The 69793-nt window shown below is 53.1% G+C and overlaps 1 protein-coding gene and 1 long non-coding RNA gene across 5 annotated transcripts; one reads left to right on the top strand and one right to left on the bottom strand.

Annotated features, from left to right (window-relative positions):
- Positions 1-12812: 12812 nt before the first annotated feature.
- Positions 12813-59458, top strand: TSPAN15 (tetraspanin 15). Of its 4 annotated transcripts, XM_045783442.2 has the most exons (9): positions 37630-37708; positions 38290-38401; positions 39905-40090; positions 41328-41402; positions 50144-50239; positions 52646-52762; positions 56567-56614; positions 57997-58113; positions 58639-59458. In XM_045783442.2, exons 1-9 carry the CDS (start codon positions 37692-37694, stop codon positions 58786-58788), a joined length of 918 nt encoding a protein of 305 aa, XP_045639398.2. In that variant the 5' UTR covers positions 37630-37691; the 3' UTR covers positions 58789-59458. The 4 variants fall into 4 exon arrangements, with proteins under 4 accessions (XP_045639397.1, XP_087719188.1, XP_087719187.1 ...); XM_045783441.2 differs by lacking the exons at positions 37630-37708; positions 38290-38401 and adding an exon at positions 12813-13063; XM_087863061.1 differs by lacking the exons at positions 37630-37708; positions 38290-38401 and adding an exon at positions 34331-34520.
- LOC148109810 (uncharacterized) lies at positions 26703-29086 on the bottom strand. Its single transcript, XR_015724837.1, has 3 exons — positions 28976-29086; positions 27718-27898; positions 26703-26869 (listed from the first exon to the last, which is right to left on the bottom strand). It is a non-coding gene; the product is annotated as an uncharacterized LOC148109810 (long non-coding RNA).
- Positions 59459-69793: the final 10335 nt, after the last annotated feature.

Below are 69793 nucleotides of genomic sequence, written 5' to 3'. Positions count from 1 at the left end.
TAGGCCTAGGAATTTTAGCTTAATATTGTATATATATTCTGTGTTATACGGACTGTAAATGTATAATATTATTTGGCGCATTCTTTGTAGCTTTTACACAGACTTTTAAGTTACATAATAACTTATTTCGTGCTTTTGGTCCTGTATGTCACATCGATATCACTGGGAGTGGAGGTCCCAAACCCGTCCTTGGTGACACAGGGGCTCTCTGTGGCCTCAGGTGCTCCTTCAAGGGTCCCCCAGGCTTCCTGGTTGTTACGCAGAGAGTGAGTGAGCTGGCGGGGGCGGGGTTGGGGGAGGAGTGGGGGTGGGTAAGGGGGGGTGGGGTGGGTAAGGGATGGCAGTCAACGTTCCATCAAGCAAACTGCGGGATTCGCTGGAGGCAAGTCTATAAAGGCTTTGCTTCCGCTTCACGCCTGGATACTTTCTGTACAAACAAGAGTTGGCGATCCAGGTGTGGCCCGTCTGTTCGCTGACGCGGGTCTAGCAGGCTTTCTCTGACGGCATTCTGACAGTACTTTGTTTCGTGTTTTTAAGTAGGCTCCATGCCCAGCGCGGAGCCCCCGGGGCCTGAACATAGGACCCCGAGATCAAGTACACTTTGAATTAGAGTAGTGATTTGCAACAGCAGGGTATGACTCGTGTTGAAACAGGGATAGCAGAGAAAATGTACGAAGGCATCTTGCTGGGAGGGGGGGTTGTGTTTCGTGGAACTTTTGCTCAGCGGTGTGTTTTGTGTCCACACTGGGCTATTGTATAAAACACATCTCCGGGTAAAATGTAAAGATGTGGGAGCTCTGCTGAATGGGAGGACGTCTGGGGGGCAGCTGGTTGGGCTTCACAGGAAGGTAAATGTAAAGGAGGACTAGATTCCCTACCACCCCTGGCTGACTAGAGTTACCAGGCCCCACGGCATTCACACTTACGATGCTCTGGAAGGAACCGGTGAACAGCAGCCTAAGCGGCCGGCCGTCTCTGCCCAGCCCGCTGTCCTGACCCTCCAGGAGCCCAGACTGGCCTGGTTTCTCTGCGGTCACTGGGACATGCTCCAGGCCGGCCGTGAGCTCGGGCAGAGAGCGAGCAAACGTCCCTCCTCCGTGTTGGAGGGCAGCTCGAGGGAGGTGGTGGAGGAGGGGGCGGAAGGCAGCCTGGGTTCTAGTCCCTGCGCGGCTCCTAAAGGGCCGTGAGTGTGGGTGACTTCGGGCACGCTCTCTGAGACGGTCTCTTCGAGGGTCCTTCCCGTCCGTGTCCTGCACAAAGCTATTCTGACCACCCACGAGAGAGAAGAAAACAACCGTTCAGTCAACACATATCGGGGACAGAAAGCGGCCTTTTACTAAGGGAAGGCCTTTGTTTTCTCGAAGCAGGGCAGGGAGGGATGTGGGTAGGCCAGACAGACAGTAGGCGGGCGCTGAGCTGAATTGCTCAGAAAACAGGAAAGAGGAAGTGGAAATGACCTGAGGGAAAATGTAGGAAGTAGGAGAAGGGGTCAGAAAGTCTGGGAGAAGAGCACTGACCCCTCCTAGTGACTCCACAAGTCTGTCATCAAATGCCTGGGTCATTGGATTTCTGGTGGAAGCCAGGGGACGGGCAGGACGCTGCAGTGTGAAATGGGGTCAGTGCAGAGTCAGCCCACATGACCAAGGGCACAGCTGACTCGTGGCCTCCATGTCCAGTGAGCAGCCCCCCACCCCCCGGGAACCCAGATACCAAGGCGGTAGGACGGTCCTTGTCTGCTGGTGCTGACAGTCCTGTGGGGAAGGAGGGTGACATCCGGGCAAGCCTGGAAGTGGCGAGGGCTCTTGCATGTGGGTGAAAGCACTTTGTAAACTATAAACTGTGACGCGCACCCTGGGGCTGTCAGGCACCCCGCAGCAATCACCCACCCAGGACCTTCCTTGGGGCAGAGCAGCAGAGGCAGAGATGTTTTCGGGGTGTGAAAGCCTTCTAGCTCTTCCTCGATAGCTGAAGGAGTAAGTCCAGACCCCACTTCTGTGTCCCCCAGACCCCATTCTTGGTCCCCTCAGACTGCCCGAGCGCCCCGTTCCTCGGAGGCTCCCCTCCCCCAGCAGCACCCAGCACCCAGGCTTCTGGAAGCAGCTGCCCCGCCCTGGCGAGTGACAGGTGGAGCTACGATGGAGCCGTGCCGCCTGGGCACCCGGCCACTCCCCGTGAGTCATGCGGGCTTGGCCCAACACCCCAGCAGCCAGTGTTCCCAGGCCGCCTTCCCAGAATGTCTGGCTGAGCCCCAACCAGGCCAACCCTGCTGGCAGCCAGCGGGAAGCCCCTTCCCCGTGTGCAAGTGCCGGGAGACCAGCCGGGTCTCCTCAGCTCCAGGGGCCCTCGCCGTGGGGAGAAGGGGGTGGGATGGCATTTTCTTAGCCTGTCAGCCCTTCACATCGCCTGCTTCAAAGAGGCTATTACTTAATTGGAAAATGTGCAAAGGAGAAAAACAGGAAATTTATAGAGCTACAAATGGCTAATCAACATATAAAAATACACTCGACCTTACTAATTATCAGGGAAATGCAAATTAAAAAAAGAGAACATTTGTCTTTTCAAAAAAAATGTTTTATTGTGCAAAACAGCACACACGTAGGCAAGGCGTAAATACACAGCCGTGAGCAGGGCGCTAACCCTTTTTCAGCTGAATTTCTGTCTGTTCACAAAAGGGTTGGACTGATGTCCAAGGAGCCTCCCAGTTCTGCCACCTCCCGAACCACCCCTGTCAGTTCTGCTTTATTGCTAATTCCCCCGGGGGAATATAGTTCCCTGGGGAAAATGTCCTAACCTCTCTCTTTCCTCGCTCCTAGTCGGGCGTGCAAGCATCTACCCACGGCCTCAGTGCTGACAGGCGGCTCCAAAATGTTTCGAAGGACAAAGCCAGCCAACGGGAGGTGGGTGCCAGGCACAGGCCGGCGCCCAGGCTGTGCGGCTGGCTCGGGGGGTCTCCCACGTCTTGCCCTCTCCACGTCCGGTGGCCCTCCGCCGCCCCCACCCGCTGGACTGGCCGAGGCGCATGGGCTCTGGGGAGATTTGACTCCTGCTTATTCAGTGCCTGCTTTGTCCTAGGCTCTGGGCTTGATCATTTCATCCGGGTGCCTCGAAAGGTCCCATTTCACAGATGGCACTGTCATGCTGGGAGGGTACTCACAGTGCCAGGTCTTCAGAGTTGGCTTGCATGTGGCAGGGCTGGCATGTGATCCCCTATGCTGACTCCGAATCAAACATTTTCTACCCCCTGTGCCGCTTCTGGGCGCCCAACTCACCCTCCACGTATCCCATAGGTCTCGCTCCCACCCCAGAGGTCCCTTGAAGGAGTTCTTCCCTTTCCCCCAGGGCAGCCTTGAGTGAACTGAAGACACTGGTCCCCACTGGTCTTCCCTCCCACTCCTATGATGTCCTGGGGCTGGGGTGGGGGGGCGTGCTGAGGCCCAAGGCTCTCTCACCACTGGCTATTCCCTCTGAACTTGTACGAGGTGCTGGGAAGCCTGGAAAGAAGTAGGGGGACCGACTTGTCCTGCTTTTGCACAGGACTTTTCTGGTGTTAGCACCAAAGTCCTGCACCCCAGGAAACCCCTCAGTTCCAGGCAAGAGGTTATGGCTTCTAGGCACTGTCCTGGATTTTCCGACTGAACACACCACATGCCCCAAAACCCCCTCAGGATGGTTGATGATCCCAGAAAAAAAAGGGACAGAGAAAGGAAACAGATCTTGCCAGGGCATCCATTTTTCCCCCCTGAGGAATCAAGACAGGGAGAGATCGGGAAGGAAGGAAGCCCGCACGCCGTTGGTGTCCCGCCGCTGGACCGGGGTGAGGATCCCCCCCCAGGTACCCGGGGAGCCAAATGTGGGTACCAGCCAGCCTAGGGCCTGGCTGCCTCTGCGTGGCTGGAGCAGAGGCTCCTGTAGGCCATCCGTTGGGGCTGCTGGGATCACTGCAGGTGGAGAGCCTCCCACCGTCCTCGGAACGTGTACCCTGTCACTTGCTGAGGAGTGCAGTCCCAAAGGCTGTGCAGACATACCCGGGGCCCGGGCTGGGAAGCCAAGTTGTATAGGAAAGGACTGGACACTTGCTGGCCTCTCAATTCAGGAGAAGCCCTCCTACCTTCTTCTTAAAACAGAGCCCCCTTTTCGCAGGCGAGACCTCACACTGCACCTTGAGGGGTGGTACGTTTTGGGGAAAAGCTATGATTGTCTTGAACTTACCTTTGGGTACCTTGCTTCCTCCACCTGCCCCCCTCACCCCCACTTTCCCCTTGCAAAACGAATCATGAGAAAGGCCTTCTGGTTCACACAGGCCCTCCTCACCTGGAGCCCAGCACCCCAACATCGAATGCTCCCCTGGGCTGCCCTGAAATTATGCATCCATCCATAAGCCAGAAGCAGTATGCATTCAGAGCCTGTCCCCTCCCCAGAAGACTCACGAGCCTCAGTAGCCAGCTCCTGGGATGTCAGCCTGGACCCACCCCATTCCCTGTAGACCCACCCACTTGCCAGATCCGGGATCCTCCAGCTTGGTTTTCTGGGTTCTAGCCAGGGTCACACCCCTTAGGACTCCAGAGATGCCCCTTCTGAAGGCTGACAACAGTTCCTCCATAGGCCCAGCCCTCCAGTGACACCACGGCTCTCCTCCCCCACCCATCACTGGGAGCAGAGCCCCAGAAAGCTGTGTTGAAACCCAGACCCCATCCCCACTCCCAAACAGGCAGAGTTTCAGAGTACGAGGAGCAGTTCCCACCACACTCAAGCCTTTCCACATCACTTCCAAAGTCTGCACAGGGCTCCCTGGCATGGCTGTGCCATCATTCAGTGAGTTCCCTATGACCAGCCAGTTAGGCTAACACCTCTCTCCCCCACCCCCCTGCTACTTGCACACACCCCCACAGCTGCTCCTGAGGACATCAGCTCTAGCTTGCTGGTCAGGAGCAGTCTTGCTGTGGGGACAACAGGGGACAGCAGGAAGGAGGGCCTGGACTGACCTCCGTGGGAGGAAGCATTTGCAAAACCGGTCCAGGATCCTGTCTCTAGAAGGACGGGTGGGGAGGGGCATAGCACAGTGGGCCTCTGGGACCAAAGCGAGCCTCTAGGACAGGTGGTTTGGTTCCCTCTGCCCAGAAGGAGGCTTTTGAGTCCCCTGAGGCTTTTGAAGGCCTTAGAAGCAGTCTGGGGGTAGAGCTGTAAGAAGGGGTGTCCAGCAGACACGGGCAGGAGAGAGGCTACGGGATGCAAAGGAGTGGGGCTCTGGGGCAGTCAGCCTTCCTCGGGGACAGAGGAGCAAGCTTTCAGAGGCAGCTCTTCAGGGATTTACAAAATGGGAACCGGCTGGAGTGACCTGAGCCCCTCAGAGCACGAGCATCTGGCTTTCCTTGGAGGCTCTTGTCCAGAATTCACTTGGTCCCCAAGGTCATCAATGGAGTATGTGTCCCTCACCCCATGCAGGGCCCTAAGAGGCATGACCACAAATGGATCTGGTTGTGTGACAGTCACAGCAAAGGAAGTTGTATAATTTCGCAAGGTCAAGCACAAAACAGAAATAATCTATTTCTGATTTTCCTCTTAAATATAACTTTGAAGAGGTCATTTCCAACTTTAAAAGTATCAGAAACCAGTCCCACAGGACAGCATTTTCCAAAGTATATTCTGAAGGATACTGGTTCTTTGAGCCATTATAGCTGGTGTCTGGGGGAAACCGAGTCATGCAATGATGGACAGCTGAGAAAGGCCACATACCCCCTCTCTCCTCCCAGAGATGCACAGCCCTGGTTCCCGTGGTAAAGGCTCTGAAGTCCGCAGCATTCCCAGACTTAACTTGGTAGATTCTTCTTTACAAAACGCTTAAAATCTCAGGGAACGACTCTTCGGCAGAAACTTACACTAACTCTACATGAAGTTTCCACCCTCCTCGGTATCGAACTCGCAATGTTTGAGCTGAGTGTTTTCTTCCCAGTTGCTTTGTAAGCCACGGAGTTAACTCATTTCTCTCCAGCAGAGCTGGGGGCTAATCGCTAATAAGCCACGGAGTTAACTCATTTCTCTCCAGCACAGCTGGGGGCTAATCGCTAATAAGCCACGGAGTTAACTCATTTCTCTCCAGCACAGCTGGGGTCTAATCACATTAGCGTAGAACGTGCATTTCTTGCTGAGGCACGAAACACTTGAACTTCCTAATGGAGAAAAGTCCGTTTGCTTCTCTGAACTTCTGTTTCCTCCTTTGTAAAGTGGGATCTATCATATCAAACCCATGGATTTTGAGGACTTTAGCGCTGAGGGTGTGAAAGCCCACAGCTCAGTGCCTGATGCTAAACAAATAATTGGTAGAGAATAAATGGAGAACCTCGACTTCAAATGGGGACGTGAAGGAGGAGAAGTGGCCTAAAGTCTGAGCGGGGGGGGGGGGGGGGCGGGGGGGCACTGAAAACAAGGAAAGCCTGAAGGACCATCGAGTCTCCTTTTGAGAATAAACATAGACTCAGAAGTGCAGTACTTTGGGACAAGAATGAAAGGAAGAGAGAGAAAGAAAGAGATGGGTATTTGAGTTTGTGTTTTTAAGAATTTTTGACTCAGGGATGCCTGGGTGGCTCAAGTCGGTTAAGGGTCTGACTTCCACTCAGGTCATGATCTCAGGGTCCTGGGATTGAGCCCCGCGTTGGGCTCTGCACTCAGTGGGGAGTCTGCTTCTCCTTCTCCCTCTGCCCCCACTCGTGCTTGTGCTCTCTCTCTCTCTTTAGTAAATACATAAAAATCTTTAAAATAAAAAAAAATTTTTTTGACTCTAAGAATGTACCAGTTAGCTTTTGCTGTATAACAAACCAGCCTGGAGTTTAGTGTCTTAAAACATCAATATTAGTTCATGATTCTCTAGGTTGGCGCATTTGGGCTGGACTCGCGCACATGGGTGTAGTCAGCTGTTCGGGTGATGGTCCGGATGGTCTAAGATGCTGTCACTCACATGTCTGGTAGTTGGTGGCTGTCAGCCAGGACCTGGGGTTCCAGCTCCTGTGGTCTCTCCAGCAGACTAAATCCGACTTGTTCTCATGGCAGGGGCATTCTGAGAGGGGCCAAAGCAGGAGCTGCAAGGCCACTTGATTCCAAGACGTACAATTCAAGCAGCCTTTCTGCTGCCACATTTTGTTGGTGAAAGCAGGTCAGAAGCTGGCATAGATTCAGGAGGTAAGGAAATCGATTCTACCTCTTGATGGAGAAGCTGCAAACAATCGATGATGGCCATTCAGATTTTCCCAAATAGAGGCCAACTCTTGTGTCCTTGGCCTGGGAGGCTATTTGGTGGACTGGGAAGAGTTCCAAGTGTACATTCCTGGGAAAATGGGTTCTTACACCTGTCTGGGAGTGTATACTGCCCTGTGGTGTCTGTTCTGGCCTCCTCCGTTCCTTCCCCTTCCTCTCTTGGGGCTTTTGGCCCCATTGCTCGGTTGAAAGAGATCTTATCAAAGTCACGAATAACCCACATCTTGCAAAGCTGATGGTCAGTTCTCTGCTCTGTCCCTGCTTGACCTCTGAGGTGTAGATGAATCCTCAGTGTATTAAGGAAAGTTCCCAGGACACTAACTCCCGTGGCACCCCTCTTAATTTCTTGAAGCTCTTTCCTCTCCAGGTTTCCCCGTCACCTCACTGGCCTCTTATTCCTTCTCCTCAAGGGCTGTACTTTCTCTCTTTCCTTTGCCAGCCCCTCTTGCTCTCCGTGTTGGAGGGCTCCAGGGTCTGTCTCTGTCTCTCTTCTCTTGCTACGTCTTCTCCCTAGATGATCTCACAGAGACCCGTGGTTTAATTTGACCTGATGACTCTCAAATTTATATCAATCAACCCAAATCTACCCTCTGAGTTCCCTGGACAACTCCGCCTGGATTTTGAAAAGATATCTCAAAAATTTAAATGGCCAAAAAAATTGATTTGTCAACCTCTCCCTGAGCTTCCTCACCTTTGTAAAGGACAGCGATATTTACCCAGTTGCTCAAGGCAAAAACCCTTGGGATCATCCTTGAATTCTCTCTTCCTCACATTCCACATCCAGTCTGCCAGGAAGTCCCGCTGCCAGGATGTCCAAGTGCATCTCCAGTGCTGTGCCCCAACCCAGCCCAGACTTCTTGCTCCGGGATTGACTTTCTCCCCAGCCTCCCTCCCTGCCAACGCCGGTACCCTTCCGTCCTTGCTGGGTGCAGCAGCCCTCCTGAAGCATAAATCCCATTTTGTATCACATCCCTGCTGAAAACCTCTGCATGGCCCTCACTGGAACTGGAAATAAGTCTAAACCACTTGCCAAAGCTGCAAGGCTCCTTCCTAGGTCCAAAGTCACCCCCTCTACCCTCATGCAGTCCTTTGCATGAGCCCTCCCCCGGCTCTCCAAGACTGTCCCTCTCTCATCATCTTTGCCCTTGCTGTCTTCTCCATCAGGAAGCTCTTCTTCCAGATCGTTAGCACATATCAGTGTCTGAAATGTCCCTTTCTTGTGTTTGTTTTCACCTGTGTTCTATGTCCCCACAACTCCCTGCCCAATAGAAGACAGCAGAGACTTGGCTAGCTTGCTTACGGATGTATCCAGAGCCCGGGGCAGGGCCTGATTCACAGGAAAAGCTCAGTATACACTCGCTCACTGATTTGACCATGAGGACTATAGCTAAGGTTGTTAGAGCTAGAAGGGAAAGTGTCCAACCTCATGGCTTCCCAGATGGGGAAATAGAGGCACAGACAGCCTTTTGCTGAGCGGCGTGAGGGCAAACTCACATGAGCCAGGTCGGTCCCGCACATCCTCAGGTTCTTTCTCATAAGCCGTAGGAGCTGCTAAGAGTGGCAGTTAGTTATTTCCTCCTACAATCTGCCTGCCAGGTTATCATGAAAACAGATCTCAGAACAAATTGTGACATCCATAAAAATATCTATAAAACAAACATTTATTGGCAACTAGCCACAAAACCAGTTCCTACAATCTGTTCCGTACAGTCAGTGAAGGGCCAGGTCTCTGCTTTTAGGCGCTCTGCTATCTCGCATGAAGGGTCCGCTCAGGAAGATGCAGCATTCTAGAGACTGCTGGTTGGGTCAGGCCACCGGGTACCTTGGAGCGTGGGATCCTCAAGGATTTAGCCCCACGTATCATCTCTAAGTGACATTCTTCTACTCTGAACAAGAAAGGGGTGGGGTCTCATTTTAGACAATCTGCATATCTGGAATACTACTGATTTCAGCAAAGGGGAGCCCATTTCTAATAACCTGTTATGCTGGGGCGCCTGGGTGGCTCAGTCGTTAAGCATCTGCCTTCAGCTCAGGTCACGATCCCAGGGTCCTGGGATTAAGCCCCACATTAGGCTCCCTGCTCCATGGGGAGCCTGCTTCTCCCTCTCCGTCTGCGGTTTTCCCTACTTGTACTCGTGTTCTCTCTCTCTCTGTCAAAGTAATAAATAAAATCTTAAAAAAAAAACCTGTTATGCTAACTGAGGAGCGGTGAATTTCATGGATGCATTCAGTCATGGTGTACCGGGTTCTCTGGGCTAATCGGTAAAGCTGCAGGGGTGGACTGAGAGAGGGAGAGCTGCAGAGGCATGGGGACCTGTTGGTGTGATTACATCTCATCTTAACGCCCAGGGACCACAGGCGGAAGTATTCCTACTCTGGAAACCAGTGACGGGAGCCCTCCCATCCACTCCCCACCCACGGAGAGGCAGTCATTAAACCTTCACCAGCACGCCACTAGCTATCTGGGTGACCTCTGGAGTGTGGCCTCTCTGATGAAACGACCACCTCCCCCGCAGGATTACCTCTGGACTGGGGAGACTCTGTCCTGGCTGCATTTTAAAAATTACTTGGGACCTTTAAGATAATACTGATTCCCAGGTCCCTCTTTGTAGTGATTCTGACTTCACTGAACTAGGGTGGGGCCTGGATATCAGCATCCATTTATTTATTTTTTTAAAAAGATTTAACTTATTTATGTATTTGAGAGAGAGAGAGAGAGAGAAGGCATAGGCAAACAGGGGGAGGGAGAGGGACAAGCAGACTCCGTGCTGAACGCAGAGCCTGATGTGGGGCTCGATCCCACTACCCTGAGATCACAACCTGAGGGGAAACCACGAGGCGGAAGCTCGCCAACGGAGCCATCCAGGCGCCCCTCAGCATACATTTGAAACACACTAGGTGGTTGTGAACTGCAGCCGGGGCCACACTCATACGTGTATGTCACACTATCTATGCCACTCATTCTAACGGTTTCTCAAAACGTTCACAGCAAAACCAGGATTAGCCCTAGGCCTGCTGACCCCCAGCCCTGGCTCCTGGCTAAAAGAGGGAGAAGTTCAAAATAAGGTGTGTCACTTCTTCTGAGGTCTCAGTGTTTGCAAAGGTGGCTGGGGGCAGCCCACAGTACTTGGGGTCAGGCTGGGGCGGGGGAGGGCAACAAAGGCGCTCAGGAGCCCAGGGAGGGGTGTGCTAGTCCCGCCGAGTTCCAGGCTTTGGGCAGGACTGTCACAGCCTCCTCCCCCGGGGCACTACTTATAGGGGCTCAGGGAGAGCCCCGAGGGGCTGCTCCAGATGGGCATGGCACCAGGAAGACTTGAAATAGAAGAGAAAGTGCAGCTAGCTAGAGGCCAGAACCAAGGCCAAGGGCAACTGGAAAGAAAACCCCAGTGGGGAGGCTCACCCCCAGGGAGAGGGAGATGGACAGCCCCTGGGGAGGGGGGCGAGGGAATGAGACCAGTACCTCCAAGAGAGGGTGTAGGGTGAGCTCTGCAGGGCTGGGGGAGGGAAGCTAGTCTCCCAAAGAAGGGTAAAGAGTAGCGTCCTCCTCAAAGGACGACTTTTAACACTGTGGTAAGATGTCTTTGCAGCCCTTGGCTACTCCTTTCAGGTAATGTTCCCCGTCCCTACCCAACACAAACACCCAGTCAGGACTCCCTCCCTTTGTACCAGGAAACTGAATTCCTTTTGCTTCTCTGGGCAAGGCATTGCCTTCCAGCGCAGGGGCCAAGGTCTGGCTGCCCCAAGATGGGCCACTTTGGCATGAAGATTATTTTGAATTGAAAAGCATCAAAGCCCAGCAGATTCAGGAAACGCTCTTTACCTCCCCCTCAACTGCCTAAAAAGAATTTGGGTGGAGAATCGGCTCCAGGAAGACACAGATAACTACATTATGATCTAGTGTAGGTATGGTAGGGGCGCCCGGGGGCTCAGGCGGTTGAGTCTCCAACTCTTTGGCTCAGGTCATGATCTCAGGGTGCTGAAATCGAGCCCCACATCAGGCTCTGCGCTGGGCGTGGAGACTGCTTAAGATTTACTCTCTTCTTCTCCCTCTGCCCCTCCTCCTCTCTAAAATAATAATAATAATAGTAATAATAATAATAATAATAATAATAATAAGTAGGTATGATAGAAAGGGAGGAACCTAGCAAAGCCTGTTCGAGCCAAGTCCTCTATGTCCCATTGTTCCTGGGTTGGGGGGGAGGCCATAAACAAATATTTGTTTATTAAACATTTACTCCTTTTCATTTTCCTATGAATTGCATTTCCTCCTTGAAGTCCCCGACCCCTATCCCTTTCTCCTTAGTTCAGAATGACATATGTATCTCATTTTGCCTGCCTTTGGAATTTTCACATCTATGTGGATTCCTCATATGTATTCTATTAAATTTGATTTTCTCCTGTTAATCTGTCTAATGTCAATTTGATTCTTAGTCTGTTAGAAGGAGCTTGAAGCGGACAGTACATTCTTGCTTTCCAACACTCCGTATCCCAACCTTCCTTCCTTCCTTCTAGGGCAGAACCCTGGGGGCTGGAGCAGGCCGGGTCTGTCTTGGCGCCTGTCTCTCTCTGGGAGGCTTGGGAGCCCAGGGCAGGGGACAAGGACTAAGGTGCCATTCCTGCAGTCACCACCAGGGACCCAGTTCCAGCACTGCCTTGAACTCGACCTCTGGGCCACGCAATAACACCACCACAAACAACTGCTTGACTCCCAAGCCCCAGGCTGAGCTCGGCCTGAAACAGCACATGAGTCAAGATGGGGCAATGGAAGACAGACTCTGACCCCAGGCAGAGGAAACCCTGGAAGAGGAGAGACTGGGTCACACCTGGGCTGGGTGCGTGCAGGGGTGCCAAGGGAGACAGACTCTGACCCCAGGCGGAGGAAATGCTGGGAGAGGAGAGGCTGGGTCAGACCTGGGCTGTGTGCAGCAAGGGCCAGGGCCACTGACCTGGCCTGAGGATGGGCGGTGGGAGGGCTTCCCAGAGGAAGAGGCCCTGGGGGCAGGGTTGGGATCTCCACCAGCCTCCGAGAAGGGGATTCCCAGAGACTCGTTGGGGGGGGGGGCGGGGAAGGCTAGTTGGGGATCTGTGACAGAAGTAAACTCGCGGCCCCAGCTCCAAGGGGACCCCTTAGCCCCACCGGGTTTGCCACACCTTCCTAACTAAAGTCGGTCCCCCACCCGCTCAGGCTGAGCAGCTCCACCTCCGTATTCCATTCCCGTCTTGCACATTCGTTTGCACGCTTCTAACACAGCGGTTAATTCCTGCCCTCTTCCTACAGTCTGCCCTCTTGACAACAGTGGAAAGCAACGCATTTCTACGTACCCCCAATTAGGTACGCCTGCTTTCTCCCCAGCGCTCCTTTGTGCACACTCTCTCACGCCCCACTCGGCGCCCTTAGCACAGGCCCTCCAGAGCCGCCGCGGGCCTCGTTTGCATAACCCTCGCCCCCTCCCCTCTCTGAGCCTCCCGTGGGTCCGGGGCCTCGGCCCCGCCCCCTGCCCGCCCCCTTCCAGAGGCTGGGCCGCGGCTTCGCGCCCATTGGCCGCTGGGCGGACTGGTCCCGGCCGGGGCTGTGATTGCGGCCCGCCGATGTCAGTCCTGGAGCGAGCGCCGGTGGCGGGGCGCGCGGCCCGGCTGGCAGCCGCAGGTGGGGCTGCTCACGGCGAGGGACCTAGCCCGGGAGCCCCGCAGCCCCGCAGGCCCGCGGAGAGTGCCCAGGATGCCCCGCGGGGACTCCGAGCAGGTGCGCTACTGCGCGCGCCTCTCCTACCTCTGGCTCAAGTTCTCGCTGGTCATCTACTCCACGGTGTTCTGGGTAAGTGACCCCCGGGGGAACCTGAGTTGGGGGGTGTGGCGCCGACACTCTCTGGACCGCCCTACGCCGTACCGGGGTAGGGTCTAGACTTGGCTGCTGCAGGGAGGGCGCGGGGAGTGCACGCCTGGTTCCTCGTCCCGCTCTCCCAGGGAAGCAGGAAATTCTGGCGCCCCGGCTCAGCCTGAATTTCAGCCGCGGATGGGTGCGGAGCGTTAGAGCCCGTTGACTACGACGAAGGAACGCTCAGTGGCTCACCTGTGGGCACCTGCCCAGAGCGTTGGTTTTCCGTGTCTGCAGCGCATCGGCTGTTGGGCCAGGCGGTGATTACTGCGTTGTGAGCGCCCACCGGCCGGCCGGGTGTTACAGAGTTTGCCTCCCCATCAGCTTGTGGGGAAGCAGTGGTTCGGCTCTGTGGTCTGGATTGGGCGGGGAAACCTGGACTCCCACTAGCTACTTGCGGACGTCCCAGAGCGAGATGCTTCCCTACCATGCCTCAGTTTCCTCTTTGGTGGAAGGAGGATGGGCGTGCCTTGTCCGCGGAGTAGTTGGGAGGATTCCACCAGATCGCGTAGGTCTCCAGCAGCTCCTGGCTGTTGGATAACTTCCGCAGCCACCGAGCTTTACCTCTTCTTGTGTATTGCTGGGCGGCAGGCTGTTAGTGGTTGGACATGAACTAGGCTTCGTTCGAATCCTGCGGCTACCACTTTCTAGCTGAGTGATCTTGAGGAAGTTACTTAAACTCTCTAGGCGATAGTTTCTTCATTTGCAAATAGAAACAGTAATTATATTCAACTGTAGGGATGGGTGTGGAGATTGAATGAAGTAGGCCAAGTACAGTGCTCAGCACAGGGACCAGTGAAGAGCTTAAGAAGTGTGATCTATTATTATTATTATTATTATTATTATTATTATTATTATTATTATTATTATTGACTGGGAAGCTGGGCCTACCTGGTAAGCTGTCACGAGAGACTGATTTCTTTATGAAGATTTCCGACTAGGCTGGACCCCCATCTAGAAATGAGGACATCTTTCTATAGGCCACTCCAGAATAGTCTCCTGCCCCCAGTAGCCACAAGGCAGACTTGCCCAGGGACTGGAGGGGAGATCTCTGGCTCCTATCCCTCCTGAAACATATGCACACCGTATTCTCCTCTTTAGACCCTCCTTGGATCTCTTCTGTTAGCAGGAACAGCTAGGTCTGCCTGATAACAGGTCTTTCCATTTGACCCCTCTATGGATATAACCTTGCCTGGGGGGCAGGAGATCCAGATTCTTGTCTTGTTCTGTTTTTGACCCACTGGGAGATCTTAGGCAAGTCACTTCCTTGTTTGGGACCTCAGAGCTGTTAAGTGACTTGCCTCTCTAGAGAACAAGGCTGGTGCCTCTAGAGGATGGTAGAGGCCTCAGGGAGGCAGAAGGTTCTATGTGGGATTGGAGTGGGGGTGATTCTCTCCCAAAGTTGCATCAGGATCAACCAGAGACTTTAGAAAACACTGCAGATCCCTGGGCCCTGGCATAGTTATTTAAGCCCCCCAGGTGATTCTAGTTTGTAGTCAGGGATGTAACCTGCTGGGCCTGATGGTCTCACAGACCCCTTGGTTCAGATTCTTGGATTCTTTGCCTGCCCCATGCTTGTCTGGCTGCGGGAGCTCTTGTCTCTGGAGGTCACAGTTGAAGGAGGGAAGGCTAAGGTTGTTGAGGGTGAAGCGTAGGTAGGAAGATACGGGAAGACCAGGAGTCAGAGGTGGGGCTATGTTTCTGGCTTCACCCCTTCTCTCCATGTGTAATCCCTGACCAGTCTCTTCACCCCCTTGCACCTCCATTTTCCCATCTGTAAAATGGGTAAATGATACCCTGCCCTGCACCTCACTGGATTGTTTTTAGGATAAGTGATATGGGGATATGGTGACATGTGGGTGAGACTGGTGCTATACAAAAGAGAGTTATACGGTTACAATTGAACTCGAATTGTCAAGGCATTGTTCTGTCGCTGTCCCCTGTGGCCTGGAGGGAGATACTCGGTGGCACTTGCTTTGCTTCTCTTGGGCCAAGTGTGGGACTCAGAACTTGGAATCTTTCCTCTCCAGCCAACTGAGCTTGCCTTAGCAAATCCTTGACTTCTCATTGCTGGAAGTATTTCTGCTTAAAAACCTCCCCACCCATGCCAAGAACTCAGCCACCTGCCACCCCTGACAGGGCAGCTCTAGGTGCCAGCTTTTCACTGCAGGGTGGAGGCCCAGCGTGAGGAAGTAATGTGTCCTAGCAGCTTTGCTGCTAATTGGAAAACCATTACAGGAAGGCCCATTATCTCTGGTACCATCCCTTGGGGTGAGAAGTGGGGCCAAGGGTTACTTGCTTTATAAGCCCAAAGTACTAAGACGTCTCTTCATCTCAGACTTAGGTCTGAAAGGGGCCAGAAGTTTTACCATAGTCAAGCACCTTCTGCAAGACTTTCTGCTTTCAATCTTATTATCGAATATGAAATGCAAGGACACTGTACAAAATTTTAAAGTACCAAAGAGTCGTCATCAGTGATAAGCCTCCCGCCTGGCCCTCTCCCCTGGCCCACCCTGTCCAGAGGGGACATCTCTGATCAGTTTCTTATCATTCACTTTGAAGACAGCATCCTAGCGGTGGGCCGCCCTAGGTGCGGACGTGTGCATGCATTATATAATCTTTTTTTTCCATATAAGGGAGCACATGATATACAGTTCTGCCCTTACCTTTTCACTTACACTGAAGTCCATGTGAAGTTCGGAGCTCTGGTAGTGGCCGCCTCATTCTGTCTGATGGCTGCGTAGAGCTCACTGCAGGCTAAGCCCAAAGTCATTCAGTCAGTCCCCAGCTGGGGAACTAGGGTTGTTTCCGATCTTCGGTGACTGCAAGCAGCAGTGCAGCAAGTAGCTTTGAACGTGTCATTTTGCACATGTGTATGTATATCTGCAGGGTAATTTTTAGAAGGAGAAGCGGTGGGTTTAAAGGATAGGTGAATGTATAATATATGTACAGAAATGCACCAATTGTAAACTTATACAGCCTCATGGATTTTTACAAAGCGAACACACATGTATAATCAGCCCCCAGGTCAACCACTAGAATGGAGAGCAGAAGCCAGAAACCCCCCCTTGCGCCCGTTTCCAGTCACCACCCCCTCCCTCCAGCGGTAATCACAGTTGGAATGTCTAATAGCATAGAACTGCATTGCCTGGTTTTGTATGTGTGTTTAAAATTTTGATGTTTGTTAAATTGCCCTATGTAGAGTTTTACCAGTTATAGTATTATTTATTCTATTGCTTTAAACTGATTCACTTTTTAATCTTAAATTATTTTTTAAAAGGAGGCTTTATATCACCACTGCCAATGGGAAACCCGTACTCAGCACTGACAAGAGCATATAACTGTAACACTAAGTCGTGAAGTTGGAAAACAAAATGTTATTAAGTCCTGGCTAGATACTGTGGGTGATGCGGGCTGGGGACCTGAGCTCTGTGTTCAAAAGGCAGGCTGGCAAGTGTTTGAGAGGTTGTAGGACAAACTGACACCAAAACAGATTTGCTCCTGGATGCAATGGGAAGGATGGGAAGGGAAGTGAGTAATGAAAACTTTTTCTCAGTCTATGAGTCAGTATAAATGTGACCCTGAACCCTTCACATGATCTCCTGTCCCACACCTGGGAGCCCTCTCGTTTTCAGCGGGGGACTGTGGGGCTCAGGGCATGTTTCAGGGTCACTCCTCAGCCCCTGTTCAGTGCTCCTTCTGGTAGGTCTCTGAGGGTGTCTCCATGAGGAATGAGCTCACCCGGAGGCATTGGAGCCTCCCCTTCCCACCATGCAGCGTGAATCATTCTGACACATGTGCCCTCAGCCCACTGGGGACACACCTCTAATTTTAGCACTGACCACAGGGTATCCTAGAGATCCGTTTACACGACTGTGTTTCCATGCTAGACTGTGGGCTCCTGGAGGTCAGGGGTGTAGCTCGTTCTTGTCCTCTTCCAAGTGCTGGGCTTGGGGCTGGGCACAGAGTGAGTGCTCAGGGGAAGCTTGTTGCACTGGGCTGGTCAAGTCCCACCCTGTGTCTTGTGAGCAAGGATCAGAGCTGGGGGCCCCTGGATCAGGGCCTGAGTTGGGTATGTAGCCAGCAGTGGTCAGATTTGCTGAGGCCTTGAATTTGCAGAGTGGCCTGGGCTGATCACGGAGGCACTGGCCCTCTAGAAAGCATCAGCCTGCTGCCTTGACAATGGGGTAGGATTTCCAGTTGGGTACAAAAGAGTGTCAGGGCTGGGGGATGTTGACTAATCAGGAAGAAAAGGACTTGGGGTGGGGGAGGTGAGTGGGAAAGAAGTGGGCACGGGCACGTGGCGGGGGGTAGTAAGTGCCAGAGGCTGTATTAATCCTTCCTCGCCTTCTCCAGGGTTGGACCCCGTTATCATAGCTTGGCCTGTGATTCTTTATACTTTCCTATAGTTTAAGAGTGTGGACCTGTACCAGGCTGCATGGGTTCAAATCCCAACTCTGGTATTTATAAGTTGAGTGATTTAGGTACTGACTTCTGTGTGCCTCGATTGCCTTATCTGTAAAGTGGTTGATGCTAGAGGGTTGCCGAGACCCTGAAATGGATGAATATACAGGAAGAGCCTACAGGAATGCCTGGCACGTTAGCGCAAACACTACATCAACTACGTAAGGGTTAGCCAGTCTTCCCACCCTCCTCTCTATTTTTCTAGGAACTCAAGATCCTTAGATTGAGAATGAGAAGGGTCCTTAAGGCACCTCTAGAGTGACCTTTTCATTTTACCGAGGAAAACAGGCCTGGAGAGAGGAAGCGAGTTGCTTTAGACCCCATAGCAAGTTCGGGACAGACCAAGAGCAGGACCCACAAGGCCTGACTGCACTGGGTCGCCATGACCTTCAGCAGCCCTCCCCCTGCCCCCTACCCCCGTGGTCTCCCCCTGCTGTCAGGGCCCAAGGTGTGGGTGGAGGGTAGCATTTCTGCAAGGAGTCATGTCCCTGGCTTCCCAGTTCAACACTAGACGAAGCCAAACAAAAAAGAAAGTAGATTCAGTTTCCAGCAGGAATTTCTAACTTTTGAAAAGAGCTTTATTGTTTTTGTGAACATAATACGTGTGCTCAATTAAAAACCTTTCAGGCAATTCAGGTAAGTACACTGAGGACAGTAGACGTCGCCTTTGTTCCCGCCCTGGGCGAGCACCGCTGTTACACGCTGATAAATGCACATCTGGACATCTCCTTGTCCCTATAGGCACATAGTTTATTTTCTGGATTTTAAAAATTATTATTGTGCTTGAGTCCTCAGGCAGGTGCCTCCTCCTCTTGTTCTAGGCAAGCATTTCAAAGAGAAAATAGTGGCATTCAAGCAGAAAGTGACTTCATCCTGGAGAAGTAGCCACCAGGCGTAACGGGCTGGGACTAGGGTCCCCTCTCCCAGCCTGGTCGAGAGGCCTTAAAAATCCGGAGAATCAAGAAGGCAGACCTGGAAGTCACTTGGAGAAGCTTCCAATGCATTCATTTCACAGATGAGCAAACTAAGGCCTCAAGGAAGTTTCTCTGCCCTTAGCTTAGGCTTCTGAGCCTGAGCCCTTCTCTTCCTGTAAGAGAGGCGTTGTTTTAAATTGTGGGAATAGATGGGGACCGCCCCGTCTTTGGCTGTTTGTTCCCAGGACGCAGGAGTAACAACCTGTCCTCCTTCTTACCCAGGCTGGTGCCTCACCTCTCCGGGTGACTCACAATGCCAGCCTGGGGTGGGGCTCAGAGTAAACCAGATAAAAGACCGATAATGAGATTTCTGTACCGGCTGGCTCCATGTACAGGGGGGAGAGAGGTCTTCGGGGTTAGCCCAGAACACAGGACATTGAGATTAACCTTGTCCAGAGCGAACCTGTGGATGGGAGTCGGGTTGAACTGCATCTTAGCAGAAGGCGGGGAGTCTAGTCCTGAACTGCCATGCTCTCCAGGGTGGAGGTGGTTCTTTGCTTATCCGGTCAACAAATAATTATTTGATGCCTAGTGTGTATGCCAGGCACTGTGATGTTTACTGGGAAATAGCTATGAACAAGACAGACTCAGGCCAGGCCTTGGAAGACAGACACACCAGTAAGTAAATGTAGCTTGTGATCGGTGCTAAAGAGGAAATTTGGGAGCAAGGGGAGGAGATGAAAGTTCCTACTTTCATGGTGTCATCAAGGAAGGACTCTATGAGGAGCTGACGTTTCAGCTGAGGTCCAAGGAATGAGAAGGCACCAGCCATAAGAAAGGTCGGTAGAGAGCATCTCAGAGGGAGTAGTCAGTACAAAGGCCCTGAGGTAGGCCAGCATGGCTGAAGCAGATAGGGAAGCCTAAGAAGGGCCAAGTTGTGGGTGGAGAGGGTGGCAGGGGCCTGGTCATATGAGGAGTATGGGGTCCGAGTGACTGAAAGCTGAGGTTTAATTGTCGGGACCTGATGGCAGCTGGAGACATAGATCAAGTGCTGCTTCTGCTGTGTGACCATGGGTAAAGGACCACCTCTCTGAGCCTCTGACACGTCTCCTCTATGGATACACTAGAGGCCTTGGGGAGGCTTCTGCAAGAGGAGAGATGCAAAGGCACAAAGCACCCTGTAGGGCCCAGTGTCCCTGGGGCCCTTGCAGAGCTCAGCGGGGCTGGGACTTAAGATGTGAGAACTTCTGGAGTCTGTCTTATTAGAGGAGGCTACTTTCTGCCAGGGATGCTCTGTTGGCCTAGAGTAGACGACTATGGCCATAGTCTTAGGCTGAGAAGCCTGGGGGGCGTGCATGTGGCCTTTTTCAGGGGCTGGGTCCTTCCCACCCCTTAGTTCCTGGGCTTTAGTGGTGCCCCAGCAGAAGCCGTGTGCCACATGAGGGGCATGCGTGTCCAGGCAGAGGCGTCCTAGAAGTGTCCTACAAGGCTGAGCACTGGTCCCAGCACCTGGGGAGGTTGGGTTGGGAGAAGCACTTCCAGGAGCCCAGGCGCCAGAGCATACCTAGGCCAGGGAGTGTCAGACAGGCGGCAGACAGAACTCAGGGTCACAGCCTACATCACCCACAGTAACTAGCTAGGATTTAATAAAGTTTTCCCTGAACAACTCCTGTCCTCCTCTTATTTCTGCTCTGATCATGAGTTCCCCCTTCTTGGGGATGCAAAGAGTCAAGTGGCCACTGCCACGCCTACAGGCGCCCAGAGCCCAACTGCCCATCTACTGCTGACTCAGTGTCCCTGCCAGAGCCTCCTGGGAACGCTGGTTGGCCCCGCCCCATCACAATGTCGGCAGCTGCCCTGAGCTCTCTGCTAGCACTCAGGGAGTGACAGCCTCTCTAGGGATAGGGACAGGGCTGGCTTCTCTCTCTCTTCAGCCCAGCACAAGGCCAGGCAAACAGTGGTCCCGGGGCAAAGGTTGGGCAGAACCAAGCCAGAAGCCTGAGTTCCAAGCTGCTGCCCGAGTTCTCTGTGGCCCTGCAGCGAGCATCCTTCCTGGCTGCACAGAAGGCCCCACGGCAGGCCTCTGTCCCTGGGCACGGGGGCAGTCCCGTTTGCAGTGTGGGCCCCATCCCCCAGATGGAAAGTCTAATCTCGGGGGAAATCACCGAGTGGTGCTCCTCATCCCCTCTGAATGATGGACATGGTTCCACTGGCCACAGAGTTTGAGAACCAGAGGCAGCTGCTGGAGGGTCTGGCGGATTTCCTCCCCTCTGAAAGTAAGGGATTGCAACAGGTGCCCTCCGCTGCCCTTGGAAGTTTGGCCCAGCCAGAAGTCCAAGTCATATTCTACCTGTGCCCGGTAACAGGTGACATTCCTGTTCTGAAAGGCTGTAAGAGAAGCCCAAATGTTTTACAGCCCCGCTTGGCAAGCAGTTTCTATGAAACTGCTTTTAGAACCAGGAAGTCCTTCCTGAGAGCCAGCTCACATTCCCCTCCCCTGTTTTACCCTCTTTCTATCAGGCTTTCCTTGCAGAAGGCCCTGGAGAGCACAACCCTGGGCCTGGAGTGCGGCAGGGGCTGGGAGGGGGCGGGGCTGAGGGCGGGGCCTAGGGCGGGGCCGGACGGTAGGCCTCGCCCACGCCAGCCGTGCTCCGCCCCCAAGCCCCATCCGGGTCTCCGCAGTCTTCAGCACAGCCCCCAAGAAGGGAAAGCGATTCTCCCTGCTCAGCTGGGCCCGCTCTAGTGAGACAACCTGGTGGAGCAGAGAGGGCTTGCGTTTCTTTCCTGAAGCTGCCTCCAGAAATCCCAAGTTTCCTGGGGGCTGCCCCGTAACAGCTGGGTGGCTTACGACAACAGCCGGTCTGGAGATCTGAAGTCTGAAACCGAGGTGTCACAAGGCTCCTGGACTTCCAGGGGTTCAGGGGAAATCTTTCCCTGCCTCTGCCTCCGCCTCCCTGTGGCCTTTCCCTCTGTGTCTGTGTCTTGGCCCAAAGCTTCCCCTGCCTTTTCTTATAAGGACACTTGGCCTTCGATTTAAGGCACACCCAGGTGGTCAGGAAGCTTTCATCACGAGATTCAGAACCTAATTCTATCTGCCAAGACCCCTTTCCAAATAAGGTTACAGTAGCAAACATGGACATACCTATTTTTTTGGTGGGAGGGTGGGGTGGGGTGTGGGACCACCAATCCACCGCGGAGCTCAGCGGTCAGAAATCGAGTTTCCATCCTTCCACTAACTGGTCACTAGCTCATCACCATGACCCCAGACAAATCCATCTCACCTGTCTGGGACTGTTCCCATCCGGGAAATGGGGGCTAGACAACCACTGGCCATGTGTCTCCTGCAGGGGGCAGAACTGCAGATCGCGAGTTCACAACCAACATTCCAAACAGGATGCCCATGCATCCGTAGTTGTCAAGCTGAAGACATAATCTAAGGGGGGGAAGCCCCAAAGTCACCTCCCGAGTGTGAATCCCTGACTCACAAAAACAGTCCTCTGGTTGAAGAGAAACTTCTTAAGTTACAAAGTTAACTACAGAGAAGTGTTACCTTTAGAACAGGTGAAAGAATGTTTGTAAAGATAACCAAAAGGAAAGCCAAATTCTAGAACTCGAGGACCACCCGCCACTCCCCAGGTACATCCCGGTCCCCTGGAGAAGCGCAGCCTCCTGAGCGATCTCCCTCACGCCCAGGCTGGTGGTCTCCGCAGGCTCCACCGGCCCTTCTCACCGGGGCTGAGCCTGCCGACTCCCTCCTCCAACCCCAGCTAGCCCTGCTGTCCTGTCCCGGACCAGCACCAGCAGCAAGCCTCTTCCAAACGGTGCACTGACTCCCAGCGCACAGACACTGCCCAGATTGTCCAGGACGCTGGGGAAGCTTCACGCATCACTCTGGATTCACACGGAGAGAAAGGCTTGGAAACCCGGCCAGTCGGGTCCGAGTTCCCTCACAGGCACCACCAGAGCTGCGCTTCCGCTCCAGGCTGCCCATGAGAATCACCTGGGACGTTTAAAAAGTAGAGCTGCCTTGGTCCCACCTCATACCTACTGTATCAGCTCCGAAGCTGGGGCCTGGTGTGTACTTGCAAAATCCTCCAGGGCCAGAAGCCTGAAGCCGCAGTCGAGGTCCACTGATCTAGAAAGTCCTTTTGACCCCAGGAAGTGACCCAGACTCAGAATTTGGCACCAGCCCCAGAAGCCAGCATCCCACTCCACTCCAGCGAGGGGACTTGGCCCCACTCTGCAATGGGGTGGTCCTGGGGGCTGGCCTCTGCCCTCTGCCCTCTGCCCAGCGCAGCACCTGGCCTGCTGTGGGTGCACAGGGACTGAGTGCCTGGCCTCAAGCACCACCGTGGTCCCACCATGCTGCACCCGGCACAGCCCATACTCTGGTAAGAGACTGGAAACAGCACGGAAAGCCCATGTGACTGTCCCAGGCCACGCACAGTATCCTGGGAGGGGCTTCCAGCAGCCCTGAGAGTAGCTGGTTCTGGCTCTCCCAGCAGGAAGGAGGGGGGCTCTGAGCCCCTGAGTCCTGACCAGGCCAAAGCTGTTTCCCTTCTTCCCCTCCATGCAAATATTTACTTCCCTGCAGCCCAAGATGCAAATGCCTCCCTGGGTGAGAAAGTCCCCTTTGGAAAAAAGTAAATACAACACAGCAGGCACTTTCCACAGTGAATAGCTCTGGTCTCTGGATGGATGCAAATGGCGGGTTGTGCCAGTTGCTTCCCCGGTAGGGGCCTCAGTTTCCTCAGCTGTAAAATGGAACAGTGCGTCTGCCTGGCTCACACGGTTGTTCTGAGGATCCAAAGAGCTGGAACAGTGCTGGTGAGGCAGGCACCCGATGGCGTCCCTCCCGTGCCCTCCGGCACCCCCTGACCAACACCTCTGGGGCGCAGGGCTCCTGCCCGGTGATGCCAGCGCCCAGCACTCTGCTGATGCCTGCTGCAGGCACTGCCCCATCTGCCTGGCCCCCGTGGGACGTACAAAGTTCTCCCCTTCCCACGGATAAGGAAACTGGGGCCCGGAGAGTTGTGGCTGACCTGTCCATGGTCACGCAGCCCGTCAGTCTCGCGCCTCACCCATCATCCACGTGATCTTCCCCTGATCTGCTACCCAAGGGGCCCAGCCTTCCCCGGGGGTGCGTCTGACCTCCGTGTCCAGCCATCGCCCCTCTGCTGTGAGCGCCCTCTCTTGAGGCTCCTGTGCGCTCCTCTCTGCCAGGCCTCCTTGTCCTTCAAGCCCCCTTCCTACCTCTTCCAAGTCGTCCCCGATGCTCCTCTATAATCCGGGCCGCCCAACGGGCCAGGAACCCGCACGTGACTTCTGGCAGCTGCTGCCCATGTTAGCTTCCATCCTCCTCACGGGCTGACCCTCTAGGTGGGGGAGATGACACCTTCGTCTTCTCTGTTCCCCCTCTGGCCCAGGCCTAGCCTAGAGCTGGACAAATGTCCCACATTGAGTCCCAAGGGCTGCAGAGGGCACCTGTTGCAACCCTTTCCTTTCAGAGGGGAGGAAATCCGCCAGAACCTCCAGCAGCTGCCTCTGGTTCTCAAACTCTGTGGCCAGTGGAACCATGTCCATCATTCAGAGGGGATGAGGAGCACCACTCGGTGATTTCCCCCGAGATTAGACTTTCCATCTGGGGGATGGGGCCCACACTGCAAACGGGACTGCCCCCGTGCCCAGGGACAGAGGCCTGCCGTGGGGCCTTCTGTGCAGCCAGGAAGGATGCTCGCTGCAGGGCCACAGAGAACTTGGGCAGCAGCTTGGAACTCAGGCCTCTGGCTTGGTTCTGCCCAGCCTTTGCCCCGGGACCACTGTTTGCCTGGCCTTGTGCTGGGCTGAAGAGAGAGAGAAGCCAGCCCTGTCCCTGTCCCTAGAGAGGCTGTCACTCCCTGAGTGCTAGCGGAGAGCTCAGGGCAGCTGCAGACATTGTGATGGGGCGGGGCCAACCAGCGTTCCCAGGAGGCTCTGGCGGGGACACTGAGTCAGCAGTAGATGGACAGTTGGGCTCTGGGCTCCTGTAGGCGTGGCAGTGGCCACTTGACTCTTTGCATCCCCAAGAAGGGGGAACTCATGATCAGAGCAGAAATAAGAGTAGGACAGGAGTTGTGGAGGGACCCCCAGTCCCTGTGACAGGAGTGGGGCCTGTTTGTCCCCATCTTCTTTCTCCCCTGTGGACTTCTCTGGGGCTGGCCTCTCTTAGAACCGAACTTTCCTTTTTGCAGTCGAGAAGCCCTCCATGCTCCCCTCTGTCCAGTCTGCTCGTGCCTTCTGGATGCTCCAGTTTTGTCCTTTTAAAGCTAACAATCGATGAGCCCCACCCCCCCCGTTTGCTAGACATTCTCTCATTTACTCGGCCAGCCACCGTAAGAGGCAACATTATCATTGCCCCGCTCTACACTGAGGTAAAGAGAGGCCCAGAGAGGTTAGGGAACTTGCAAGGAAATGCCCAGCCTCACTCTCCTCGGTTCCTTTCTGTCTCAGGGTCTTTTCCTTGGAAGAACATTTCCTTTTTGGGGACTTGGGCTGTTTGAGGGGGTTGTTGGTTCATTGGCTAGGTTACTTAGGTAGCCATCTAACATTTCCGAGGCACTTGGGGGCCCTCCAGTTCTCCCCAAGGCTCTGTCAGAGGAGCAGGGGCCCTGGCGGCATGGGGAGCAGCTTCCCAGGACTCCCGCAGGGAGGTGGGCTGATACCGCCCCTTGTGGGACAGGAGGGAGCTGCCCGAAGCGGCACAAGGCCCTGGGGCCCAGCTCTACATCTGGCTCCCTGGAACGGCAGGAAGACAGAAAGGGAGCTGGCATCCCTGTCCTCAGTATCCATCACAGTCCTTTTAATTTTTCCGTCAGGAGAGGGCATGCTAGGGCGTGAGAACTCTTGTTCCTGATGAGGGAGGATAGCTTGTGGTGGTGGGAGCACTGGCCTGGGCGTCTGGAGACCCAGGTCACAGCTGCTGTCCGATGGCTAAGATGCTGTGTGACCTCGTGGGAGTGACAGCCTCTCTCTGGGTCTCACATTCCCATCTGCAGACTAAGGGGGTTGGGCCAGGGCAGCATCCATCTGCTTATTCCTGGTGGTTCACAAGAAGCTTTTAGGCAGTCCCTGGGGCAACAGTTTAAAATGTCATAGATACGGGGCACCTGGGTGGCGCAGCGGTTAAGCGTCTGCCTTCGGCTCCGGGCGTGATCCCGGCGTTATGGGATCGAGCCCCACATCAGGCTCTTCTGCTGGGAGCCTGCTTCTTCCCCTCCCACTCCCCCTGCTTGTGTTCCCTCTCTCGCTGGCCGTCTCTAATAAATAAATAAAATAAAATGTCATAGATATGCATGAAGTGTGATAAGTGCGGAAGAAAAGAATTACTATCTCAAATCTACGATTTTGTAGGTATTGGTAGGTTAGGTCAGGATCATGTTTGTTTTACTAAGAAAAAGCCAATTTAAAGAAACATAATGGCACCCCCTGGTCAGCTGTAAGCCCTTAACATAGTCTTTGTATCTGCTGACTTTTAAGGAAAAAAATGGGGATTTTCACTACGTGTTAGAGCACCTTAGAGTTTCCAAAGGAGTTTCCCTGTCTCCCGGGGTCCTCTGAGTGACCATCGGGCAGGCGTTAGCATTCCTGGTTAATGGCAGAGGACACCAGCGCTCGGAGAGGCAAGTGGCCTGTCTAAGGTCACACAGCTCCTAAATGGCGGAGGGCCTCCGGCCGGCGAGCACTCTTTGCCAGGTCACACCAGCCCAGCCTCAGGGAGTGGCCGGTCGGGCGGCCCCCACCTCCTCTCACTGCTGGCACTTGGTACCGGGGCTTCGTGGTGCTGGTTTGTGGTGTGTGTGTGCTCTCGTCCTGATTTTCTTAAAGCAGAGGAGGAGAAAATTGAGGGTGTAGAGTGACTCCCTTCTGCCTTCGCTCTCTCCCGTGCACAGGGAGGAGCGTGTCCTGAAGCCTCGGGGCCCCGTTTTCTAGTAGGCTTTCTTGGATGTATAATTGGTAGGTTCCCACTCTAACCTATATTTAGCCCCGGTTAGCAGTTAGCAGACATCTGGTGAGGGCATTAATTCTAGGCCACAGGAAGCTGCCTGGCCCCGGCCTCTGGTGACAGGCCCCTGGCTGTGGCCACGGAGACTTCCCAGGCCAAAGGGGAACTCAGACCTGTAAACAGGCTTCCCCTGGGGAAAAAATGGAACTTGGATCTTGCCGGCTTTCTCAACTTTTTATTGTAAAAAGATGAAAACATAGAGAGAAGGTGAAGGAAAGGCACAAGGGACACTCAGATACCCATCGACCAGAATGGAGACGTTCGGCCATGTCAAAGTAAGTTGCAGACATTATGACAGTTCACTCCAAAGAGCCCAGGGTGCATCTCCTAAAGAAGAGGAAAAAAAGAACATTCTTGGCTATAACCACCATTATCAGGCCTAGGGAAATACAAAGTCCATATTAAAATTTCTCCAGTCCTCCCTAAAATATTTCTCAGAGTGCATTAAAAAAAAAAAATCTGGAGAGATCTCCAATGCTGGAGAGTTCCTGCATTGCCTTGAATCTCATTTGGACAAAAAAGGTCCCAGAGCATCTGAAACATGAGTGGAAATACCTCTGTGTCTCTGAACGTTATGTGTTCTGGAGGCCTGGGAGGACGACTGTGTGTCCCCTGCCTGCCCTTGCCTGATCCACCAGGACCTACTGGGGCCTTGCCCTCTGCTTGCTTAGGGAAGTTCACCAAGTGGATAGGAGGGCCTTGCTGCGCCTGGGTATTGATGTGATGCAGGGGTCGTGGGGGTCCCCAGACCGGGGACTCCCTGAGTGTCCGCCCTGACCACCAGCCGCACATGCCGGGCCCTGTGCCAGGCCCTGGGGGAGGTGCCGGAGGGAGCTGCACAGGCCAGGGCCGGCCGCCCACAAGCCCTGGCGTCACTGGATCGGGGACGCTCCTCGAACAGCCAGTGTGTACGAGCAGGTTTTCGGGGAGTCTGTGTGCCCACGGATAGGTGGGACGTGGTCTTTGGTTCCCTGGCTGGGATGCTTCGGGGAGGGTCGGGGTGGGGCAGGAGAGGCCCTTTCTCTCTTGCAAGCTGGAGAGCCCCCGTTGCCAGAGAAGCCTCGAATCAGTAGGTCCGAAACCACGTTGTGAGAGGCGGAATGAGCTTGAAAAAAAAAATTTTTTTTTAAACCCACAGAAAAGTTGAAAGAAGAGTTTAAAGAACACCTGCTTGCCTTTGGTTACCGATTGTTAACGTCTCATCTTAACATCTCTCTCTCTCTTTGTCTCTATCAATACAATACTGCTTTGCAAGCTGAGCCGAAAGAAAGCTGCAGGCAGTCTGACCTCATCCTCAGATACTCCAGTGTTCAGCTTTCCAAAAAAGGCTTTCTCCCACACGCTGCCATTGTCCATCTGAAAAAAAAAAATCTCCATAAAATAAAACCTCATCTTATATGCAGTTCCTCTCCACAAATTTCCCCAGTTTTTCCCCAGGCGTCCTTTGGGGTGGATCTTTTACTTGACCAGGATGTGCTCGAGGTTCACACACTGGCTGGGCTGGGACGCGTCTCTGGAATCGCCCAGTCTAGTCACTGCCTGTGATTCCTTTGACGGCTCCGGGCCGGTGACCAGTGGACACCAGCTCTCGGGATTTGCTTCTCGGTTTCTTTGTCCCTGGGCTCAAGCCACTCATTTCCAGTACAAGCGCTGCACGGGGGCTGTGGCAGGAGGTCCGGGATGCTACGTTCATTTGGAGGTGAACGAGGTCCGGCCACCCCACTGCTGGCTGTGCCAAGCCAGCCCGCCAGCCCCCTCCATCGTCAACAGGCATTTCCCCTTGATGACAGATAAGCTGTGGGATGACTCTTTGGGCTATGTGAATATTCTCTTTGATGAAAGCGCTTTTTTTTTTTTAAAGGATTTTATTTATTTATTTGAGAGAGAGTGAGAGCGAGAGAGAGCATGAGCAGGGGGCAGGGGCAGTGGGAGAGGGAGACTCCCTGCTGAGCAGGGAGCCCGATGCAGGGGCTCAATCCCAGGATCCCAAGATCATAACCTGAGCCAAGGCAGACACTTAACCAACTGAGCCACCCAGGCGCCCCACGAAAGAACTTTTGAAAGCAAATCTGAGCGTGTGACTCCCTGCTTAAATTATTTCAGCTATTTCCCTATTGTGACTTCAAAATGTATCTTAGGTCTGCCTGCTTCTTGCCCCCTCCCCATGCCTACCCTGGTCCAGGCCACTGCCACCTGGCATCGGGGTGACCGCAGGAAACTCCTGACTGCTTTCCCTCTGTGCCTCCACCCCCCACCCCCAGTCTGTACTCAGCACAGCACTCAGTCCTAGGAACTCTTGTGAAAATCGGGGTCGGTCAGAGGTTCCTCTGTAAACCTGTGGGCCTCCCCCGCACTCAGAGCGAAGTCTGAGTCTTTTCAGTGGCTTCTGATACTCTACCTGACCTGCTTTGCCCCGCCCCCATGCCCTCTGACCTCATCTGCTCCATGGTCCCCCTCCGTCAGCCCCAGATGCTCTTCTGTGAGCACAGGAGCACATTCCAAGCTCTTGGTAGCTGCTTGAACATCCGTCCATCCATCGAGCGGATGTCAGAGAGCCCTCCCCGACTTCAAGCCTTTGCTCAAACGTCACTTTCCCTGACTAAGCCATTTAAAATGACAGTCTCCTCCCCCAGCCTCCCCAGCCTCCTTTCCTGTTTATTACCTTCAGAGCGCTTATAACCGTGACATACTGTGTTTTTCTTGTTTGTGTCTCCCCAGCTAGAATGTGAACTCCCCCAAAGCTGGGACCTGTGTGTTTGGTTCGCTGCTATAGCTGTGTTCACTGCCCCCCCCCCGCAAATAGCTCGTTCCCCAACTAGCTGCTGTCAGAGTGTGCTCCAGCCATCCCTGGGGGGACCCTTTCAAGGGGTCTCTGAAGTCAAAACTATTTTTATAGTGATACCAAGATGTTGCTTGCCTTCCCCACTGTCATCCTCCTGCGTGTTCAGTGGCGTATTCTGGGGCACAGGGTGGTGATTATGGCAGCAGGCAGAGCGAGGAGCAGCCAGGAGACCACAGCCATCTTCCTATCAGCCACATGGTGTTAGCAAAAATGTAAAGCTCGGGAATGAACATTTTGGTTTAACCTGAGAGACCTGGCCTTGGTGGTCTGGCCTCTGTGGGCCTGCCTGGCCTCCTCCCCTCCTCCAGCCGCCTGTGCTTGGCTCCAGCCATGCGGACCTGCTGTCCCCCTGGCACCTTCATGGGCATCCAAAACTGCTCGTCCACTTCAGAGATCTTTGCTGTCTATCCCATGCATTAAATGGACTCCGTTCAAGCATTACCTTCTCCAGGAGGCCCTCTCAGATTTCACTGGTCTTGCTTGTGAGTTAGCATCTGCTCCTCTCTGGCCCGTCTGCACACTCTGCCGCAGCGGTTCCCTAACTCTGCGGCATTTGCCGGTGTACGGGGGTGTCCTACCAGATTGAGTTCCTTGAGGGCAGGAACTAAGTCTTATCTTTTTATGCCCAGTGCCTGGTACATAGTAGGTATTTAATAAATGTATGTTGAATCAGTGAATGCTGCCTTGGAATTCAGAACAGGGACTCCCCTCTCCCTGAATTATCCTTGGAGCAAAGTGCCTCTGAAAGGGGAAGTGAGGGGCGCCTGGGTGGCGCAGTCATTAAGCATCTGCCTTCGGCTCAGGGCGTGATCCTGGCGTTCCGGGATCGAGCCCCACATCAGGCTCCTCCGCTGGGAGCCTGCTTCTTCCTCTCCCACTCCCCCTGCTTGTGTTCCCTTTATGCTGGCTGTCTCTCTCTCTGTTAAATAAATAAATAAATCTTTAAAAAAAAAATAAAAGGGGAAATGGTTTCTGGCATCTAATTTGGAGGCGTTGGTGTTAGAACAGTATCTCTATCTTTACTGGGGAAGGAGGAAAAACATGTCTTGAACACCAGCAACTTTGCATGGCATGCTGCTTTGGGGACAGTGTGGTTCAGCAGGCCACTGGGAACAGGCCCGGGCCCGGAGCACTTTTCATATGGCTTCTGTGGGGAGAGTGTGGTCTGGGAGCTAAGCCACCAAACGTGCTGTGAACTAGTGGAACTAACACATTTGCGGACTTTGAAGTTGTGGAGGTCAAAGATGGGATGTGTGCTGCTGGGTCCGGCCATCGTGCCCTGCACGCAGTGGGTAATAAACACCTGGCATTATTTGTTCAATGGGCATAATTAATACGATGACTGTCAGTACTGGTGAGGGCTTCCCATTGTTGGTTTCATAGGTGATCAGAGGTGGAGAGAGATCCCTATGGCTGGGGTGATCCAGAAAGGCTTCCCAGGGGAGGAGCTTTGAGCTGAGTTTCGGTGGATGGGTATTAGCCCCCTTATACCTTTACGATTTCCAAAAAAACAGTTGGGGTGCGACCCACTGCTGCTGTAGGAGACAGTGCAGGGGTGTGCGCCTTGGTGGAGGCTGGAGTGGGAAGGGCACCTCTGTCTCCTGCAGGGCTTTTTCTCATGCTGAAGCGTGACATTCTGGACCAGGTAAGAAAGCAGGAGGATCCCAGGAGAGGGGTCTTTGGGCCACCCTCCGTCTGCTGATGGCTGGGATTCTAGGTGGGGCTGTCCTTGTATGAGTGTCCATGGACTTCTGGAGCAGTGAAAGGATTTTAGGGCTTGTAGCCAATCCCTTCCCTTTTGGAGCAGGGAAACTGAGGCCCAGAAAAGGGACGGGTCTTGCCCAACGTCACATGGGAGCTGGTGACAGACTGGGATTAAAGTTTCCCCTCACCCCCTATGCTCCTTCCAGTGTATGGTACTGCTCCTTTCCGCCTTTGTCCTTTGAACTCTTTGGAGTCATGAGCCCTGGGAGTGGAAGCAGTTTATGTTCTGTAAGGCCCCGCACATGCCAGGCACCGACCCTTGCCGTCTGATTGCCCCCTCTCCCTTCCAACTCTAGCTCAGGGGCAAAGGGGGAAAGGATGAAGCAAAGGCCACATTTATATAAAAAGCAATTTGATTCATTTTTTCTTAGATAAAAAACTACATCTAATGTTAAAAATAAGAGACATGAAACACTTGGTGTAGAAATAAGCCTTAACTTAATATGGCCAACTCGGCAGGGTGACCCTTGGGAAGCGGTTGCCTGGCCATGGGGCTCAGCGCCCTCTGCACCCCTGCAGGAACGTTCTTCCTCTCTTCCTCTTCCTTCCCCCTCCTGCTGCCCTTCCCTGCCCTACCCACTCCTGTTCAGGCAGCTGCTTCCTTTTTTTTTTTTTTTTAAGATTTTATTTATTTGAGAGAGAGAGAGCACACAAGCAGGGGGAGCAGCAGAGGGAGAAGGAGAAGCAGACTCTCCGCTGAATGGGGAGCCTGACGCAGGACTCGATCCCATGACCCTGGGATCATGACCTGAGCTGAAGGCAGACGCTTAACTGACCGAGCCCCCCAGGTGCCCTGGCAGCGGCCTCCTTTATGGGTGCCACTTTCAGTAGCCCAGAGGGTCAGGGAGAAGTGAGAGCACAGGAGGCCCCTGCCTACCCACCAAACCTATCCCTGAAGTTCCTCTTGGTTTCACTTTGGGTTGTTTCTGGGAAAAGCCCCAGGCCAGTGGAAGAATCGGGGATGCCTGGCCCAGGACCTGGTGGACACACATATGCTCTAGAAGGCTGCTGGGACCTGAACTGGAGGCCATTGTCTAGGACAAAGCCCCCTTGTCACTCCTGTGAGCCTGTGTCTCCTTTTAAAAGGTCTGAGAGGTGGGGAGGCCTGGGCCACCTTCCCCGCTCCTGCCCACAGCCCACAGCCCTGAGCGGGAGAGCCTTCGCTCCCTGGATGCTCTGTGCTGCAGGGGAAGGCACCCCTGGGCCGGAGGGAGAGGGTAGCCAGTGGTGGTTTGGCACAGGGTGTGCTCCCGCGTGGGCACCCCAGCAGGAAACACCCCCAGCCCCACACTGGAGAGCTCTTCCTCCTGAGGGGCCCCAAGCCCAGATCCCCATCTCCATTCCCCATTCCTCGCCTCTCAGCAGGAGCTCCATCCCTAGGCCTAGGGCTAGGGGACTTCCTGTCCCTACTGCGAGGCCCACCTGTCCACTGTCCCCCACTGCCAGGCCCACCCATCAAGGATGCATCAGGGATCTATGGCCTTTTGTGCTGATTGGCCTCTGTTAACGAGCCCGCCTGGCAGGGGCCCACCTGGGGCCGAGATCTGGGAAGATAATCACCCAGATGTCATGGGAACACAGCCCTGGGAGCCGGCTTCTGACTCTTTGACTCTTTGTCCTGACACAGCGAAGGGATTGGGGGAGAGAGAGGCCTGAGATGGAGGGAAAAGAAAACCAGGGAGTGGGTTGGGTGGAGGTGATTTGCTCTTGACTCCTTTTTCCCTTGGCTCTTTCCCTGTTTTTCAGACGAACCACAAGTCACTCTGATCTGTAGGCCTTGGCAAGCTGTGTTCTGGAATGCGATCACCAGAGTTTCTTCTTTGGGCTTAATGGGCATCTGAAGCAATATCACTTCTCAGATTCACTCCTCCAACAGGGGCCAGTGGTCCCTGCACCGTGGAGGAGCCAGTGGTGGGAAGTCAGACTCCCTTGTACCCTTCAAGGCTTGGCTCCCGTGGGCCTTCTCTGATTTCCCAGGAGGAAGTAATTCTGCCTCTTGTCTCAGAATATCCTGATCGGTTATCTGTTTTACCACTTCCCACCTGTGTGTCCCCAAACTTTTCCTAAGGAGAGTCCCAGCTGGGTCAGCTCTTGGTACATGTGCTCGGTACATGCGGGGGGTTCTTGATTAGAAATTCCGCTCTCCGCCCTGGCTGGGTCGAATAGCTGGGGCTGCCGAACGTCCCAGCTCAGCTATCTTGTAGCCTGGAATGTGCTGTGTGCGTGTAGGAGTCTTTGAAATCAAGCTTCTCTAACTGTTGGCCACAGGAGGGGAAGCAAAACTGACTGGGGTGCCCACCTTGCTTCCTAGAGCTTTGTTTTCCAAAGGCCGTGTTTTCCACCCCTGGACCCAGCTGGGGGGCCCTCCGGCCTTCCAGAGGCCTTTCCCCATTTCTGCCCGAAAAGCTTGAAGGGGATGGAGAGCACTGTTCGTAGCGAATAAAGAAGACACGAAGAAGGAATAAAGCCTGCTCGTGGGCAGGAAGCCCCGATAAAGATGTCAGTCCTCCCCAAAGGGATCTAGAGGTTCGATGTGATCTAGTCGAACCTCAGTAGGTTTTTTCTTGGAATTTGATTAGGTGACTCTAAAATGTATCCGGGAGAATCAAGATCGAAGGATATCTAGCAACTGTGAAAGAAGACAGGAAGGGAGTTGGCCTTCCAGATGCCCAGACGTGTTATAAAGCTGTCGTTGCTATGATGGGGAGGTTTGTTTGGGGATAACTAGATCGACCGAGGGTTGGATAAGAAGCCACAAACAGACCTAAGCCTATGTGGGAACTCAGTGTGTGACTGTGGGTTCACGCCACATCAGCGGGGGCAGAACTGGGTAGTCAACGGTGCTTATTACATCACAAGCGAAAGCGGGCTGTGTCAGAGAGTGTCATGGACCAAGGACTGCAATTAACCAGGTTCTCTGCACTTGATGTCTGGATTTGGTTAAAAGAAAGATGTCCTGTCCAGGGTCAAGGCAGAGTTGACAGCAAAATGCCAGTGACAAAGGCCAGAGACTGGCTCCTCCTCTGGCAGCAGGAGAGAGCAGCTGCTACTTTCCCAAGGGGCTGGCTTTGATTTGGGGTTGGGAGGAGCCCCACTCCGCAAGCAGGGGCTGCCTGTGGCAGGGCTGGGGCCAGGGTGGGGGCCCTGGGCTCCAGGACCCGAGAGCTTGGAACTGCCCCATGGTCCTAGAGGGGGGTCTGGCACTCTTCTGGAGGAGACAGAATGGACCCTCTATCAGTCTGGGTTGGGGGCACCGCCAGGGCCTTCTGGGTCTGGCCTGACCCGCTTTCCTTGGGGGCAAGAGGAGTGGGACAACATGAAGTGAGCTTTCTTGGAACAACCGGGAGAAGAGACTGTTTTCTGCCGAATGAGGTCAGTGAAGACGAATCTAACCCTCTCTAGCTAGTGGCTGGATGATTAGGGCCCGTGATTTCTAAATAAGGGTGGTCACTGTGACTTCAGAAAGGAGCGTTGTGGAGAGCGATGAGGGACAGCAGCCAATGGGGGACACTCCAACACAGTGGCCCCTAGCTACCTGCGGTCACGTTTAAATTAATTACAGAGAAAAAAAATAAAAAATGTAGTTCCTTGGGCACACAAGTCATATTTCAAGAGCCGGCTAGCTGCACATGGCAAGTGGCTGCCGGGCCGGACGGTAGCGTCATCATAGAAGCTGCCGTGGGCTGCCCTGCTCTCCTCGGGGTGCCTTTCTGTTTTGCTAGGACATTTTGGACCAGTTCTCTCCAGGTCTTCTCGAAAGGCCATTCCGGGGGCGCCTGGGTGGCGCAGTCATTAAGCGTCTGCCTTCGGCTCAGGGCGTGATCCCAGGGTCCTGGGATCAAGTCCCACATCAGGCTCCTCCGCTGGGAGCCTGCTTCTTCCTCTCCCACTCCCCCTGCTTGTGTTCCCTCTCTTGCTGACTGTCTCTGTCAAATAAATAAATAAAATCTTAAAAAAAAAAAAAAAAAGAAAGGCCTGTCTGGAAGCCTTAGCGGCAGGTCAGACAGGCCTCAGTGGGGAATCCTGACTCCGCCTCTCCCACGCTCTCACTTGGTTTAGCCGAGGCCCTGGCCTGGGACGTGAGACTGGTCCTTTCTCGGACGCATGAGGGGGTGCGAAGGTTATGGGAGGGGATGCAGGTCTAGCATGTGCGGGCTCCTGCGCGGCATCATCACCCTGTAAATGGTAGCGGGCTTTATTATTTGACAGGTGACAAATGAGGCCCAAAGAGGAGGCGGGACATGGCCGGGAGCACCGAGCTGATAACAGTGGCCCAGAATGCCAGCTCCCATCTCTTGTCTCACCTCTGCTGCTCCTTCCGCACAGGAGACAAGCTGGTACGAGCATGCTGAGGAGAAGGTGGCTGTCTGCCCAGGCACAGGCAGGGTTGGCCTGGGGCAGATGGGCTGATGGATGTGAGGTCCGGATGCAGGGTCCTGCCAACCCCATCTTATTTAGAATCTCACCTGGGCCTTACAGTTTAGCTGCTCCCTACATCCTTTCAAATCTAGAAACTCAGGAAAAGTGCTTTGTTTGGGCCCAACAGAGAACTCGAGTGCCTCATGAGATAGTTCCAGAATGAAGCAGTTCTTGGGACCTTCCGGGAAACACTGACTCCTCCAGCAAGCCCATCCTGATTTACTCATGTTCCCTTCCCCCCCTCCCCCCATACTTCTGTTTGAATCCCCAGCACCCTCTGCACCTCTCCATGGTAGGAACTACAGCTTGCTTCTTACAGACCAGGAAATCGTCACCTTTTTTGTGCCAGAAACATTTCAGCTAGAGATTAGCAAAAGTAAAGATGACTTTTTTCTCCATCTCTAGTTCAAAGACCCACTGAATTCCTTCCACCGGACTGTAGAGGTCATTTCCAGCCTCTCTGACCCCTTTCTTACGCCAGTCTTACCCAATCTAGTCTTGTGACTCCTGTGACCTCCAGGCCTGGAACATAATAGGTGCCTTGTATGTGCCTTTTAGGATGAAAATGGGTCTTGCATGTCTGCTGTGAGACTGCCCCAGCTGGGGATGAGCCAGCAGATGGGTGGTCAGATGCTTCCCGAAGGAGGAGACACAGGTGCTGGAATGCTTCCCAGGGCCTCCTGTTTCCAGGATCCATATGAAGCTGGACTTCTCTGTGCAGATGAGGAAGCTGGTTCCAAGCTGCTGGGCTCCCCAAGATCCTACGGGCTGGTTTATGCTGGGCCACAGGGCTCCCCAGCAGCTTGTTGAAGACGGCACAGGGCTTGCAAAGCCTGGGGCTTTGGGCCTGGTCTGGGGGCTGCCAGCGGCATCCTCTCTTTGGCCCCAGATGGGCATGGCCATGTGCCCCCACCCCCAGCCCTGTCTAGCTGCAGCTGCATGACAAATGGGCCATTTGCTTCTGGCTGGGGCTGGAGTGGTCGCCTGCAGCTTTGGGGAAAGGCTATAATTAGCAGAGAGTTCTGGATGGGATTGCATGCTCGCCCTAACAGTTAATTTTATAGTCAGATGCAAACATAAACTGATGTCATGGGAGATGTAAATATCATCGGAAATCTCGAAGTTCCTGGGAGGGGTACGGCTGCCTCTCCCGTGCCCACGGCCCCTTGAGCACTTGAGTGAGGAGCCCAGAGCACCCTGTGCTGTGTGGGAGCCCCCTCAGGGCTTGTTGGGTTGGACCAGGAGAAGCGTGTGTGTGATGGCTCGGTTTACACAGTGCGGGGGGAGTCGAGACGCTTGGGTTTGCGTTTGCCACAGGAGTTTTTCTATGGCTTCAGTGGTCTGGGAATGTTGCAAGGCTGATCAGCGAGGAAAATGCGATGCTTTGCCCCAGGAGGGAGAGCACGCCAAAGGAAGTGTTTCCTGCCAGCAAGGCCATCCTGGAGTAGGTCCCGGGGCTCTAGGGCGCTTGTAAAAATGGAAGAAGCCACTTTATGCCTTTATGGAGAGGGCTGGGGTCAGGTCTGCTCTGGTGTTTTGGAGATGGTTTCCAAAGCAGGCCATCTTAGCCCAGAAGCATAACCTCAGGCAGGCATGAGCTAGGGGCCGGGAGAAGTTGTCAGGGCCCTGGGCCCTCCTGCCCAGAAGACCTTTTTATTCTTTAAAACAGGAAACACAAAATTCTTAGAAGTATACGGAATCAATTCTGAAAATATTAAGATGTTATCTTGTTGGGTCAGCAACAGCATAAGAAAGACATTTTTCATCAAGACAGAGGATAAAACCCCACCTCTGTCGCCCGCATGTACGCTATGTCCTTGCATACTTAATTCAGTCCCTGCCTGGGCTCTCAAGGCTTCCGGCTGTCTGTCTGTCTGTGTGGGGTCTTTTTGAACCATCATCTTCAGCTTTGGGGTGGAGGGATCTCTAGGCTCTGTGTCCGGTCCAGGGTTGGGGTTGAGCGAGCGATTCCTTAGAGGTCTGGTAATTCGGGGGGGATGGGGCTTTTTTACAAGTTGCTTTGCTCTTGTTCTAGGGGCCCCACGGGGCTTAGGCCGGCCTTGAACAACGATCTCACCTTGTTCTTGGTTTCCGAGTGTGAACTAACCAGATAGCCTCAGGCTGATGTCACTCTGTCAAAGGTAGATTTTACTTCCTGGGATCACTATCTTCCTGTAGAAAGTATCGTGTGTGTGTGTGTGTGTGTGTGTGTGTGTGTGTGTGTGTGTGTGTGTTCTGCCTTATAAATTTAAACATTCACCCAAGTGGGTACTTTTGATGACATCATTTCACGCATGGTTTTCCTGATATGGTCAACTTGTCCCAGGGGCACGGCTTCCTGGCCATCCTCTGTCATCCGGTGTTCTATGTAAGCTCGTTCTGTTTGACTTTCGGCATCCTGGCCACCTGTCAAAGCTTCAGAGAAAGCAGGCAGTTCCCGTTACCCAGGATGGTCTTAGTACTCTCCAGAAGGATGTCAAGGGGATCTATTTTGAGGGCACATTAGAGCCAATTTAAGGCCAGTGAGGAACTGGAGAGGCGGGCTCCTCTGCGTTCTGGCTGTTGACTCTAGGCATCTCACAGCATCCTGTCTGTGTTATCCCTCACTTCCTTTGCTCGGACCTTAGCTGGCTGCACCGCGCGTGGCTCTGGTTACTGTCTCACACCACCTTCTCCTTGGTGGGGAAGCCCAGCCTATCTAACGATGTGTCCTTGCCCTCAGGAAGGTATGGCCCGGAAACTCAGAATCCTCGGACAGGCAGGAGATGGGGTACACAGCGTCAGACTCCAACCCAAGGGAAGTCCGGCGCGCGTCCAGTCAATACACAATGATTGTAAGCACTGACTGTACTTCCTAAATGTCAGGACGGTCGTGGTTGCTGGGGATGCCCCAAACAGTTGGAAAATCCCTCCTATCATGGAGCTTAGAGCCTCGTGGAGGAAGACAAACAATTACAAAGTAAAAGAAAAAAGCTGCATGTTAAATACTGGTCAGGGCAAAGGAGAAAAATAAAATGCGGAATGGGATCGGGGGTTTCAGGGCTTTTCTACTTTTAAATCAGATGGCCTGGGAAGGCCTCACAAAGCAGATGACAACTGAGCAAAGACAAGAGGGAGGTGAGGGAGTGAGCCATGTGGATGCCAGGAAGAAGAGCATTCTAGGGAGTGGGAACAGCCTGTGCAAAGGCCCTGGGGTGGCGCACTTAGTGTGTCCCTCCAGCGTAAGGAGCCCAGTGCTGCGAAAGCTGAGTGAGGAAGGGAAGGAAGTGAGAGGGGAGCTCAGACAGGTCGTGTGGGCCTGTCGTCTGTGGTTAGGGCTGTGGCTTTCATTCTCGGCGCACAGAGAACCAGCCTGCTCTAATTAGGGTTTGCCTGGTCACTCTGGTGTGGAGAATGGACTGAAGGGAGCCAGTCAGGACACTCCAGTGGGATCCCAGGGCGGCAGTGTAGCCCCAGACGTGTCTGAGGCTTGGGAGTGGTGTCAGCTGATAAAACTCCCCGAAAATTTAGTAGGAGACTTTAAGGCTGAGAGACAGAGGGGCCCTCCAAGGGCTTCAGGACCTGGTTTTTCCTGACACAGTGCTACTCAGCTATCTTCCCACTGTTGGGAAAGTTGATTAACAAGGAATTTGACTTAAAAATCCCCTCAAAATTCCTCCTGCGCCAACCTTCCACCTTCCCGACGGTCCTCCGGCAAATACGGTCCACAGTTAGGGTACCAGGCACAGCACCTCTGAAATATCCCCGGGCTGACCTGCCCACGTAGCAGGCCTCACAGTGGCCCCAGGTTCACCGGTGCTTTCCTCTAAACAGGGTCTGTGCCAATTTGCTCGGGTTGCCGGAGCCAAGTGCCACAGCCCGTGTGGCCTCAACCACAGAAATTCACTTCCTCACAGCTCTGGGGGCTAGAAGTCCAAGACTAAGGTCTGGCAGGGTTGGCTTCTCCGGAGGCCTCTGTCCTTGGTGTGTAGATGGCCTCCTTCTCCCTGTGTCCTCACGTGCTCTGCCCCCTGTGTGTGTCTGTGGCCTAATCTCTTCTTCTTATAAGGACACCAGTCCTATTGGAGTCAGGCCCACCCATATGACCTCATTTTCACTTAATTACCACTTTAAAGACTCTGTCGCCAAATATAGTCACGATCTGAGGTTCTGGGGGCGGGGGGGTCAGGAGTGCAGCGTACGAACTTTGGGGGAGCACCACGCAGCCCATGGCAGGTTCCATCATGTACGGCGAGCCCCCCCACGGCAGGCACCGTAGCCCCCGGATGAACTCTTTGTAGGATAATCAAGTGGCTGTCAGTCCTTCCTCTCTCTCACTCCCTGCTTTCTTGCTGCAGCTGATCGGAGCCCTGGTCTTGTCGGTGGGGATCTACGCAGAGGTGGAGCGGCAGAAATATAAAACCCTCGAAAGTGCCTTTCTGGCCCCGGCCATCATCCTCATCCTCCTGGGGGTCATCATGTTCATTGTCTCCTTCGTCGGCGTGCTGGCTTCCCTCCGAGACAACCTGTGCCTCCTCCAAGCGGTGAGTGGGCCCCACGTACCCCTCGGCGGGGGGCGGGGGGGGGGTCCTTGGAGTCCCCCAGAGAGCTGGGGAGACAGACCCTGGGGCCCTTGGCAGCCCATTTTTTTCAGTCCTTGCCTCAAACCAGACGTTCTAGAGGGTTCCTGGATCAGCCTACCTGTTCACATTGGGCCAGGAGAGCCCAAGCCCCCTCCACTTTTGCCTGTCAAGGCTGATTTGAATACTGTGCTTATTTGAACCCCGTGTTGGTCTGGCCTCTCAGTACAGGGGGAGAAACCACACTGGAATGAGAGCAAGCAAACCCCAAAAACGTGGGCAGTGAGTCACTGGCTCACGTGAGCAGCAAACGCACACTGGGACCAGGGGTTTAGATGGCGCCGTTGGGCTCTCTCTCTTTTGCCACCTCCCAGTCCTCACGCTCTCTTTGCAATGGTCACCAGCAGCCTCAGGCCAAGCGAGTCCTTACAGCTCCAGATCCAGGGAATCTTTCCTGGTAACCTCTGGCCAAAGCCCCAGGACTCCGATGGGCCTTCTCGGGCCAAGTGCCTGCCCTGGGGTCAACCCCACCTGGCCCCCTTTCCGTGAAGTGAGGACTGGCTCCCCAAAGCTGGGGGGACGGGGTTGGCAGGTCCGCTCACTCTGCACCCACGTGTGTGTTTGCCCTCCCTGTCCCCCCTCACATGGGAAGCTCCTAAAAGCCCGTACAAGCAGGGTATTGGTGCTGCCTGAGGCTGGAAGTTGCTGGCATCAGTTTGGACAATGGCTGCCCTGTGATAAGGGGCAGGGGAGGGGGTGTATATCCCTCAAGCCTCAGACATCGCGTCACCCACTCCGGGGGTCTGGGAAGTCGCTTCTGAGGGGCTCTGCGGGCAGAGCTGGAGATGCTGCCCCAGCCTGCCCATCAGGCCAGGCCTGCCTCTGGGTCAGCTGCTGTGAGGACCCGCTCTCGTCACGGCGGTGCCGGTGTGGGAGGGGGTGTTTTTCCACCCAGACTCTGCTGAGGGCTCCTGAGACAAACCTCAACGGCAGTCTGGCCCGGACAGCTGAGTCACCCTTCCTGACCACTGACTGGCTCCAGAGATGGGGTTTCCCAGGGAATATCTGCCCGCATCCTGTGTCCTCACAGGAAGAAGGAGCAGGAGGCCCAGGAGCCAGGAAGAGCTCCCGCAGACTTGACCTCGGAGCAAATGGCGCTTCTCTTGCCCCTCTAGGTGAATCTCTGAATTTTGTTTTTCAGTTTATGTACATCCTTGGGATTTGCCTCATAATTGAGCTCATTGGTGGCGTGGTGGCCTTGATCTTCCGGAACCAGGTGGGCCTCTGGCGCAGGTGTCAGCCACACGTGTGCTGAGCTCCCACCGTGTGTGCCTTGGGCTATAAACTAGGGGTGTGCGGAGAGGAGGGTAGATAATTCCTTGTGGAACATCATTCTGCTGGGGAGATGGGCACTGAACAGTTAGACCAGAGAACAATAACACACAACTGGTGACAGGTGAGTGCCTGGGGCAGAGGAGGGAATGAGGAAAGAATGAAAAGGAACCTATCAGGTGAGGCTCAGGGGGGACGGAGGTCCAGGCAGAGGGAACCACTGAGGCAGAAAGAAGCTTGGCAGGTCTATGGACTGGTGTGCAGGCTGCTGGGCTGAAGCAGGTGAGTGACAGGGAGGGACAGAAGGCGAAGTCGGAAGGGCCACCAGGGCAGATCTCGTAGGTCCTCGTAGGCCATGGTTGGGGGGCTCGGAATTTTTTCTAAAGGTAGTAGGAAGCCTTGGAGAGTTTTACGGGGAAGGGATGTGATCTGATTTACAGTCTGCTCACTACTGAGTGGAGAATGGACAGTAGGGAGGCAGGGGGATTTATTCTTTTGCATGTGGATATCCAGTTTTCCTAGCACCATTTAAGAGACTATCCTTTTCCTATTGTGTATTCTTGGCATTTTTATAGAAAATCAGTGGGTATGACTGGGTTTACTTCTATGATCTCTATCCTGTTCTATTGATCTATATGTTAGGGGTATTTTTTTTTTTTGGTCAATACCATACTATTTTGATAACTATAGCTTTATAATATAGTTTGAAATCAGAAAGTGTGATGTCTCCAGCTTTGCTTTTTGTGCTCAAGACTGCTTTAGCTTTTTTGGGATCTGTTGTGGTTCCTTACAAATTTTAAGATTTTTTTTTCTATTTCTGTGAAAAAATGTTACTGGAATTTTGATAGGTATTACATTAAATCTGTAGATCACTTTGGGTAGTAGGAACAGTTCAGTAATATTAATTCTTTCAAAGAACAAGGGATATCTTTCCTTTTATTTGTGTTGTCTTCAATTTCTTTCATCAGTGTTTTGTGATTTTCAGTATATAGATCTTTCACTTCTTTGGTTAAATTTATCCCTAAATAATTTATTCTATCTGTTGCTATTGTACGTGGGTTTGTTAATTTATTTTTTGGATAGTTCGTTGTTAGTGTATAGAAATGCAACTGATTTTTGTATGGTGATTTTTGTATTCTGCAACTTTACTAAATTCATTTATCAGTTTTAACAGATTTTTGTTGGAATCTTTAAAATTTCTTCCTTTCTTTTTCTTTCTTTCTTTCTTTCTTTCTTTCTTTCTTTCTTTCTTTCTTTCTTTCTTTCTCTCCCTCTCTTTCTTTCTTTCTTTCTTTCTTTCTTTCTTTCTTTCTTTCTTTCTTTCTTTTCTTTCTTTCTTTCTTTCTTTCTTTCTTTCTTTCTTTCTTTCTTTCTTTTCTTTCTTTTCTTTCTCTCTTTCTCTCTTTCTCTCTTTCTCTCTTTCCTTCTTTCTTTCTTTCTTTCTTTCTTTCTTTCTTTCTTTCTTTCTTTCCTTCCTTCCTTCCTTCCTTCCTTCCTTCCTTCCTTCCTTTCTTTCTTTCTTTCCAGTAGGGTCCATGCCCAGCTTGGAGCCCAACAGGGGGCTTGAATTCACGACCCTGAGATCAAGACCTGAGCTGAGGTCAAGAGTTGGACGCTCAGCTGACTGAACCACCCAGGCAACCCTGGGGTCTTTAAGATTTATATATATAAGATCATGTTCTATATATAAGATCAAGAAAATTTTACTTCCTTTATGATTTGGATGACTTTTTTTTTTTTTTTTTACTTCTTTTTCTTGCCTAAGTTCCTTGCTCTGGCTTAGGATTTCAGGACTATGTTGAATAGAAGTAGTGAGAGTGGACACTTGTCTCTTCCTGATCTTAAAGGAAAAGCTTTCACTTTTTTTACCATTGAGTATGATGTCAGCTGCAGGTTTATTATGTATGGCTTTTGTGATATTGAGGTACATTCTTTCTATACCTAATTTGTTGATCATTTTTGTCAGAAAAGGATAATTGAATTTTATCAAATGCTTTTTTTGCATCTATTGAAATGATCATATGATTTTTGTCCTTCATTGTTATTGTGGTGTATCACATTGATTGATTTGCAGCTGTTGAACCATCCTTGCATTCCAGGGATAAATCCCACTTGATCATGGCTATGATGCTTTTAGTGTGCTGTTCAATTTGGTTTGCTAATATTTTGTTGAGGATTTTTACAGCTATGTTCATCAGAGATATTAGCCTATAATTTTCTTTTCCTGTAGTGTCTTCGTTTGGCTTTGGTATCAGAAGAGTGCTGGCCTTGTATTGACTTTGGAAACATTTTCTTCTCTTCAATATCTTGGAAGAATTTGAGAAACATTAGTATTAATTATTCCTTAAATGTTTGGTAGAATTCACTAGCGAAGCCATCTGACCCTAGAGTTTTATTAGTTTACCAGTTCCTGACCTGTTATTGGTCTGTTCAGATTTTCTATTTCTCCATGACTCATCCTTGGTAGGTTGTATGTTTCTGGAATTTATCCATTTCTTTTCAGTTACCCACTTTGTTGGTAGATAATTGTTCATCGTAGTCTCTTATGATCCTTTGTATTTCTGTGGTGTCAGTTTTGGTGTCTCCTCTTTCATATCTGCTTTTATTTATTGGAATTGTCTCTTTTTTTCCTAGTCTAGCTAAAGGTTGTCAATTTTATCTATGTTTTAAAAAAATCAACTCTTAATTTTGTAGGTATTTTCTATTGTCTTTCTAGTCTCTATTTCATTTATATCTGCTCAGATCTTTGTTATTACCTTCCCTCTACTAACTTGGGGCTCAGTTTGCTCTTCTCTTTCTGCTTTCTTGAGGTGTAAAGTGAGATTTTTCATTCAAGGTCTTTCTCTTTTTTCTTAAGGTAAATGTTTACTGCTATAAACTTTCTTCTAAGAACTAAGGTTTTTGTTTTTGCTTTTGCTGCATCCCCAAAGTTTGGTATGTTGTTTCCATTTTCATTTGTCTCAAAATATTCTTTTATTTCCCTTTTTCTTTGTCCCATAGTTGTCTTTTCAATCTAGTGTCACTACCTGCTCCTCCCTTTTCCCCTTTTCTGCCTTTCAGATCATCCTCTCTGAGCTGGAAGATCAGGGTATTGGTTCACGTCTCCGCAGCCCGAGGGGAGAGAAGTGTTTATTTCATATGTCCGTGGGGTTGCGTTTCTGTGCAGTCATTGGGCTCCCAGACAGCCTATGGCTTTCCAGAGGTTTTGTTTTAGTGCTTTCTTGCTGGAGCCCAGGTCCAGGTTGTGGTCAGCAGCATCGGTTGTTTTAGCAAACAATCCCCTAAATGAGGAGCAGTTCTTGTTTCCAGCGTGCTCTCACAAAGGCAGGCTGGTTTGTCATTGTCTAGTCCCCTATGGGTCAGTAGCAGCCATGACGCCCACCGCTCCTTCCAGCCGGGGGCCTGAGCTCTCTCGTCCTCACAGCTGAGGGTGCCATGGGCCGAGGTCGGGGCTGAGAATTTCTCATTATCTCATTATACCCAAAGCCTGAGGATTGGACGGGGTGTTCCCTCACTGGGTTCTGTCAGGGGAGGATCTCTGTGTGCAGCACAGGAAGGACGCTCACTGTCAGGGCTCTCGGCTCTTCGGAGGCTCATCGTGAGCCGTGTTCTCATATGCCTGTGATACATAATTCAAAATAACTGAAAAATGAGACATACAACTATAAATGCAGTAAGATCTCCACCATGAAAAAAATAGGCCTGGAAAAATCTGGAAGAAATAGCACTCTTACATATTAACTCTTATTTCCTCTGAGGGGTGGGGCTAGGGTAATTTTTATTTTCTCTTTGATATTTTTTTCCCCTGGCTCCCAAATTTTCTTTTTCTTATAATCATAGGGGAAAATACCATATACAGAAAAATAATGTCCTTTCTAACTCTAATGTAAAATATGAGACTGGCCAATGCTGAGGATGGCTGTTGACAGAACCAGGAAGGGGCTGTGTAAGGTGGAGAGGAAAGGTGGGGAACAGTGAAGGTCAGCTGCCAGGAGGAGGTGAGTCCCCAGTTCCATTTTCTCCTCACCAAGAGAAGAAACATTTCTCTGAGCCCTCCTGTAACAAGTCTGGCCCCACGGGCTACCTGCTAAATCTAAGCATCCACTCGTGGTGCCAGATGAGGACAAATTAGGCTAATGACCTCACGCTCAGGTCTCAGGAAGGGGCACAGGCCATGGCCACCACTGGCAACAAAACATCAACAGATACCTGGGTATGAAGACGAGACTCTCCATCCCTGATCCTGGGCGGGGTTTCTGCTATTGAGCACTACCTCATGGTCAGACTCAAGTGGCTTCTCTGTTTGTACGGAGTGTAGTGGCTGGACCCTGGGGAGCTGGCCATGGAGCCCCAAGGGCCCAGGCATCAGTAGTGCGGTGTCCTGACCCCAGCCAGTGTGAGGAGAATCTGAGTGAGCTCCGCAACTGTCTGGGTCTCACCTTCACCGACCAGTACTTCAGCTTGTTCCAGGGCCTCTCTTGAAGGTGCGGGGGTGTCAGAAGAGGGCAGCTCCTGCCCATGTGTCCCCAGTTAGGCAGAGCTGTGTGGGACACCCAGAAGGGGCTGGGCTGTAGCTGGTACATCTGTACCCCCAGCCCAGGCCTCCTGGCCTCTACCTTCCCTCTACTGCCAAGGCAGGGGTGAGGAATGGACTCTTTCCTAGCCTTGATCAGAGGGTGCTGGGGTCACACCCAACACTGGGGCAGGGAACAGTAGACAGGCCCCGGCCTGTTTGTTTTATCGTGGCTCCAGCACTACCTGGCTCTAGACACACCCTTGAAGCCAGGGGGAGGGAAAAAGGGGATGACATGTGGCCCGCTTGATGGAGCACATGGACACGTATATATCCTGCCCACCCAGAGCAAAGGTTCTGCACTGAGGTCTGGCCAGACTCTCACAGCTACTGTGCCCCACTGTGGACAGTGTGTGGGAGTGAGAACTGCTCCCTGCAAAGCTGAAGCAGGATCTCTTCTCCTCCGGCCCCACCCTGGATTAAACCTGTGACCTCTGGCCAGGTTGGAGGAAGGATCTGGCAAATATTCCAAGGAACCCTGTAGCCCTTTTTCCTCCTTTCTTCTTGCTCCCTGGGTTCTCTTCAGGCCTTGGTTGTTAGATTGAGTCCGTCTCATTACTGGAGGCAAGAGGACGCGTCCCCACAGTCTGGGGCATGGAGGGAAGCCCAGAGATGAGGGTTCGGCCCATGTGCAAGGGAAGGAAGGGTGTTCTAGGCTGAGCACTCCCCCCCCCCATGGTGAGAACTGGGCTGGTATTGGTGTCAGCGGGACCTCTGCAGCCTTGGGTCTCAGGGTGTGACATTCCATCCCTGGAGGCCAGGAGCTCCTGTGGCAGCCCTTCCACTCCTCCCTCCTCCCCCTGCTCCTCAGCCTCCCAGCCTGGCGGAGCAGCCGCCACATGCCCCACCCGCTTGATGCCTCATTCACTTAAAAACACTAAGCACCTCTCCAGGAAGCTGGGCTGCAGAGGCTTTGGATAGCTTTAAAATTAGATTTAAAAGAAAGAACTAGAAAGGACAGTTCTTTGTAGCTTGCCACTGGTGGTTTAAGCCATGTGCTCTGAAAATCCTGTGACCTTTGATGTTTGGTTAGGCTTTGCTTAGTTTAGCCCGGGCCATGTGGCCCTTGAGGCCTCGTCAGCCTGGCGGGGAAAGGTGGTTTTCTCGCCCTAGTTGGAGCTGGTTTCGAGCAGGCCGGGGGTGGCACTGGGGGTTTGGTCTCCGGGAGTGGGAGCAGCAGAGGAGCCAGGATTCCCTGCCATGCCCCACAAGGCGCATCCTCCGAGTGGTTCCCCCAGCCCTGCAGAACGTAGCTGAACACAGCCGAGCACTTTGCAGTTAAATTCATGAGCTGGACAGCTTGCTTGTCTTGCTGGAGTTTCTCATCCATCCCCAGCCCCATCATGGCACAAGGACCACCTAAGTATCCTCACATCTCTGGTATACGCATGCACATGTGTGTACATACACACACACACACACACACTCACACACACACACACACTCATGAGAGCACAAGAGCAAGCCTGATCCAAAGAGGTCCCTGAGGGAGCTGGGGCAGCTGCTGCCCACGGAGCCTGGGGCCATCTGTTCCTCCTGTCCATTCGGAGGGGTCTCCAGCGGGGTCTCCCTTCCCGGTGGGGCCCAGCTCAACTTACCAGATGGGAGGCCTGATTTTCACAGAGGCCTTTTTGGAGTCAGCATGTTTGGAAAGTACCCAGAGACTGAGTTGGTCTGGGGAGAAAGGTCAGAGCTGCTTACTGAAAAGGGAGGGAGAGCCTTTCCCCATTGGGTCCCTGGGCATTCCCTCTGTGGACCCTGCCCGGGGCTTCCTGCCCTCATCCCCTGCCCACCCCCATCTTCAGCCCCAGGGGAGTCCAGACAATCTGTGACCCAGGGGAGGGGCCCGGAGGTGACCAGTGGCCTGGGGTAGTGCAGAGGGACGTGGAGGGCCAGGACTGTGTCTGCAATGCCCCGAGAGTCGGCTACAACAAGCTGACATGCCCCTGTGCACGTGGCCCTGACCCTGGCATCCCCCCAGCCTCCACCCTGCACCTCTGTGCAGCCAAGGGCCCCCTCCCGCATGCCATTCAATGCCGTGAGTGAGTTCCCTTGCCCTCCCCTGGGTGGTGGACTAACCCCACCCTTGTGTCCTGTTTCTCAGATGCCCCCAACCATGGCCCCGGTGGCTGACCTGTCCCTTCATCTGCTAGACGAGCAAGCACCCCAGATCGGAAAGGCTTCATGACCTGGGGGTCTCCGAGAAGGGTGGGACGGAGGTCGTGGGGTCCCTGCTCTGCCCAGGTTGTGTGACCAGCAGGCTCCTGCCCTGGGGTCAGTGCAGGACTGAGGGCTGGCGAGTGCGTGGTCTTTCACACGGGAGAGGGCCTGCCCCCTACCGTCACGCCCCCCAGGCTGCTGTCAGGTTGTCGGCTCCCCAGTCTGTTTCTGAGCGACTGATCTCCATCAGCAGAGGGTTTTCCTTCTGGCCACAGAGATGGGTTTCCCTGAGCCTGTCCCTTTGTTGCCTTGACTCTGAGCAGGGTGAGTGTCGGGAAGGAGGTGGCTCATGTACCCTTTGTTCCTCTCTTCCCGCTACTGGAGATGGTTCAGGGAGATGACCCCACACTGAACCTTGAGTTCTTATTTTGGCTTCTTAAAGTGTTATCAGGCTGGGAGTTTGCCCCCTTGCTCCTAGCATCTCTCTGCCAGCGACCAGTGGGGCGACCTAGGTCCGATTGCCTCTCTGGGCTGCAGGGTATTTGTGAGGGGTCTGAGGCTAGCGGCTGGCTCTGGCTTGGGAGGCTGCTTCCACCTCAGGAGGCATTTTGGACAAGACTTGAGGCCTTGGTTTCCCTTGGGATTGGCCATTTTCCACTCATGATATGATGGGTACAAAGCAGTACTGTAGGGTATATGTCTCCTGGAAAAGGAGAGAAAGATCTATAATAATACCATGGCCTACCATGTGCCTGGCCCCTTGCTAAGCACATTTGCAGCTTTAGTTTCTCTAAACTCAAATCTCTCCAAAGCAGAGGTTGTCCTCATCATTTGGCAGGTAAGGAAGTGGAGGCTTGGTGGCTAAATGAGGTGTCTGAGGCCCGGGTGGCTCCTGGAACTGTTCTTGACCATGAGGCTTGATGGCCCCTCTTAGCCTCATCTCTGCTCCTCAGAGCTGGCAGTTATCTCAAAGATGGGCCTGCAGGTTTGGTTCACAGGTGGGAAACTGAGGCTCAGAGAGGGAAGGTCGCTGTGGTGGGGCCTGCAGTGGCAGGACCAGGCCTGGAACCCAGGGCCCTGTTTTCCCAGTGGCGCCCGCAGGCACCTCCCCCGGGGATCGTCTGGCTCCAGAGCCAAGAATGCCCCCTTTGTGCCAGCACAATGTCTGCTGATCCGCGGGCCTCCCTGCACTGAGAGCCCTGATTGTCACTAGGAGCGTGGGGTTGGGCTGCCCACACTCCCGCCCCCACCCCTTCCCGCTGTGGGGCCTTTTGTGCTCCTGGATTTCAGCACAACAGCCGGGCTGTTGATCCAGAAGGCCCGGCGTGACCGGGAGAGGGCGATGTGCCAGCGCTCCTCCCGGTGGGGATTGTCCCCGCCCGAGCCAGGAGGTGGGCCCTGTCCTTCAGCCCAGAGCCCTGCAGCAAGGAAGAGTAGCCCACTGCGGAAGTCAGGACAGCCGATTTCCAGTCCTGGCCAGGCCCCTACCCAGCCTGCTCTGTGCCCCAGGAGAGTCAGGTCCTCACTCTGGGCCTCAGTTTCCTTATCCGTAAGATAAGAGCTTGGATAGCAGAAAAGAGTGGAGAGGAGGTCTGGAGGACAAAGACTCAGTTCGGGCCTGTCTTTGGGCAATGGAAAGGGCAACAGGCTGGGACTCGGGCCAACGAAGTCCCAGCCTGGCGTGGCTGCTTCCCCATCTGGGGCCTGGGCTCTCTGATTTGTATAGGAAAGGGGGTGAATTACTCCTGCTCAGACATGGCAAAGGGACTCAGGCATCAGATGGGCACCAGGGCCCAGAGAGGGTGTGTGGGCAGGGAGGTAGTGCAGGTGGGGTTGGGACTACTTGAGCTTGTGGGCACTCTGCTCCAGTCCCGAGTTCTGGGAGCTCTTGGGTTGGACTTTGAGGGGGTGGGAAGTTGTCTGTTTCTTTTGTAATGTTTCTGTCTAAATAGACCATCGACTTTCTGAATGACAACATTCGAAGAGGAATCGAGAACTACTATGACGATCTGGACTTCAAAAACATCATGGACTTTGTTCAGAAGGAGGTGAGCCAGGCTCTCTGGGTCAGAGATGCACCTGCCGTGCCCTTTGCCCCTGGCTCGGTAGCCCGCTCAAGAGGGCGAGGACGAGGGAGCAGTGGCTTATCCATTCCCAAAGCAGGTGCTGGCCAAGTTGGGAGGCAGTGACGGGGCCATGGATGGGCACCAAGGGTAGGGCCTGACCTTCTCAACCAGTCCTCTGCCCACGTGCCTGGCCCATAATGTCCTACTCTCCCTGTCTCTCTTTATTTACATAGATATCCCCCCATCAGAAAAAATAATAAAGTCAGCTATAGCTACAAGCTGCTTTGCAGGGTCCCAGGGTACCCTCTCCAATGGGCAAAGGTCCTACTTCCTTGAGGTGGGAGAAGCAGACCTCCCAGTTGCCCAGTTCAGAGACCTTTCTGCCAAGACCCTTCAGTGACGGGGGGCTCACCTCCAGTAAGTAGGGACAGCCCTGAGGTAGAGAGCGCTCTTCCCTGATTCCACTTCCCCCTGAATTGGGGAACAGAACACGACTTCTGCTTTTCCTCCATAACACTTCTTTCCATGCCATGATTATCATTTGGGGACACTGTCCCTGCCCCCAAGGTCCCCCGCGTCTGTCGGTGTTATGGTAAGAGCAGCGGCAGGCCAGCGCTGCCCTTGGCGGCTTCTGCTCCTCCGTCTCACTTAGTTCTGAGCCTCAGGTTCTCATCGGCAGCAGGGGGCTCGGGTGGCCCCTACCTCTTGACTGTGGTGAGCACTGCTGCCATGTGCTCCTGGGTGAGACTCAGCCCTGGCAGTGCTCCCTGGGACGTGGTCCAGGGGGGCTTCAGCTGGCCTGCTTCCTGGGGGCTAGCCCTCGGCGAGAACCAAACTTCCCTGCGCCCACGGCCACCCGCAATGGCCACTCCCTTGGCTCAGGCCTTTGCTGTAGTCACAACAGGTGCAGCCTCCGGGAGGCCCCTCTCTGCCAGGGGTGTGTCGGCCAGCTGTGGCCGTCGGGCGAAGCATGATGTTTTCATTGGAGCCAGCCTTCCCCTGGCTCGGGGATTTCATTTCTCCCGGGCTGGGATGGGGGGGGGGGGTTTATGCTTGGTGTCAGACCCCAGGCTTTGTGCATGGCCTGACTTCGTAATCCTCGACTCAGCTGTGCAAAGCTGGCCTCACTCGTCCTGCTTGGCAGATGGGGATCTGAGGCCCAGAGAGGCTGGTCAGCTTGCCCAAAGTCACACAGCGAGGAATGGTAGGATGAGGATTCGAACTCTGGTCTCTTGGACTCTTGAACTCAAAGCAAATGCCCTTTGACGTGCACCCTGGGGAGGTGCTTCCAGGTCCTGAGAGCTGACAGCTGGAAGGGCTCTGTGGGGACACCTTTGTGTTTCTGCTGGGACCTCTGACCCTATCACTCCCCTAGTTAACCCTGCAGTGACTCCCCATCACTCCGAATATGACCCCAGCTCCCTACTTATTCTGGCTGACTAGGCTTTGCGGGCTGTGGCCTAGGCCAGCCTCTCCACCTCATCCCTCCTCTCTTGCTCGCCCTGCTGCAGACACACGGGCCTCTGAGCCCGCTGCCCCCTACAGCTCGCTCATCCTGCGTGGGGCCTGTCGCCGTCGCCTGGCTTTCTCCTGCTGTTCATGTTTCGGATTAAATGTTGCCTCTTCAGAGGGGCCTCTCCTGACCTCCCAACGTACAGCCACCCCCCCAGCCCCCTTCTCCTCCTTTCCCATGCCTCTGGCACACAGCACCACCCCACTGACCTTTCCATGTAGGGGTTACTCCCTGTCTCCCCAGCAGAGCCTGTCCCCCGCGCTGTGTCGCTTTGGCTCACCCTGGTCACTCCAGGGCACGCCACCACGCCCAACACACAGCAGCCCCTCAGTGGAGTCACTACTCCCCTGGGCGCCGGCAGCAAGCAGGGGGAGATGCGGGGAGAAGCTAAGCTAAGGGGAAAATGAGGCCCACTTGCCAGCCCTTGGGTCCTGAACCCGAGGCAGGATGTGAGGTGTGGGTGCCCCTGTGCTAAGGGCTGACAGGCAGAGCTGGGGAGGCTGTGGTGTGGGGGCCACAGGCTATGGGGGCCACGGGCTGTGGGGGCGTCATCCATAGAGTCCTAGTCTCTGGGACCTTCAAGGGTTGAGCAGCTGCCCTGGGACGTGAAGATGGGGACGTCAAGGAAGGACTTTCCCTCTAGCATCTAGTCATCAGCCCCCCCACCGTAACCCTCCGAGAGGCTGTCCAGCCTTGCCTTGCATGCCTCTCCAGGGATGGGGTGCTCCCTGCCTCCTGGGCAACTGGCTGATAACCACAGCCTCCATTGCCCCCTCCCAGGTGACCCGCTCATAAATCCTGGCGGGGCCCCTTCCCGGCGTGCACCTGGGGCCTCAGCGGTGACAGCAGCCCTTCCCTGCTTGCCTTCCTCTCAGTTCAAGTGCTGTGGCGGGGAAGACTACCAGGATTGGAGCAAAAACCAGTACCACGACTGCAGCGCGCCCGGACCCCTGGCCTGTGGGGTGCCCTACACCTGCTGCGTCAGAAACAAGGTACCCACCCCGGCCCACCAGACGCCTCTCGTCTTTCAGGAAGGGGGGCGGGCAGGAGGCGGTGGTCTTTGCCAAGGCGTCCTGAATCTCCAGGGCCACGGAAAGAGGTACATCTGGGGGTGGGGGCAGGGAAGGTCATCTTTGCTAGTAGCTGTCGTGACTAGCGGCTAACACTTGCCATGCGCAGGCCTGTTCTAGGCTCTCTAGTTGCGGGAACTTATACAGCTCTTTCCGCAGCACCGTGGGGTGGGTCCTGTTATTTTACCCACTCACAGATGAAGAAGTTGGGGCACCGAAGCATTAGGTGCCTGCCTTGCCCAGGGCTGGCGGGGTTGGAATGAAATGCAGGCTGCCAGCGTGGCAACTGCACTCTGGACTCCTACACGGGGGCCTAGAGGGGTGGCCGGCTCTGCAGCCTTCACTGGAGGGCACCTGGGAAGGGGTGTGGTGACATAATGCCAGCCACTGCCTCTCCCCAGCAGGCCCCCTGCTCAGCGCTTGTCCCCTCCATGGCCACTTGGGAGGCTGTCCTCTGTAGTCACCGCTTACAAATGCGGGGCTTCGTCAGTCCTCTGTGTTTGACTAATGTGTCCAAAAACTGCCTGGTTTCTGGATTGGAATGAGGTGGCGAGCTTTGCAATTACTCATGCCCTGAAGAGTCATGGAAAATTTCTTTTCGAACATCTCTACCATTCTGTGCCCACTCCTGGATTCTATAAACCAAGCAGCTGCCGATGGGGGCGGGGGCCTCCCCCATGAGTCAGGGAGCCAGTGCCAAGTGCATCAGCCCTAAAAGAGCCTGGGCCGGGAGGGAAGGCTTGTTTGGAAATTTTAGCTGCCATTTTAGGGTAGCTTTCTGGGAAGGGGGAGCACTGGGGAAGAGCCCAGCGTTTTCAGAGAAGCCCGTGGGGGGTGATCGTGAACTTCCTCACCTAGGGCAGTGGCACCCGAATGTCCAAGGCAAGCTGTCCAGGTCAAGCCCTACATGTATTCATTCATTCAACAGAGATTTGTTGAGGCCTACTATGTGCCAGATGTGATTCTAGGTTCTGAGGAGAACATGGAGAACTGTCTGCCTGCATGGAGCTGACACTCTAGTCAGGACTGATAAGATAAACAAGTGACAGATAGAATGCTCGAAGGGGCTAAATGCTAAGGAGAAAAAGCAGGGGCGTGGAGGATTGCAACTTCAGATACTGAGAAGATAGGTTCTTGGTAAAACCCTGAAGGAAGCGAAGGGGTAGGCCATGTATATCTGGGGGATGGGCATTCCTGGCAAAGAAACCAGCAAGTGCAAAGGCACTGAGGTGGGAATTGCCCTGGTGTGTTTGAGAAACGGCACAGAGACCAATGCGGCTGGAGCAGAGTGAGCGTGGGGGAGAATAGTAGCAGATAAAGTCAGGGAGGTCCCGGGTACCCTGAAGGCCATGGTCAGGACTTTGGTATTCCCGTGAGTGACGAGGAGTCAAATGAAGGGCTTTGGTAGCTGAATGGCAGCTCTGACTTAAGCTTTACCGGGGTCACTCTGACTGCTGTGGGGGGCAGAGGTGGACATGGGGGGTCTGGTTAGGAGCTGGTGCAGCGGTCCGTGTCAGGTCAGGCTGCCGGGGAAGCAGGCTCTGAGATTCTGGTTAGCAAGCAAGCTCTGCAGGACCTCCGACAGCTGTGCCTGTTGAGCCCTTGTGTCCAATTGGCCTAGCTCCCCACTCTCATTTTTGGCTACCCTTTGGGGGCCTGTCCCTCCAGACCTCTCTCTTAGCCTTCCCACTCACTTCTCAGACCTCAGATAACCCAGCTCATCGGTCCTGGGCCAGAGTGAGAGGAAGCACCCACGAAGAACCCTTGTGAACCTCGCCGTGTCCCTCTTTGGGCTGCTCAGGAGTCCCCTTCCTGACCTCCCGTCCATGTCGCTGTGCCAGATGGAAGAGGCCACAGAGCAGCCTCAGAGTAGAGCTGCTCTCGGGGCCTGTAACCTTCAGCAGAGCCTCTGGAGAATATCGGTTCTGTGGTCAGACCCAGGCAGGCTTTACATGTAGAAAGACCACGCATGCCTCTTATCCCCCTCCTTGGAGGGGGCTCTCCTGGCGGGGGAGGTGAGTCCGGAGGAAGGGTCGGGGCTCTGGGTGCAAGGAGGCCTCTGCCAGTGGCACGTCTGCTGCCTGAGGGCGGGGGCCCTGCCTCCAGGGCTGGAAGCACGGGGCCAAGTGGTTACGCTTGTCCCCTTCTCTGACACATTGTCCACTTACTTACTGCGTTCCCTGTGTGAACAGAAGTTCCACGATGGCAAAGACTTTCTTTGGTTCTTCTACGTCCCCAACACCTAGAACAGTGACTGGTACATAACGGGTGCCCAGTTAATATTTGTTCAGTGAGTGAATGAAAGAACGTACCCGTAAGGTAGAAAATACCGTTCCCGTCATTATATCAGCACCTGCTTCCTGGGCCTGGCCTCCGTGGGGGTCGCGTGCACCGTCCAGAGGAGCCACGAAAGCTGAGCAACGTTAAGTGGGTGCTGGGCAGATTTGGCTGTGAGGGCACCCGGGGTACAGTCTAGACTGAAGGAGGTGATTTTGCCCGCAAACCAGGTCCTGACATCTGAGATAAGGCCTGAGGGGCAGCCCACTCTCGTGGAAGGAGAGCAGACAGCCTTCCTGGCCTTCCAGGGCCTGGGATCCTGTCCAGTCACTCCAGCCAGCGCCCCTGCGTTCGTCCATGCGTCCAGCCCCGAGATAAGCCCCTGATGGGTACCCCTCACTTCGTGTTCAAAACAGCCCCATGACGTGGGGTCACTGAGCACCACTGCTTTATGGGCGAGACCGAGGAACCTATGCATCCCTTCGTTCACGCATGCGTGCATTCACTCAACAAACACTTACCCAGCGCCCCCATGTTCCGCCCCGTGACGGCACATCTAAGACCGGCCGCAGAGCTCCTGGGGAGCAGAGCAGGATCTGGGCCACCACGGGACGCCAGAGGCCGTGCTGACCACCCCGCAGCTCCTGCCTGGCTACCTGCGCCCGGGCCCCCTGACCCCACGGAGGCTTCCAGGCACATGGAGAAGGCTGGGGCCGGGGCACTGGCTTCCTCTCACTTGGCAGGAGGAAGAGGAGACGACACAGGGCCTGGGCAGTGAGGGCCTGTGCCCCGGGCCGCCCTCTGGCTGGGGCCTGCTGGGAGGGGATTTGGTGGCATCCGGGGCCCACCACAGCTTTCCCTGCTCCTGGGGGAATCGGCAGCCGGGGGCTCCCGAGAGCAATGCTCTTCCTGGGGAGGCTCGTGCGTGGCACGTGGACCGGTGGGATGGCCGTCTGCAGGGGCAGGGAAGTGTGGTCGGGGGCCCCGGGCTGGTCCTCAGGTAAACCGCAACGTGCTGGGGCCCTGGCTGTGGTCTGAGGTTTTCCTCCGTAAGAGCCTGCGGAGCAAGAACGGCCGGGCCCCGACCTCTGAGACCACGATGTCAGCGTCAGCCTGTCGGCAGAGCCGCAGCCCTGGGGCGGCTACAGCAGGGGAGCCTGGGAAGGCACGCTTCTCTCGGGGTTCCTGGGCCGCTCCCAGGAGCAGGGAGTGCTCCTTCCGCCCAAACATCTCAGAACTAGCTCCTGGGCGTTTCTTGAGTGGGGCGTGGGGGGTGGAGGAGGGGGGTTAAGGGGCAGACTCCAGCCAGACTGCCTGGGTGGGAGTCTCAGTGCCATCCGTCCTGACGGTGCCACTCTGTGCCTCGATGCTTTTGTCAGGGAAAAGGGGAGAATAGTCCTTCACAGTAGGCGCGATGGAAGTGGCAGCTAATACCCATTTCTGTTTCAGACAGAAGTGGTCAACACCATGTGCGGCTACAAAACCATCGACAAGGAGGTAATGTCTTTGCAATCTCTTTCCTTGAGAACGGTTGCTCTTCCTGTCCCATCCCCAGAGTGATGGGAAGGGTTCCCAGGGGTGGGGCTCTTGGCTTGGAACAGGAGTCGGGGACTGCCAGGGTTTTCCACCTGGGCCCACACACGGAAGGGCTCAGGGAGCCAAGAATCCCCCAGGCTGGGAGAGCCTGCCTGTCTGTGTTTGCTGAGCACTTACTGTGGGCTTGTCCGTGTTAGACCACCGAGCCCTTTCCTGTACCCCTCACCCCCCCGCATGCCCGTGTGCCCAGCTGTGCCCAGCACCGGCCTGTCTTGCAACTCCGCTGGGCTAAGAGTGACACTGGGGTGGTGCTGAGAAGGGAGCTAAAATTCATGACAACTTGAGATGCCTGTGAGTAGTGGTTCTTGAAGGGAGATCCCTGGACCAGCAGTGACAGCAGCCCCTGGGAACTTGCTAGCAATGCACATTCCGGGGGTGGGGCCCAGCAGGTGCTTCTGACACACATTTCAGTTGGAGAGCCATGGACCAGCAGAGGTTCTCAAGCCATCGGACCCAATGGCCAGGTTTTATCATAATCATCTGGTAATGTGCTAGTTAGTATCTCGAAATGAAATTCACAGATAATTACCTGCACACCTCAGTTCAGAACAAGTGACAGATCTGAGATAAAAGGAGAAGTAGAACAACTTACAATCATATAGCCTATTTCGCAGGGAAATGCTCGGCATGAGACACCACAGAAGACACAACAAAGCAGTCAGGTGTTTGCGGCACACGTGGGAGGCGGGGTTGTGCCGGTAATGTGAATACCATGGGCATTATTTTTGCCGTGGACGTGGTCTTTAAAAATGGACAATTCTTGATAAAATTCCAAACAAAATACAATATAATCCTTCTTGAATTTACATTCTTAATTCAGTAGTATTTCTGCAAAATGATACACAGTGTGCACACACGTGTGTGCTGTGTATCTGTGCATGGTAGAACCACGCAGAAAGCACTTCGGTTTTTATGAGTCGCTGGAGTTGGCCTTTTGGCTCAGGTAATTCTGGCTGGGATTTCAGCCGTCTAGGTGTCCCCGGGGGACTTCTGAGAGGCAGGTAGACAAGATAGCTGTTTGTGGAGTAGGATTGCCCTTAGCTCTGCAGCCCCTCAGTCCCCACACCCACTGCTGCGACAACAGTGCCACCACAATGTCCTCAGTGCTCTCTAGGGGACACTGCCGCCCACGGAGACCCGGTGGTCTAGAGCCATCTGCTCCTATCGCATGTGAGAAACTGAGGCTCAGAGAGGTTGAGGACTGGCCTGGACCTCGAGCGAGCAGCAGAGTTGGGACGGGGGCTCTGCCAGGCGAGGGGTCAGCCAGGCTCCTCCCTGCGCAGCGCCTCAGCGTGCAGGACGTCATCTACGTGCGGGGCTGCACCAACGCCGTGCTCATCTGGTTCATGGACAACTACACCATCATGGCGGGCCTCCTGCTGGGCATCCTGCTCCCCCAGGTGGGCTGCCCCCCCCCCCGCCGCGCGTCTCCCAGGGAGCGGAGCCGGAAGTGGAATGGTGGGCTAGGTGTCGGTTCAGAGAGGTGGCTTGGTGATTACAGAGAGCAGAAAAGGTACAGAGGGGTGGGGTGAAGAAGGTTCTCGTACCATCAGTCTGGGCTCACCCTTGGAGGGCTGCAGGGCCGGAAGGAGAAGGCGAATGGCAAGAGCTTTGCTTGTAAAGCTCTTTCGAGTGCTTCACAGGCACGGCCATCTTCAATCCTGTGAGGTAGATACTATTATCATGCCCATTTTACACAGGAGGAAACTGAGGCTTGGCAAGGTTAAGTGACTTGCCCAAGGTCCCCTCGATAGTGAGCGGCATAGCTGGGGTGGAGACAGGAGTCCCAGAATGGAGGGGCCTCTGCTGATGGGGCACAGGGAGGGTCCCTGGGATTTCCTGGGAGGGGTAGACAAGGGCCCGGGCTGCGAGCTGCCAGAAAGAGCCACCCAGATCCCCTCACCCACCCTGCCCTTGTTCCTCAGTTCCTAGGGGTGCTGCTGACATTCCTGTACATCACCCGGGTAGAGGACATCATCATGGAGCACTCTGTCACCGACGGACTCTTGGGGCCCAGCGCCAAGCCCAGCGTGGAGGCGGCAGGCACCGGATGCTGCATGTGCTACCCCAATTAGCGCCCCCGTCTGGACCGTGCCGGGACTGCACCGCTCAGGCCACACCACGGAGGCGCGACAGGACTGTGGATCCTCTCCCCACACTTGGCACTGACCAAAACCCTGGCTGTGTTTGCTCTGGTGGCCTGTTCAGGCCTCCCACGGCCACCGCCTCCCTGGGGAGCAGAGCCCCTCCCCAGCTCTGGGGTCCTGTGCCTGCCCGCACTCCTCCGCGTGGGGAACAAGGGCGCCCCTTCTCCAGGCTGGGGCCGCGGGGGAAGGGGGTGCTCAGCGCTCCACTCAGGGCGCATTCATTTCTGGCAATGCCGTGGCCTGTGGTGTTTATGCCCCCTTGAGGGCAATTTTGTACTGCTTTGTAAGCAAGGATGGGGGAGACCGTGTGTGCCGTGATGGGGAGCAAAGTGTGTGGCCCCCAGGGCCCCCTTGGAGTCCCTCAGCCACGCTCCAGAGGCCAGGTTGGGCCCATTTCACACCCTCCCAGGGACCTTGAGCCCTCCCCAAGGCTGCTGCTTTGCTGGCCGTTTTCTACGTGATTTTTGTAACATTCGTTTTATACACAGTTAACAGGAGTTTCCGACTAATCAAAGCTGGGTGTTTCCCCACATGCCCCACTCTTGCCCCTCCAAGCCAGTTTATTAATCAAACAGTAAAGACATGATTTTTTTTTTTTTTTTTTTTTGGTGTTTCATTTGTGTTGTTTGGGTCAGCAGGGGGTGGGGAAGCCCTCCGCTTGGGCCCAGAAGCTGTTCATTGGTGCAAGGATTGAAGGGGGTACTCTGGGGCCAAGACCTGGGGTGGCTTGGGACCCCGCGGCCGAGGAGGATGGGCAGCTGGTGGGGGCTGCCTGCTCCGGGTTTGGAACGGCCTCTCCCATTCTTTGGTGTTGCTTCTGACAGAAACGGCTTTTCCCAGCTGTGCTTGTGGGCTGGCCTGCCGTCCCCCGGCCTGCCCTTTCTGCTAGGGATTCACCTGTGGGAAATCTGTGGAGGAGGCAGAGATGACCACACCTATTTTATACACTGGGAAACTGAGGCAAAGCCACCAATGGCAGGAGGCTCCTCCCTCGGGAAGTGGGGCAGATGGGAACTAGGAAAGTCAGGGGTCTGGGAAGGAGCTGTGCCCACAAGCCCACCTGCAGCTTTGGAACCTGAGATGCTCTCCCTCCAACAGTAAGCAGCGGGTGTTCCTGGTTCTGGAAGGGGAGGAAGCAAGCTCAGTGCCCGGCAAAGCTTGGTGCCATCGCCCCCTGCTGGACATTGCGGGACCTGCATGGGTCAGCCCACCGGAGCCTCCCTGCCCCAAGGCTAGGGTTCCAGATTTCCCCGTGAGGTTCTTAGCAGTCAGATCAATGGAAATAAACAGCACGAGCCCCCAGACCTGAAGAGCTCAGGCTGAGGGTGTTAGAGAGCTGCCATCACGCCCAGAAGCTAAGTGGTCGGATGCTTGCTCTGCGTGTGTAGGGGCCTGAGTCGTCTGATGGGTGTGGGAAAGGGCAGGAGAGGGGTTTGTCGAAGCACAGACTAATGTCACAATAGCAAACACATCCCCGAGCGAGCTCTGTGTTGGGAGCTCGTGTATACATTTCACAGCTACCAGCTCCTTTAAGTCTCACAACCGTGTGGGGTATCCCTCTTGTCGTGTCCATTTTATTGCTGGAGAGACTGAGGTATGTTAAGAGACTTGCCCAAAGCACCTGGCTGGCAGGCGACAAAGCCATGATGGGAACCCAGGTGGAATCTCCCTGGCGTTCAGTCCCTCTGTCCTACTGCCTCTGTTGCCTGGTGTGGACACAGGTGTGCAATTGGGCATGCAAAGCACTGATGGCTGCTAGCACAGCTGTCCCCGTGCATGTCGTGGCCATTGCAGCTCCTGCTGGAACCACCACCTGGTCCCCATTTTGACCTATGCACGCAAGGCCAGGTCGCACTCTGCTTCTGGTTGGTGGCCTCCTGGCTGTCTGGCTCTGGCTAAATCTCAGGATTCTCTCTGGGCACGGGGGGTGGGGGTGGGGGCAACTGCTTTTGGGGTGGCAAGATGGCAGAGGCACTGAACAGCTTTGGGACTGTGCTGAGTGTGTTTATCAGAAGTCATATGACCCTGTAACCTGAACACCTCTGGTCACATGTCCTCCCTCTTTCTGCCACCTCAGTGCAGACACCCTTCTCCCCGACGCTGCTGCTGACGTGGGGCAGGGGTCACGGGTGGGTGGTCACAGATGGCTGAGCTCCAGCCAACACTTTGCTCTCTTTCTTCCAAACCTCAGCCACTCACCTCTCTAGAAAGCAAACGGGACACACAGAGAGGACTTTTTCAGTCCTGTGGTTGGGATGCTTCTTCTATTGCACCCCCCCGGTGCTCAGAGCCAACAACACCCTCCTGACCCCTCATCTCACAAGAACGGAAGACTGACCTTCAGGACGAATCCTTTTCCCTCACCCCGGCGCGTACAGAAAATGGCCATATTGTTGCAGCCCACGATAGTCGGGGAACTGGAAGAGTAGGCTTTAATTTTGGACTTTTCTGTTGTTATATAATTATAAGAAAAACAAAACAATCAAATACATTCAGGAAGTCTGACTTTGAATAAAAATTCCAAATACAGTATTCCCCAAACTTATTTTTTTTAACAGTTTATTGAGGTGGACTCAACATCACATAAACCGCACGTGTGTAAAGCGACAAACATACCATTAAGGAAACCATCACCACAATCGGGGTAATGAACATTCCCATCACACTAAAAAAAATTCCCTCTTGCCCCTTGGGAATCCCTTCTTTACAGCCCTCCCCACCGCGTCCCTGAGGCAATCATGGATCCGCTTTCCGTTTCTGTACATTATTTTGTATATTCTAACATTTTATATCAGTGGGTTTATACAGTGTCTACTCTTCTTTGTGTTGGTCGTCTTTTTTTTTTTTAAGATTTTATTTATTTATTTGACAGAGATAGAGACAGCCAGCGAGAGAGGGAACACAAGCAGGGGGAGTGGGAGAGGAAGAAGCAGGCCCACAGCGGAAGAGCCTGATGTGGGGCTCGATCCCATAACGCCGGGATCACGCCCTGAGCTGAAGGCAGACGCTTAACCGCTGTGTCACCCAGGCGCCCCTGTGTTGGTCTTCTTTCATGCAACACAATTATTTTGAGGTTTGCTCATTTCGTAGCACGTGTCCGTGGTACATTCCTTTTTATCCCTCAGCGATATTCCATTGAATGGACGTGCCGCAGTTTATCTATCGCCTGTTGATGGGCATTGTGTGGCTTCCAGGTTTGTGTTGTTGTTATTACAAATAAGGCTGCTACGAACATTCAGATACATGTCTTCATATAGACATGTGCTTTCATTTCTCTTGGGTAAATATCTGGGGGGGGGGGACTAGCTGGGTCCTATGGTAAGTGTATTGTTTAGCTTTTTAAGAAACTGGCAAAGTATTTTCCCAAGTGGTTGTGTGATTTTATGCCTCCCCCAGCCGTGTGGAGTCCCAGCTCCTTCATGGCCTGGCCAGCATTTGGGGTGGGTGTGCGGTGATACCTCATTGCGGTTTTAGTTTGCATGTCCTCAATAATTAATCATATTGAGTATCTTTTCATGGGTTTGTATTCACCATCCACTAATTTCTTTGATGTATCTGTTCAAGTCTTTCTTTAGAAACTGTATTGTTTGAGAATTCTTTCTATATTCTAGATACGAGTTCTTCAGCAGACTGATGATTTGCAAGTATTTTCTCCCCATCTATGGCTTATCTTTGCATTCTCTGAACAGTGGTTTTCAAAAAGGAGAAATTTTCAACTTGATGAAATCCAATTTATCAATTTTTTTCTTTTGTGCGTTGTGTTTTTGGTATCACATCTAAGAAATCTTTGCCAAACCCAGGGTCACAAGGGTTTTCTCTTGTATTTTCTTTTAGAGGTTTTATAATTATGTAAAACTCTTCCATTTAGGTCAATGGCCCATTTTAAGTTAATTTTTTATATAGTGTGAGCTTTGGATCAAAGTTCATTTATTTGGTAGATGAACTCCCAGTTGCTCTGGCACCATTTGTTGAGAGATGGTCCTTTCTCCCCCAACTTGCCTTTGCCCCTTTGCTGAAAGTCAGCTGCCACACGTGTGCGTTTGCTCGGGATTCTCTGTTCTGTTTCATTCATAGAATAGAACGTGTGAGAATAGACGTCTTTGTCTTACTCCTGATCTTATGGGGAAAGCGTTCAGTCTTTCATCATTAAATATAATGTTAGATGTGGGTTGTTCATGGATGTCCTTTATCAGGTTGAGGAAGTTCTGTTTATTTCTAGGTTACTGAGAATTTTTTTTTAATCGAGCATGGATGTTGGATTTTGTTAAATGCTTTTGCTGCATCTTTTAAAATTTCTTAACATGGTGAATTACATCGATTGATTTTCAAATTTAAATCAACCTCGCATTCCTCAAATAAGTTCCACTCACTGTTTAATAATGGCTGAGTTCGATTTGCTAGAATTTTGCTTAGGATTTTCGCACCAGTGTTCGGGAGGGATGTTGGGCTGTAATTTTCCTGTAATGTCTTTGGTTTTAGTATCAAAGGAATGCTGGCTTCATAGAATTTGTCAGCAAGTATTCCTTCCTTTTCAATTTCCGGGGAGAGTTTGTGTGGAGTTGGTGTTATTTTTTCCTTAAAAGTTTGATAGGATTCACCAGTGAAGCTTGGACTTGGAGCTTTCTTTGTAGGAAGATTTTACACAATAATTCCAATATCTTGAGGCACCAGTCTGGCTCAGTCTGCAGAGCAAGCAACTCTTGAGCTCAGGGTTGTAAGTTTGAGCCCTATGCTGGGTGTAGAGATTACTTAAAAATAAAATCTTTAAAAAAATAATAATTCCAATTTCTTTAATGGACATCAGGTTATTTTGGCTCTTTACTTTTCTATTCTTTCTTTCTCTCTCTCTCTTTTTTTTTTTTTTGGCAGTTTAGTCCTTCAAGGAATTTGTCCATTTAATTTATCAAATTTATTGGCATAAAATTGTTCAGAACTTTCCCTTATCATCCTTTTAATATCTGCAGAATACGTACTGATCACATTTTTCTTATTTCTGATATTGGTACTTTGACTTTTCTCTCTTTTCTCTAATGAGTCTGGCCAGGGGTCTATCAATTTTATTGATCTTCTCAAAGAACCAGCTGGATCATTCTCATGAGTGTATAAACAAGCTATGCTAGTCCTATCTGGAAACAAACAAGCAAACCTCTCGTGATCTCACTTTCCCCATAGCCACCCCTCGATTTCTGGCCTTCCCTCCACCACAACCACTTTAAAAGAGTGTCCATACTCTGTCTCATTCCTCGCCTCTCACTTTTTTTTTTCAGATTCACTTCTTTATTTCTTCATTCTTTAATAACTTTACTTTCTAACTGTCTTGAAGTATAATTGACAAATAAAATTCTAATATGTTTGAAGTGTACAAGGTGATGATCTGATAAACACTATGAAAGGATCCCCACCATTGAGTTAACTAACACATCCATCATCTCGCTTACTTATCTTTTTAAAAAAACTGAGATAGAATTGACATATAACATTACATTAGCATTATATTCCACATATATAGCAATATATAACATTATTTTCAGAGGTAGGAGATGCTTTGCTATTTGTATATATTGCAAAATGAGCAACTCAGTAAGTCTAGTTAACATCCATCACAACACGTGATTACGGTTTTTTCTGTAATGAGAACTTTCAGGATCTACTTTCTTAGCACCGTTCGAACACGCAACACGGTGTCACTAACCAGTCACCGTGCTGTACAGTTCATTGTCCTGGACTGACTTATTTTAACTGGAGTCTGTACATTTGACCCCTTCCCTCCTTCTGCCACTCCCACCCTCACCTTTGTCAACCACCAATCTGTTCTCTGTTTCTATAAATTCAGGGTTTTTTTTTTAATGATTCTACATCTAAGTGAGATCATACGGTGTTTGTCTTTCTCTTCCTTATTTCACTTAGTATAACGCCCTCAAGGTCCGTCTCTGTTTGTGCAAGTGGCAAGCTTTCCTTCTTTTTTTTTTAAAGATTTAATTTTTTTAAAGTAATCTGTACACCCCACGTGGGGCTGGAGCTCACAACCCCGAGATCAAGAGTCATATGTTCTGGCTGAGCCAGCCAGGTAACCCTCCTTCTTTTTTTATGGCTGAATAATGTTTCATTGAGAGTGTGTGTGTGTGTGTGTACATATACACACACACACACTACATATATACACACACATACACATATATACGTGCACGCATGCATACACGCACATACATATATAGACACACGTGCATACACACATACATATATGTGCACACACATACAGACACACATACATACACGCACATACACATATAGACACACGTGCATATACACACATATACACACATACATATATGTGCACACACATACAGACACACATGCATATACGCACATACATATATAGGCACACGTGCATATACACACATATACATACATATATGTGCGCACACATACAGACACACATACATATACGCACATACATATATAGACACACGTGCATATACACACATATACATACACACATGTGTACACACATACAGACACACATACATATACACACATACATATATAGACACGTGCATATACACACATATACATACACATATGTGCACACACATACATACACGCACATACATATATAGACACACATGCATATACACACATATACATACATATATGTGCACACACATACACATACGCACATACATATATAGACACATGTGCATATACACACATATACATACATACATACATACATGTGCACACACATACAGACACACACACACATACATTCACATACCTGCAGCTGTCCCTCTGCATCTCAGGGAATGACCACTCCATCTTTCCAGTTACTTAGGCCAATGACCTTGGAGCCAGACCTGACTGCTCTTGGAACACACCCAGCCTCTGCATTTGCTGCTTCGTCTGCCTGGAGGGCTCTGCCCTCAGATGTTAGCACGGCTGGGTCTCAGTTTCATCTGGTCAAATGTCGCCTGCTTGGTGAGAGATCCTTGGCCACCGTTGATAAAATGGCTGTCCCCTTCCTTCATTCTCTGCCCCCTGCCCGGCTTTGTCTTTTTTCCAGCCCTCATCACTAGGGAACTGCTCTGTGTGTATCGGCCTTGTTTATTTCCTGTCTCTGATTGGAGTGAAACTCTGTGAAGGTGGGAATGTTAATGTTTGTGTGTTTTGTTGACTGCTTGTTTTAGCTTGGGTTCTCCTGAGAGCTGATCCTGAGACAAATGCCTCATACAGGTAATTTATTTGGTAGCAGGAGTAAGGAATAAGGGGGAAAGAGACAAGGAAGAAGAGAAAGCTAATACAAGAATGTGTTATTGCATCCCACCGCAGTGGGGTCACTAACTCCCCTGGGATCCCATCAAAAGGCTTGGGAATGAACTCTCCACCCCGGGATGAAAGCAGGAAACCTTTCTCCATCAGCTCCCAATAGCAAAGAGAGGCCCCCTCAGGGATGAAGTCCCCTGCATGCTAGACTGTGTATGCTAGAGTTCCAAGCAGGCATTTCAGACCCTTGGCCCCAGAGGAGCCCCAGGGCAGGCTGGAGGTAAGGCAGGCCTGGATGGAATACAGCAGAGCGGTGTCTGGTCCCCACTGTATTCCCAGCACCCAGCCCAGTGCCTGACACACAGTAGCAGCTCAGAATGGTTGAATGAGGGGAAAGAATGCGCTAGGGAGATACACTCCATGGGGAGATAAACTCCAGGCAGCCCCTGCTCCCACACATTGTGCCAGCCTGAAGGAAACCAAGACCAGACTAGTTTAGTAAGTTGTATGCCAAGAGGCTTTGCCAGCAACCCCGGATCCTGGCTCCTGCCAAGCCCCTGTTCTGCCTACCACTTTCTTGGGGTCTGGGAAGCACCCAGAAATAATATGGGGTCGCTGGCTCTGGCACCAGGTCCAGTCTGTGAGCCCCTAAAGGGAGCCTGACGTGCAGTCCTGAGAGCCCATAGAGACAGAAGGCACAAGTCCTGCGGCATGGCTGCATGTTGCCACCAGGTGGCGCCGCCAGCCACGACTTGAAGCCCAGCGCTCAAACTCCACCCTCTCCACCCCTCAGAGCCCGGGCAGCCCCGCGGGGGCGCTGGGGCAGCAGCTGGAGCGTGCCTCCCATCCCGTCCAAAGGAGTGAGCCGCACGGTGAGGGAGCCTCACATACCAGAAGTGCCTGCAGAGAGTAGGCGCTCAATAAATGGTCGTTAAGTGAGGGACCATTCCGTGAAGTAGGACATAGACGAGTTTTTCCAACCCTACAGATTAGGAAACTGGTTATTACTATTACGTCGTCCACCACGCTTCGTGTATCTTATTCTTCATCCCGTTGAGTTGACACAGCAATGAGGCCGCTGCTTCGTTATTCCCGTTTGCAGGTGAGGACACCGGGGCTTAGAGAGGCCAGTTCAGTGAATGAAGGAGGAGCTGGGGCGTGAAGCGCTCCGCCTGCGTCTGAGCAGGGTCACCTGTTGGTTCCAGGGCTTCCCCCTCCCGCACCCCAAACAGGACCCCAGGGGAAGCACCCCTCCCCCGCTCAGGCAGCACAGCCTGCAACCTCCCGAGGGAAGCCTCTGCCTCCGGAAGGCCACGGAAGGGCCTGGAATGAGCCTGGGGAGGTGGCAGGGGCTTAACGGTCAGAACGAGCCAGTGAGGGCACCTGGGCTCCGGGGGGCAGTTTCTTGGTCTGGGAAAGGAATAATCACTCCCATCTGGCCAGGTCACTGTGGGGTGACAGGAGACCCTGTGTGTAGAGCTGTTGGCCTGTGAGGGCTCGGCACCCAACCCCACCCAAGCCCTTGCCACTTGCTGAGCCGGCCATGCTGACAAGCGACAGTTGTACCATGGTGGTCACTGAGTGTGTTACCTATTTTACTGACTTATTTTGGTTTCTGTGGTCTCTTCCACTGGCAGGCGGGATTTTGCTCTGCTCCAGGCACGGCTTTCTCCCCTGGTGCTTAGCCAATGGCTCCTCATGCTCGGTGGGTGCCCAGTCGGCCGGCGCAGCCTGAGGGATCGGAAATGGCCAGGAGCACAGGGCACGTGAGCTGGGCAAGTCACTAGGACTCAGTGGGCCCCGGACACTCCACATGTGAGCCCCAGACGGCCAAGGGCTGTCAGCCCGGTCAAATCTGAGTCCCTCTTAGGGCTCCTCTCTCCTCTCCAGAGGTAACATTGAAGGGTTTCCAGATGTGATGGCTCAGGGAGTAGCCATGCCAGATGTGAGGATGCTCTTTAACCCCACCTGCCCCCTGCAGGTGGCTGCACTGTCCCCTCCCACTCCCTGCAGCCCTGTCCTTTCCTCCATCTCCAAAGTAAACATGTCACGGCTGCTTCCCGCCTTTCCTATACCTAATGAAAAACTCGGGTGGCTGAAAATAAAAACAGTATCTGTATCAACTTATGAAACTGGGCAGTGCCGGGGGCAGATCGTGTAGCAGCTTCTAGCAAGGACCCAGACTAAGACACCATTAGTGAGGGGCTGGTGAGAGCTGGGCCACCTGGATGGGGTTTTGTGACTGGCTTAGCTGTCCTGATGCTGACCTGGGCGATGCTGGGAAGCCTCTGGAACGAGCCAGTAGAAGTCCCTTCAGAACCATGTGGACCCTGTGACAGCAAAAGTGGCTCTCAGAACCAACTTCAGTGGGGAGAGCTACCCAATCAGAGAGTGGGTAGTGGGAGCAGAAGACAGATCCCATCCAAAGGCTCATAGCTGACATTGCCTGGAGATTAGCACAAGGTCTCACGCCCAGAAGGGGAACCAGCATGTGGAGAATACTGGCCGGGGCGTGGCTGAGTACCACATACCCCAACATCTCCCACCTTAGATCTGTGAGGAAGATTCCATCAGTGTCTGAGGGTCCCATGTGGAAGCTGGGGCAATCCACACATTTGACAAAGGACAGAGAAAGAACTCTTCACTGGAGGAGTCCTCAGGAGGAAAATATGGGCCCATGGAAAAAGGTGCAGCAAAGGGGAAAGAAGGTCCAGAAGGTTGGGGCTGCACTTTGTAATCCCTGTCACTCCAGCACCTCAGAAACACAAAGCGGGTGCTCACTGAAGAGGGCGGCTGAACACTTAACCCAGAGAATCATCTTCCTCAGCAATAGATTCTACTGGCAAAATGAGAATATTTGTACTTCAGGCTCTATATAAGGGGCAAGAGAATACTGCTTCTATGTAGTAAGGGCAATTCATGGTGGGAGACCGTGATGAACAAAAATACGGCGGCTGGCTTTGATGCAATAGGGAGTCAATGGAAAGTGTGAAATTCCAATGAAAGATACAAAGGACCGGATGGAGAAACATTCCCAGGATGCAAAGGAAAAGCCTAAGGACAGAGCAAGGACGAGGGCCACAGGATGCTCACCTGACTGATGGCATCCTCTGCCTCCCACCGGAGGGAGGGACACACACGCACATGGAGGGGCGGGAGGAGGGAATAAAGGAAACAGGCAAGAAAGTCATAAAAGCAGTAAACTCTTGACTGAAAAAAGAGAAAATCCAGTAGAGTCGAAAATGTGTAAGCCTTATGGCAGTTCTTCCTAACTTTCCTCGATGCTTATGGAGAGAGTGACGGTATTTATGAGTTCCCTGAGTAATGGGTAAAGGCACCCAGGCCCTGGGCTTCAGACAGCAGAACCTCAGCTGCCTGTGGGTCGCCCCTCCCCTCGCAGGGCACACGGAAGAGCCCTGGAGACGCTCACATAGGTGCCCTGGGAGTGGTCACAAGGACGCCCCTTGCAGCACTGTTTGTAATTGTGAAAAATGGGGAAACTCCGGAGTGTTTACCAAAAGAGAGTGAGAAGACACCTGATGACACGTTCCTGCAGTGGAAAATTACACAGCACTTAAAATTAAGGAGCCAAAGCTCACGTATCAGAGCTCAGGATGGCTTCACTTGAGAGTCACGCGTTAGGACCTTTAGTTACAGTGTCAGCAGATCAATT

The sequence above is a fragment of the Ursus americanus genome, chromosome 6 (genome assembly GCF_024610735.1).
Source record: "Ursus americanus isolate L20-20 chromosome 6, mUrsAme1.1.p, whole genome shotgun sequence".
NCBI classification, from domain to species: Eukaryota; Metazoa; Chordata; class Mammalia; order Carnivora; family Ursidae; genus Ursus; species Ursus americanus.
Note: the sequence above shows the minus strand (reverse complement) of the source record. Positions and strands in the feature narration are given on the sequence as shown.

Excerpts from the sequence above, each read along its gene's own strand:
- TSPAN15 (XM_087863061.1), top strand. The coding sequence starts at position 34,371 with ATGGACCCTCTATCAGTCTGGGTTGGGGGCACCGCCAGGGCCTTCTGG. Across the intron at positions 50,240-52,645 it reads TGGACTTTGTTCAGAAGGAG|TTCAAGTGCTGTGGCGGGGA; the intron begins GTGAGCCAGGCT and ends CCTTCCTCTCAG. Across the intron at positions 56,615-57,996 it reads ACAAAACCATCGACAAGGAG|CGCCTCAGCGTGCAGGACGT; the intron begins GTAATGTCTTTG and ends CTCCCTGCGCAG.